Source organism: Dasypus novemcinctus, chromosome 1, assembly GCF_030445035.2.
Source record: "Dasypus novemcinctus isolate mDasNov1 chromosome 1, mDasNov1.1.hap2, whole genome shotgun sequence".
NCBI classification, from domain to species: Eukaryota; Metazoa; Chordata; class Mammalia; order Cingulata; family Dasypodidae; genus Dasypus; species Dasypus novemcinctus.
Window position 1 is genome coordinate 31,160,343 of NC_080673.1, and position 72,089 is coordinate 31,232,431.

Here is a 72,089-nt window from a genome sequence, read left to right on the forward strand (position 1 = left end):
TAGGAGTATACATTCCATACTGTGCTAATTTTAATGACATAAGGTAGCTCGATTCAGTATCCTAGTATCTCCCTCTCACTAAGAGACAATCTCAGCCCCCTATTGTTTTCTACAGAAAGGAGAAGTCAGTTTTGTTAACTTATGATTAAAGACCAGCTGGACTGGTAAATTCAGTCTATGCTACCCTAAGTTAGGTCTCTGCTACCCACACAGCCACACACTGAAGCCCAGAAGGTGTGCCCTCTCTTCCAAAAGAAGCTCAGCCATCATTTCTCCCTTAGAACCCCCTTTACCTGCAGTTAGTCTGAGAAGAGAAAATCAAAATTTTCCTATTGATTCAGAAAAAATCCTAATTCATTTCTGTCTTTTCTCTATTCAGACCTTTTCCTTCTTACTTGCATAAATAACTAACATAATGAATCTTGAAACCTGAAGTCAGCAGACATATTCTGCTCTTCTCCCTGTTGTCATAGACAGCACAGTATTTCCCATGTACCTGAGAGGAATACCTCAGAAATTAAATAAATTAAACTTTATAAACAAAGACTAATGTGTTTATTTTTTATCATATCATTCTATTAACATATATTTTTCTCCAAGACATCTGGCTGTCAGGTGGAAGCGATATCAGATTTTAGTATTCTGTGTCCTTTCTTACTCAAAAATTTATATGTACCCACCTTTTCATAGTACTTATTTCTAAGTTTTTATGAAAGGAAATCCAAGGCAAGCTGCAAGGAAATACTTTCTACTGCAGTGCAATTTATTATAGACAACTTTTCTTTTTAAAAAATGAATTAGAATATCTTTAACTTTAGAGTCACTCCTATATAACTCCTGGGACTTTTGTAGGAGTGTAAACAGCTATGAATTCATCCTTGCTACACATCCTATTTCTATTTAAATGTAAGATGCTATGACTGGATATGCGAGAAAGTATCCAAGTTCAATTCTTTCCAAGGCTAACCATAAAATTATCTCCTTATATTTAAAATGGAATGTTTCTAGCCTGACTTGTAAAAATCATCGACTCCAAACTATGTTTATTTATTCCAGTCCTACCGTTATTCATCAGTCTTCTGGCTCCATAATACTGCAAAAATTCAGAGATCTTTAAATATGTCATGATTTAGAGAAAATGAATATAGTGAGGGCAAAGCATGAGATGCAGAAATTATTTTGTCTAAACTTCCAAAGTTGTCTGGATGATATGTAGCTAATTGTGCATTATGCATATACAAGAAATATAAGAAATTGTATTTAAAACTCTGTTCAATGTCGTGTGTATCTTGCTGAGCTACTCAGAAAATATTGCACTTGCAGTTTTCCAAACAATTTTTCATCCAGTCAGATTTAAAATATTGCTATGATCTGCGTTTATTCCTGTGAAGTGACACCTTCAAAGTGATACGTTGCTTGTTATAGAAGATGGACTAAAAGTAGATTCAATATACTGCCTGTATAATTTATACCACACACATCATCTGGGGACGGTGTGCAATAAGGCAAAAGGGAAGAAATAAATAGTGCCTCTGGCATTTCAGAGAGTGTGTAAGGATTTAAACCTCAGGGACTGTGTTTTGTTTGCTATTTGTACCTTAATCTCAAGACTTGTTGAATTTTAAGTCCCTTAGCCCCCTAAAATGTTCACTACATCACAAAGTTCTCTTGGGAGTATTTGCTGTCAAACTTTAGTTTGTTTATTTCCCAATATTTTAGAAGTGGGAATATTTTTCAATATGATAGAATCTGGAAAATCACATGCATTCTTTTCTTCTAACATAAACATTGCCCTAATGAGACTTGTTTTTCATTTTTTCCCCCAAGAACAAAAATATTCACTCTTTCCTCCTGGATGGTTGTTTTTGTTGTTGTTGTTATTGTTGTTATTTTTCAAGGTTATGCACTTGCTTCTAAATCAGGAAGAAAAGATTAGGAGACATTGATGTACCAAGGTATATTATAATATAATGAGTCATAAAGAGTCATAGATGTGTCATAAAAATAATGCATACCTAAAACTAATTGGAAAGCAATTATAGATATTTTATTGGTCAACTAAGATAAACATTTTAAGTCTTGTGTCTTATTCTAGTTCATAATACTCACAATACCTTACAATACATTGTCTCTGTATGCACAGCAAATGTTTATTATATCACAATGAAACTCAATTTCTGTCTTCAAAACCATTTCTAAATGAATTTTATCATATTTGAAGATATCCCTCAACATTATTGCTTTAGAGTCCCTGATGTTAATTCAAATTCCATACAACGGTTTGGCTTAAATAAGGGGAATGTAAAGGCTCCTAGTTTTAAGGCTGGAAGTCCAACATCAAGAAGTCACAAGGCAATGCTTTCTTCCCAAAGCCTGAGGCATTCTCTGGCTCGCTGCTGGTGACCTTTGGTCCTTGGTTTTCTGTCACAAGACCAAGCACATGGTGATGACTTTTCCTTTCTCCTTCAGATTCCATTGACATTGGTATCTGGCTCTTCACATGGCTTCTGTTTCTATGCCCAATATACTTTTTCTTATAAGGAACTCAGGCATATTGAATTTAAGACACACTCTCATTCCATCTGGGCACAAGTTAACTAGTAATAATCCTCAAAAATCCTATTTACAAATGGGTTCACACACTCAGGACCAGGGACTGGAGCCAAAACATGACTTTTGTGGGAAGATCAATCAATCCCCAGTAATTATCTCGACATGTTACACATCCAATTAAAGGAGGCAACTAAGCTGTATGGTTTAATATTTCAATTACTTGAAAACTTAAACAGCATTCATGATAAAATAACTAGGAAAATAAAACAATGAGCTGATTATAAGAATGCATATTATCGACCATATGTTTGATTTATCAAAATTATAAGTTATATTTCAAAATGCACATAACTTTACCAAGTACTTTTGACCTTTGGCAGTATTCGTGTTTTCTATATAAGTAAAACAAAAAGGCCAATGTATAAATAGTGTACTTCTTTGTATTTCCATCTGATCAAGATTTATATTGTATAATAAATTTGGCCTTCCTTTTTGGGCAAGAAATGTTTTATGATTCTCATATTCACCTCCTGACACCTAAGCTGTTGTCATTAAATTGAATAGAACCACTGCCCTTAGGTAAATGCCATATTCTAAAAACCACATTTTCAGATTATAATAAATATTCTACAGAAGAGCAATGTAAAAGATATTTATATAATTAGTTAAATAATGCTGTAATATAATGTCTTTTGTACTTGAGGCAACAATTGAAGGAAGATAAACATGTTTCTCTAATATTTTATGTATCAAAAATTTAAAAATATTTAAAATATTGCCTTGAATATTTAGAGAGGAAAACACTGCTCTTAAAATGTCAATTATGCCTCACTTTTTTTTCATTCCATTTTTCAAGATTAGCAAGTGTTTAGTTTTTTTTTTAAAGGTAAAGTGTTAAGATCACATTTCCTTAAATAATTAATGTAACTCCTAATCTATTTTTTCTAAACTACTTTAATTAGAGGAAAGACTAATTTCTAAAACTATTTATAATATTCTTTATCACTAAATTTATGTTATCTTATATAAGAAAATAATTTAACAAATTCTTATTTGCTTTCAGAAAATCTGAATCTAAAGCAGGCCATTGCCATAGGAGCTGGGGTAGAAGTCTATGGAAAACCATGGGCTTTTCACAGTTACTGCTTCTTTGTGTTCTCGGTGTCTCTCCACCTCAAATTAATGACATCCTTTAAAGCTTATTTGTTATTGCTTCACTCTACCTTCTAAATCTTACTCGATCATTCCTAGTCACCTAGAATCCAGAACTATGTGGAGAAGGGAATTCTGGGATATGTACTCCCAGAAAAAACAAATTTAAGTAGAGATATCCAACATAAATGCTTTAAGATCTAGACTGCTGAGGACATTTCTGATGAGGAAATTCACCACTTACCACACTTCGCCCCATTTTCTATCTATAGACAGCCCCCCTCTCCATGAGATAGGTTAAATCTCTCCCTTCACAGAAGATGTGAACTCAGTTCCAAGAGTCCCTTGAAGATAGAATGTGGAACTTTCACTCACACATGAGTACTTTGAATCAGAATCTAGTAATATGGAGAACTAAGGGCCGAGTTAAATTTTTCTTAGTAGAAATTGATGAGGAGGTGGGGATAAAGGTGGGTGACTCACTAGTAACTGCATTCATTTTCTGAATGAAGAAGTAGGGGTCATTATATCAGCAACTTTTATTGTCAGGAGTTCCTTATGATGGGGTAGAAATGCAATTTGTGGAGCCTATATCCTGTGCCAGCATATGCTCATATAACTTGCTCTCACTGCAAGATTAAGGCCCTATTCTCTGTACCTCAAAGAGGTACTAAGACTGTACAATATCTTTTTTCTCTGATTATTTATAATTAATTTATTTTTAAAAAATTCTTTAAATCTCAAAATCCAACATTGTCATTGTTTTGAATTTTTTATTGACATATGATTGGCATGCAGGGAAATGCACCTATGATGGGCTCATTGAAATTTTACATATTTGCAACCAGTATAGAGGTCAAGAAAAATATCAATATGACAGGAACCTTCATTTTGTCCCCTTCAGTGTTCCCCACCAAATGCTAATAGCTGTCCAGAGTTAATTATTTTCTTTGCTAAATATTAATCAGATAAATATATATTACGATCATTTATTCATTCCACTCACAGTACATATTAGGTAGTTTCTTGATTTTTGCTATTATGAATTTTTATAATTACTCTAGATCATGCATTTTGTGAATAAATGTATGTATTGTGCAGATTATGTCCCTAGGAGTGGAATTACTACTTAGGTCATAGTTTATGCATGCATGGAGCTATAGTTATAACTGGCACACCGTTTTAAATATTGTACCAATTTATATTTTCAGTAAGAGTGGACCAGTTCCAGTTGTACTTGTTAATCTCTGTGTTCTCTTCATTTTAGTAATTATGATATTAATAGAGCTGTAACACATTCTGGTTTCGATTTGAAACTCACTGTTATCTAAGGAAATTGAGAACTTTATCATAGATATATTGGTCATGTACATTCATCTTTTGTAATGGCTATTTTATCCTAGAATAGGTATTCTTTATACAATACAAATGGGTAATTTCTTACTGTGTTTCTCATTTCATTGTCTCATTTGATGAACAGAAGTTGTAAGTTATGATGTATTTTCATTTATTTTCTCTTAATGATTACCATTTATAGGTTTCTTTTAAGAAATACTTTCCCACACTAAGATGCTCTTACAAGTTTAATTAGTAACTTTGGAATTTATATCTGTTATCTCTCTGGAATTGACTTTTGTGACATATGGGTTAAATTCATATTTTAAATGTATTCCTAACTGATCTGGTTGATCTAGTATAGAAGCATTACTTTGTCATAATTCATTGATCATATATATTTAGAACTTTTCATGAAATTAATTTTCTGTCTCTCTTCTATTTGCTTATCCTTGCAAAAATACTACACTATCTTCATTAGTTCAGTTTTGATGGTGTCAAATTTTGGTACTGTACATCCTTTGATTTTTTAAATTCTTTTTATTACAGTCTTTTTATACTTGGTTCCGAGCATTTTCATATAAATTGTTGAATTTGCTTATGAATGTCAATCCAAATCTCATGTCTCTTCAGTGGGATACATTTATGTGAATTAGGTAAAATATTCCATGTCTATTTTTCTTTTTTATTTCATGTTTTCTTTCTTGTCTTTCCTGTCTACTTTTGAATTATTCCATAACTTGTTAGTCCATTTTTATTCTCTACTAAATTGTAGGTTATTGCATCTATTTAATCTTTCTTTAGAAATTAACCTAGAGCTTATAACATGAATCTTTGACATAATTGAATCAAATTATTACTTTTACCATTTCTCCAATGTGATCAGATTTATTATGATTTCTTTTTATTTTTATTAGTTCATCCCTTAAAAGAAATGTGCCTTTCTTGTCTTTTTAATGCTTTTATTATTTTTTCCTTTTCTTTAGTACTCAGCATTTTTCTAGGATGTGTCTCTGTACTTATTCTTTCAGCTATTGCTATACTTCTTGAATCTGTTTATATTATGCCTATTTGTAAAAACTGATATTTTGTCATAACTTACAAAATTGTATGGGACAGAGAGTAAACTATAATGTAAAATGTAATCCATGCTTAGTGGCAATGCTCCAGTATGTGTTCACCAATTATAACAAATGTACCAAACTAATGAAGGATGTTTTTAATGTGGAAAATTGTGTGGGGGGGAGGGAGTGAGGCATATGGGAATCCCCTATATTTTTTATGGAACATTTATACAATCTAAAGTTTCTTTAAAATAAATAAATTTTTAAAATGATCATTATTGTTTCAAGTATTGTTTCTTCATTATTAAAGCTCTCTTCCCCTAGCTTCCCCAATTTCAAGAATGTTTGCCCTTTGCACTTAGTTACATAACTCTCTTCCTCTTGTTTTCTTTTGTATATATAGTAATTCCTTCTGTTTCCACCCTCAAGTTGCAATTTCTACTGCCCTGTCCTCCAGTTCAATACTGTATCTTCTGGTGTACCTAATGTTTTTAAACTGTTTTAATGGGACTTTAAATTAAAGATTTTGTAATTCTAATTAATAGAACTTACAACTGATGTTTTGGTAGAATCTAGTTCTCTGGTGATTTTCTTCCACATTTTTTCTACTCTTGCTATCCTTTTGTGTAATATTTTCAAATATTACTCAATTATTTTAAAATTGCTAATTAGCTAACATCAATGTTTATATCACATGTGAATCTTTTTATATTGTCTGTTTATATTCTTGATTTTTAAAAATCATATTAACTGTCTTTTAATATGCTTGGTGATTTTCCAATTTTATTAAATGGAAATCATATTGTATAATTTGTACAGAGTTTCAGACACTGGTCTTCCACCAGAGTGGGTTTATTCTTCCCTATGCTAGGCAGATGGTGTGGTTTCTGAATATTTAATTAATTCAGGGATTTTTCTAAATCAGGGCTGCATTGCATTCCTTGCCAGAATTCGGCAAATGCCCAGAGGAGAAACTAATCACAATCTTGAGGCTCCTAAAGTTTTTCTCAAAAACTGCTTGTTTCTCTGTCCTAAGAATTATCTCTCCACAACTTTTTGCTTAGTCTCTGGCTCCTGTCAACAAAGAAATCATCAAATGCCCCAGGTTAAAATGGGTCCAAAAATCAGATTACTCCTATAGTTTCCATTGAATTGGTGCTTTATGGTGACTTTATTTATTAATTAAAAAAATTTTTTTTTAATTTTAAAAGAAGCTTTAGATTACATAAATGTTACATCAAAAATATAAGGGAATTCTCATACATACCCATCCCTCCCTCTCCCACACTTTCCCACATTAACATCTTTCATTAGTGTGGTACATTTGTTACAACTGGACAATACATATTGAAGCATTGCTATTTACCATGAATTATAGTTTACATTATAGTTTACATTTTGCCTCACACAATTTTTTAGGTTTTGAAAACTATGTATAATGGTCTGTGTCCATCATTGTAATGTCATGCAAGACAATTCCAATGTCCCAAAAATGTCCCCATATTATATCTAGTCTTCCCTCTCCCTCCTTTCTGATGACTTTCAATGAATATAGTCTCTATTTTATTCAACAGTCATCATTACTGTTGGCAAGAATACTAGAATACCACAAAGTTTTTAATTCCAAATGGAAATCAAGGTCCTCCCTAGGGAACATGTTGATGTCAACTTTTGTGGCCTGACCTGCCCCCTACCTCAATCAGAATACACAGTTTAGATATCCAATTTGGAGAAAGACTCGATATACTATATTCAAAAATAAGAATTCCTTCTTATCACAGGTACAGTTTGTTCATAGATGACATTGTGACTACCATTAAAATCTATGCAAACTTTGGGACAAATGTCATTAAGTTTAGAGATTTTAAGGAAGTTTTGCAGTACATAACTATAAAAAAATGTAGAATATACCTAGACAATTTCAAATAACTTTTGCAACATCTTGCCTCCCAGCCTACAATAAGTACAAGTCATGATTAAGCAACCAAAAATTCAACTCAAATATTTTTGGCTCATAAGGCAATCTCTTATAGAAGATAAAAGTTAATCTCATGTTATTTTCAGGCAACAGCACCTTGAATTTTATAATTTTAACTTTAACGAGGTTCTTGAGTTATAAAAGGATCTTTTCTTTCACAATAATTTTACTCCTATTATTTGACTTTATTGTTCTTAAATTCTTGATAGATCTACTGCACTTATTCATATATTTCTGTTTAATAAACTTCTTTAAATTTATGTTTCAGTCTGTATATTGCAATCCAAATTTATACCAGTTATTGTAATGTAAAATATGACAGTCACCCCTAACCATAAATGCGAACAAATACTAATTTATAAGCTCTTACATGTCAGTTATTGAATGATCTGACCAGAAAACTTTAGACTCTGATCTATTACTTAAGTATCTAGTTTTAGTCTGTTTTTTTTCTTTTTTTGTCTTTATTTATTTTTTTAATATTACATTAAAAAATATGAGATCCCCATATACTCCCCACCCCCCTCACCCCACTCCTCCCCCATAACAACAATCTCCTCCATTATCATGAGACATTCATTGCATTTGGTGAATACATCTCTGAGCACCACTGTATCTCATGGTCAATGGTCCACATCATAGCCCACATTCTCCCACATTCCACCCAGTGGGCCATGGGAGGACACCACAGGATGGAGGAATAGAGTATGGATTGGAGTGGACTTACTGATATTCTATTCATGAACTATTGTGATTGGTAATCGAAGAAAATGTGGCATTGGTGTGGAAAAAGTGGCCATGTTGGCTGCTGAGGGTAGGAAATGGGAGGAAGAGATGAGATGTGGGGGCATTTTCGGGACTTGGAGTTGTCCTGGGTGGTGCTGCAGGGACAGTTGGTCTTTCTGTTTTATGTTCAAGTTATGACATTCTTTGGAAACATGATTTGCTTCTTCCTATAAATAAAACGATTAATTCTTGGCCAGTTTTTGAGATCATAATTTGCTCTTCAATTATCTTCTGGAACTAAGACATGTTCGTTTCTGAACTGCTTGGATTGGACACTTTATCAGATCTTTCCCTTTGTAGAAAAAATCTTTTACCCTATTCATATATTGGATTTTGTTTTCCTCCAAATTGAATTTCCTCCAAGAATAGTCCTTTATCTAATCTCTTTCATTTATTTGTCTAATCCTGTGAAATACAGGAATAGATTCAAGCTTGAAAGAAGAAAAGTCTTCCCTTTGAAGGTAAGCCCAAATAACAATTTTATGTTCTTTCCCCTAAAATGTCTTCCTCTTACTCACTGAAGAGAATTTGTGTTTATATTATAACTCATAGCAGTAACTCTTAATGATAAAATTGAAAGAGAGCATGAGAAGCTATAAAGGAGATGTTATGCTTTATTTATATGTTTTAGGACAATGTCCCAATAAGATTATCTAATCTGTTAACTTTTTGACTTTAGGTAGAAAAATATTCTGAAGATCCTTATAAAGAGAAATCCTAGAATAGAAATGACTGGAAATTTGTGATTCCGTCCTTACCCCTGTGTTAAGATTACCACCATTAACCATCATTTGATTTTCCTTTGCTGTGCAAACAAATACCAGGTAATGGGCTGCCTTACACAATGGGATTTAATTACTCATGGTTTTGAGGTTAGGATAAAGTAGAAATCTAGGCATCACCAAGGTGAGGTTTTCCCTGTGTTCCTAGTTTCCTAGAAAATATGGAGAAATTAGTTGGATTGAACAATGGGAATTTATTTGCTCATGGTTATGAGGCTAAAAGAAAGTTCAAATCTAGGTGTCATCAAAGCAATGATCTCACCCTGAAGTCTTTGGCATTCTGGGGTTGGATACTGGTGATCCTCAGCCCTTAGGTTGTCACATGGAAAGACACATGGCAGCTTCTCCCAGACTCTCCATTTTCTTCTAGAGACCTTTGAATTTGAATTCCCATTCTCCCTATGACTTTCTGTCTCTCTCTGAGTTTCCTTCCACATATAAAGGATGCCAGTAATAGGATTAAAACCCATACTGATTGAGTTGGGCCAGGTTTTAACTGAAATAACTTCATCAAAATGTCTATTTACTATGGATTCAAGCCCACAGTAATGGATTAAGTTTAGAAACATGTTTTTCTGTATGTACATAGAGTTCCAAACCATCACACCATCAAATTTAAAAGTTTCCAAATTCTTAATTCTAATTTCCATTGTCATACCTTTAAGGTTCAAGTCCTACTAAAGTTTCTTTTAATCTTTCATGCTGTAAATTTACTTTTTAATGTTATTGTTGGTGAGCTAGAAAACAAATAACATATCCTACTAAATATACTCGTGTAAATAGTTGAAAATTGGTGAAGTCATGCAAAAATTTTAAAATTCTATGTTTGATATACTAACAAACTTTCTGTTGAAATATATAATTTCATTCTACAGTGACCATTTTAGTAATTAAAAATTTTTTTAAACATAATATGGGTCAGAAAAATATATGTATGTGTGTATCCATTTGTAGGTGTGTGTGTGTGCTTGTGTGTGTGAGGCACCCATATTTCTAATGAAACTCGTGAAATAAATTGTGGAAATTCATTTAACCAATCTTACATGGGATGGGCACTATGTAATCCCATTGCCTGGAAGGTAAAAAGTGTTGGTGTTTCATCACGTGGCCACAGCCAGCACTTTGTGACAATATTTTGGAATAAATTAGTGTTCCACATTAAAGATGGAGACATTAATATTGTATTTTATATATATACTACATGCATATATATATATCATATGTGTCTGTGTGTACATATATATACACACATACATATCTGGATAATATACATATTAGGACTCAACAATTGGTAATTTCTACTATAATTGAGCATCAAAATCCACAAGAATGTGTGTGACTAAAAGATAAAATGATAACTGTTTCTTGCTGGATCAGCAACCTCCTGACAATTAAATAATGTTCCCAGTTTTATAATGATGTATAACATTAAATTGATATAAAAATGTAAGTATTGAATTTGGGTAATTTTTTTCAGATTAATTAATTCAATATATCCAAATAAATACACTGTTGTCACCTTACTAAAGTTGTGTTTTAAAGGATAAGTAACTAATTGGGGGTCCATTTGAGTGAATTACAAAAGATGTGATGATGAGCACAAATAAATATAACTTGCAATATGAGGACAATTACAATGTATTTCAATATATTTATAAAGTTGGTCTTATATCACAAAATGCAGCTTAAATTATATTGTATTAAATTAAGGCATGATTAAACAGTATTTTTGGAAATAAATGCACAATATTCTTAGGTGCAATGACCTCACAAGAAAGATATTTTGGAGGAAAGAGTCTAATAAGAAATACTGTAATTCTTTCACAAAAGGAATTTGAATTTGTCCAAATTTGTCAAAGAAAAAATTAGTTATATGAATCAAAAGCCTTAAAATGCATGTATTCTTTGAGTTACAAACTACAGAGAGTAATGATTTACTTAAAGAAAATTATGCAACTTTCAAAAATATGATATTATTAATAGCACCATTAACTGAAGTATAGTTGGTAATCTCAGTTGCTCTTCTCAAGAAATTGCTCAAAGGCTAAGGGTGAAATGAACAAAAAGGACTTGATATGGCCACCACAGGTACTGGAAGGAAAATAAGTTGAATTAAAAGGAGATGACTTCTTGCCTTTCTCTGGTTTTCTTGCAATTATACCTCTATAATATGAAAAATTGCATGTGGTTTGTCTTGGGAATGCATCTTTGCTCTTAATAGAGCAGGAGTTATAATTCAGAGTGTCTCTGGAGAAAAGTAGAATGGAGCAGGGCAAAGGAAGGCTTTGAAGTTTGCATAGGTCTAGTATAGCAAAACAGGAAGATAAGATAAGGATGCATGCTACAGCTGTTGATACACATTAAAATTATAAAACTACTTGCAGTGTCCCTTTGAATTTAAAGAGCTTGACAGATATTTTGAAAATTGTGATTGCTGGACCCCATTATTCATCATTCTAGAGAAGTGACTAATGAAAATAAAGATCTTTAGTAAATAGAATAAAAAAAGAAATATACATTCAGAAAAATTGATTGTATATAATTGAGAACGTATTTATGCTAATTGCTTTAAAGTCTTGATGCAATAAATATTTTCTGTTGAGAAAATACCTTAATTAATATATGAAATCTAAGAATCAGTAGAAAACATAAATGAATATATAAGCCTGAAAGAACGGGCGAAAGAGCTAGATACCTTTGCACATGAGTCCTTTCAAATATTTACAAAAGAGATGATTTCCTTCCTATTTAAATTTTTTGGAGACACACTCACAGAGAATAAGAGGAATCCAGTTCACTTTGCATAGCAAAACAACAAAACAACTAACAAAACAATGGTATCTAAATTTTAATAAGATTATAGCTGTCTCAAAGAAATAATTATAGGCAAGCCATTTTAATCAACATAAATATAAATATAAATATATATATATTTTAACTTCCTAAGATTTGTTTTTAATTCCATGGCCTTTGGAAGTATTGATTCTTCTGCTTGGAACTCCCTTCCTCCTGTATCTCCTTGCTAATTACTTGACATTCTTCAAGTCTCAGAATAAATACTTCTCATTCAATGAGACCTTCCCCCAAACAAGATTGTTTGCTTTTTTCACTTTCTTACCGATAGCACAATGCAAATTATATAGGCATTAATATTGTTCCCACCCCCCACCCCCAATAAACTTGAACCTTTTATTTCTTGACTAGAGCATTATCTGACTTGCCTAAGGCAGAGGTTAGGATATAATTGGTAGTTAGTCCTTAGTTGTCAAATGATTAATGTAGAATTTATTAATTTGTATGACAATTAATAAAATACCAGCTAATCATACTCAAGAGTATATGGGTCACAAGCTGTTTTCTCCTTTCATCCAAGTGAGTCATTAGATAGCTAACTAGTTTGACAGATAGATAAAAAGATGAGGTAACAGAAGAAAATTATTTTAATAAATTTTTAGAAATAGATGGAGATAGTTGATTCACAGGTAACCTAGCAGATTGTAGCAAAAAATCACATTTAGAAATATTCACACACACAAATATAAAAGCTCTATGAGGCATAATAATGCAACACATTCCTCAGACTACATAAAACTTGTACTGTGTTTTGAGTTCTTCCAAAACCACAATGTAGAATATGAAGAAAAGAAAGGAAATGAATTGTTGCTACTACTGGAAAACAATTCTTCTCTGTAGAAGAGTTATTGCATTTACAATAACTGAGAAGTAGAGTTTGGTAAGTGGATTTATTTGTCTTTTCTCTTATAGGGCACTTCCATTATTCATGTCTTCTCACTCCAGAGCAGTGTCTAACTTCAGTGTTTCTAGTCACACAAACCACAAACTTTTGTAGTTTTCAGCCATACTCCCCTTCTGTTTTAAAGCACTGATCTGGTTCATACTTAATGCACTGTCTGGGTTGAGCACTAGATTCTAAGTCCCAATAAACATTTTCAACATATTATGTATTTTTTTTGCTTCTGTAAATCTTCTAATGTGTGGGGCTAAAAGCAGAAGCAGTTCTGCCTGGCTATAAGGAAGATACTGAGTTTAAAAACTTCCAAACCTTGATGCAATACAGCAATTTTGTATTTCGTGCTGTATTACATTTTTCCTCTTCTGTGCCCTGCTCTCTGTGTCCTCTTCATTCCAGATTGAAAGAACATCCTTTATCTCAGATTTGTCATTCTTGTAGCAGACACAAAAGAAATACAGAGGAGACACATGTCTTATAAAGCTCTGCTGGCACCTGTCACTTTTTTAATTCTATTGTGAAGCAATACACATGGCAAAGCTTGAGATGGTGGAGGGGATGCAGATGTGTTTCTCCTTATGAAAATGGTCAGTAAATAATTTTGACCAATAATGCTAATTTACCATATCAACGTATTGTTCAGGGTCACTTGATTTGTTTCAATGTTTTGATTATCATGGATAAGAAAGAGTTCTATGCAAATTGGTAAATTATTTTATACTTGTTTTGTTGCATATTTACATGTCACTTGCATGCAGATCTCCAAGTTTAGTAGATGACGGCAAACAAATTTCCAAAGTTTTAACAGTACACATGTTCAATTGCAGTACATAATATTTCACAGGTTCCCATTTTTGACAAGATTTTCCAGAAGAGGAAAGAATACAAATTGAAGGACTGAAATAAAATATCTATAATATGTAATAGGATAAACAAAGAAATTTTATTTTAAAATGGTATCAAAGACATTTTCTGAAAAGAGAAAGCAGTTTACCAACACCCCCCATAAAATTTTTCTTAGTGATTATATTATAGGAAGCTGGAAATTGATTCCATAAAGAAGGTTAAAATTCAAGGAGGGTTATTAAGCAAAGGGAATGTCAGCATTTTGATAAATATACTGGTAATTATACAATAACATTATAAAATAATATTCATAATTTATAGTTCATAGTAAAAACAGAAGTAATACACAACTAAAATAATGAAAAAATACATCAGATTGGGGTAACAGGAATTACCTATATCCTATATCTATACCTATAATATATCTTTATCCATATCTATAATATAATTTTACATAAATCATTAATAAGGGAAGAAGAGCCAAATTTTTCTTACAGAGGAATTCCAAATAATATGTGTAAATACTACTTCCTATGGCAGTGAAGAGAGTTTAATTTTTGCATCAGCTCAAGACCAGGCTAGACTTAGTGACTTGCTTCCAAGAATTAGAGAGAGGGTGAGAACAATGGTAACTTTGCACCATGAAAATCTGGCAAACACTATTTTAGCCAAGTGATGAAAGTTAGCCTGACAAGTGATGATATGTAGATATTATGTGTCCTTTGATATAATGTAATAAGAATGTTACCTCTATGCAATATTCTTTTCAAAAACTCTTAATCCCAGCCTAGACACAAGCAAAACAAGAGGCAAACTCATCCTGGGGACATTCTACAGGGTACCTGACCCAGTACCCTAGGCATGTCCCTGTTGCTGACCAGATACCTGAGATTCATGACAACTAAATACAATACAGTAGCTTGTATTGAATTCTGGAACAAAAATAGAACATTAATGAAATGTATTTTTAAATTCAAGTAAACTCTGAAATTTAGTTAACAGTAATGTACTAATTCCAGGTTCTTAGTTTTGCCAAATGTGACTTGATAATGTAAGATGTTTACAGTGAGTCAAACTAAATGTATGGTGAGAGGAGTTTTAATAGTGTCTCCACGATTTCTACACCCATCTATCTATACTGTGTGTAATACTCTCTACCCTCTTTAGAGTGTAAGGAATCTTCAACTTTCTTTTAATCAATAAAATATGGCAATGGCAAATGGACATTGCATATGTAATTAATATCCCTACAAATTTGACTAGATTGTCTAGTTGTGTCTTTATATTTAAAGTATGTTTAGTGTAAGTAGGATCCATTTGGGACTTGTTTTTTTAATCCAAACTGGCAATCTATTCCTTTTTAATAAAGTACTTAGTTCATATACATTTTATGTTTTTGTCTTTTTTTATTTTTTAATGTTACATTAAAAAAATATGAGGTCCTCATATACCCCCCACCCCCCTCACCCCACTCCTCCCATAACAACAACTCCTCCGTCATCATGAGACATTCATTGCACTTGGTGAATACATCTCTGAGCATCACTGCACCTCATGGTCAATGGTCCACACCATAGCCCACACTCTCCCACAGTCCACCCAGTGGGCCTTGGGAGGACATACAATGTCCGGTAACTGCCCCTACAGAACCACTATTGATATGTTTGAGCCTAAATGTGTCATTTAGCTATTTGTTTTCTATTATTCCTATCTGCTTATTGTTCGCTTTTCCTCTTTTCATTCTACTTCTGATTCATTTATGTACTTTTTATTTTTCCATTTTATTTATATTGTTGTCATATTGCTTTAGGTTAGAGTATATATTTTAAATTTATTTCAGTCTAATTACAAGTGAAATTATGCCATTTAAGTCATAGTACAAGATTCTGTATTGATTTCCTAAGACTGCCACAACAAATTACCACAAACTGGGTGACTTTAAATAGTGGAAATTCATTCTCACACAATTCTGGAGACCAGAAGTTTGAAATCAAGGTTTTGATTGAAATATACAATCTCCAAAAGCTCTAGAGAGAATCCTTTCTTTCCTCTTCCAGCTTCTGGCAGCTCCTGGCATTGTTCAGCTGGCAGCTACATAGATCCAATCTCTGCCTCTTTCTCCACATGACCTTCTCTTCCTCTCCCTGTGTATTTCTCCTAGGTATATATCTTTTAAGCACATTTGTCATTGGATTTTGGGTCCACCCACATAATTAAGGATGATCTCATCTTGAGATACTCCACTTAAATGTATCTTCAAAGACCCTTTTTACCAAAGAAGGTCACATTCACAAGTTTTGAAATTTAGAGTATTGGTATATCTTTTGGAGGACCACCATTAAACCCACTAGAAAATATTACAATGGTATACTCTCATTTCTTCATTCCAATCTTTGTGCTAGTGCTGTAATATATTTTAATTTTATAATGCTGTAAGTTTGCATTGCAATGTTACTGCTTTTATTTAAAAAGTCAATTATCTTATAAGGGTATTTTCATTATACAAAAATCATAGATGTTTCACCATGTAGTTACTATTTCTGTTGCTCTTCATCCTTTGCATTGATTCATATTTTGCTCTGATATTGTTTTCTTTCTGCTTGAAGAAATTCATTTTACCTCGCTAATAGTGCAGGTCCACTGCTGATGAATTCTTTCATCTTTTGTATGTCTGAAAAAGTCTTCATTTTTGATAAAATATTTTCGCTTGGTATAGAATTCTATGTTGACAGCTTATTTTTTACTTTTGTGTTAATACTTTAAAATGTTGCTCCACCCTTTCCTTGATATTCACACATGATATGTTTTTAATAAATTTCTCCATTTTTTTGTAGTTAACATATCTTTTTTCTTTTAATCCCTATATTAGTCAGCCAAAGGGCTACTGATGCATAGTACCAGAAATCTGTTGGTTTTTATAAAGGATATTTATTTAGGGTAGAAGTGTACAGTTACCAGGCCATAAACCATAAGTTACTTCCCTCACCAAAGTCTGCTGCCACGCGTTAGAGCAAGATGGCTCCTGATGTTTGCCAGGGTTCAGGCTTCCTAGGTTCCTCTCTTCCTGGATTACTTTTTCTCTGGGCTCAGCCCTTTGTTTTCTCCACAAGGTCAACTGTAGACTACGAGGCTCTCTAGACTTTGCCTCTCTCCACAAAGCCAGCTGTAGACCATTAGGTGAACAGCTTGTTTCTCTTTCCCAGACCTTCTCTCTTTCCTCATGACCAAGATCCCCTGTGTGCTTTCTTCCTGGGGCTCCAGCTCAAGAATCCAGCATCAAAACTCTAACTCTGTCCTTTGCCATATCTTTTATCTATGAGTGCCCGCCCACCAAGAGGTGGGGACTCAACACCCTACTGACATGGCCCAATCAAAGCTCTAGTCATAATTTAATCATTCAAAAATGTAATCCAGTATCTATTTTTGGAATTCATGAACCATATCAAACTGCTACAACCCTTTTTTGAGTTTGCTTCTTTATAAATGCTTTTAAATAATTTGATTATTACATGCCTTGGTAAAATTGTCTTCCTATTTATTGTGTTTGGAGTTTGTTTTGATTCTTAGTCCATGTCTGCTAATAGTCTGGACAAAATTTGGAAAAAAATTTGACCATTCATCACATATTTTATTTATCTACCCCATCCCCTTTTGGAAGACTCCAATTATACATATATACTGGGCTATTTAAAGTTTTTACATAATTTACTAAGGATCTGTAATTCATTTTATATTTTTTCTTTTTTCCAGCTTTCATTTTGGATTTCTATTTTGATATTTCCAATGTTCTTAATCTTTTCTTCTGTAGTGTTTACTCACTCTAAATCACATCCAATGTGGTTTTCATCACATACATTGTGGTTTTTAACTTCAGAATTTCAATTTGTGTCTTTTTGATATCTTGCATCTCTTCATAAACTTTCAACATATTAACATCTTTTTAAAAATTCTTTTAATGTCATCATCTGCTAAATTCATCACCTGTGTAAGATTTATGTTGGCATTGAGTGATTTTTCTTCTAATTTTGGATCATATTTTCTTGTGTCATTGTATCTTGAGGTAATTTTTATTAGATGCTAGCCATTATGATTATTTTCTTGTTTGGGGCTAAATATTTTTTGCATCATTTGGTTTACAATATCCTTTTGTAGTCCAGAAAGGATGGGATGAAGCATGATATCCTTCAGTGGGTAGGCTGTCAAATGGAAACCATAACAATCTACCTCCCAGTTTTAGCAGTGAAGGAAGAATATGAGGGTTAAGAAGCAAGTTGTCAAATGACATAGCAATGGGAAAATATAGGAATTAAGAAAAATTCTATAGAGACTGCATAGTTGTATAATTGTTGATGGTTTAATTAGTTATCTTGAGTGTATGTTTCTGCCCCCCTACACAGAGCTGTATTTGAAGCACAAAATAAACAGAGATTTGTATTTAATGAAGTTTGGAGTTTTTCAAATTTAGTTCAAAGAATGCAGAAAGGGTTAAATAAATTGCTGATATACGCAAGGCTGAGAATATTATGATTGACAATGTAATCCAATGGTAGTGTCATAAATTAGGTCATGCATAGACCAAGGAAGAAGGAAAGGTTATAGAGTCATTGGATTTTCAGTATCTGGTTTAAACATATTAGGATTCTGCCTCATAAAGAGAGATTGATATACAGATATTAAAATTAGTTAAACTGAGATCATAGAATTTTTGTTTAAATTTGTTCTAATTATCCTTCTTGATCCACTCTCCATCTTTCACGACATTCTCTTCCCCCAAAAACCAAACTATATAGGCCACACTCATCTGCTTCCTTGCCCTTGGGATATAGGATGTGGTGTGGTCAATATGTAGCCACAGAAAAAAATTAAATTGGTGGGGAAGGAAATCAGTATATTTTTTCTCTTAATTTTCTCTCTATAGGGTCCTCTTATAAGGCAGTGCTCCTCAACTGAAGTCCACTACTCCTCTCTTATTTTAGATTCATCCCCTAGGATTTAGGGAGTAATACAATTTTGTTTCTACTAACCTCATGGTACTGAGCCATAACTGATATTCCCCTATTCTCTCCCATACTGTTGTGTATGGTAATTTTATACATAAACTTTCATTGAGTTATCCTATCTTCATGGATGATCTCTGTGTTGGGACACTGACTAATAAAATGAGCACATTTATATTCATAAGGACAAGGTCTTAATAACACATAGGAAAAGTAGGGAAAGGTACTTGTGCTTAAGCATTCTAGGAATTGAGTAATCAAGATGTTGGAAAACTCATTTATGTAGTTACCTGTGGGAAGCTGCCTCTGGCACTGGTATTGTATCAGCCATCTTGTTACCAAATGCTATCTTAGATACTAACCCAGTTAAGTTTTTATTTCCCCATCCTTGCTGAAGTAGTTAAGTTTCTATCCTCACAGTACTCCCCCAGGCTCCAATTGGGCATTCCCTAAAGCACGCGAAAGTCTTTCCACAGACGTTGCCAAACAACCATCTGCACATGCATATGGCATGAAAATCGAAAATCTAGTTACCCAATCATTTACCGACACATATGCTGTCGTCAGTACATACCACCTCCTTCATCCCTGGCTATAAATACCCCTGATTGACCTCAATAAATGAGATTTGATCAGAATCCTGTCTTGTCTCCAATCTTTGTGTCTCTTGTCCCTTTCATTCCTGCTCCCTCCCTCAGGTCTTGGTTCGACTGACCCACGGGTCAGGTCAAGTGGCGCCCGAACAGGGACCTGAGTACGAGGGATGAAGTGAGGAACGCTGATTGAGGAGCCATCCAGGACACGAGAATTCGGAGGACGCTGCGAGGGAACCTGCCTCTTGGTTGAAGCCTCGGTAAGTGATCGGTGATCATGGGGCAAGAAATGAGCCAGCATGAGACATTTGTAGAAGGTCTCCAAGAGGCATTAAAGACACGAGGAGTAAACGTGAAAGTAAAACAGTTATTGAGGTTTTTTGAGTTTTTGAAGGAAGTATGTCCATGGTTTCCTCAAGAACGAACTATTGATGAGAGAAGATGCAAAAGAGCAGGGGATGCTTTACAGGACTTTTACAAAACTTTTGGCCCTGAAAGAATCCCAGTAACCGCATTCTCATATTGGAATCTCATTAATGATATTTTAAGTATTCACCATAAGGACATGTTGGTGGCAAATGTTATTAAGAAGGGTGAGGAAATTTTACAAGAAGGGCAGGGGCTGGAGGCTCTAGCCACCAACCCTAAGAAATCAGCAGACTGCCCAAAGTCCAACCTGCCTGACGCATCTGGAGCGTCCGGTCTGGAGGAGGACTTGATCTCACTAGATAGCAAGGAGGACAGGAAACCTACCACCAAGCCAAAGCAACCGTTAACCCATGCAAACAAAAGATCCTGTAAGGAGGATAAAAATAAAGGAAAAACTAAAGCCACAACTAGTAGGAACCCGTACCCTGACCTCAGAAAATTAAAAGTGGAAACTGATGATGAATCTTCTAATATAGAATCGGGTGAATCTGAGGAGGAGACGGCAAAATCTCGATCTCCGCCATACGTTCCCTATCCCGCAGCCCCACCTATAGTTATGCCGGTAGTTGACCCGAGGAAGGAGTTATTAGAAAAAATAGAGAAACTAAAAGAACAAATCTAATTAGAAGAACAACATCAGGAGCTTATATCTCAGCTAGAAAGGTTAAAGACCAGAAAAACTATTAAACGCTAATAAAACTCCCGAGCCCTCTGTTAGACCACTTAGATGAGGAGTGATTTTAAAAAATACCCCAGCTTCTAACACTGTAGTTGATCTAGGAGAGCCAGAAGCGTTTCCTGTAACAGAAACCAAAGATGATCAGAATCAAACTTGGAGGCGCCACCATGGTTTTGACTTTAAGGTTATCAAAGAAATGAAAACCGCTGTTGCGCAATATGGAGCTACTGCTCCTTATACCATGGCCATCCTTGAGGCTATAGCAGAAAATTGGCTCACTCCTACCGATTGGCATACTATCGCCCGTGCTACCCTGTCCAGAGGAAATTATTTGTTATGGAAATCAGAATATGTTCAGTTTTGCAAAGACACAGCCAGGCGCAATGCGCAGGCAGGCAATGGGTGGAACACTGACATGCTTATAGGTGAATGAAAGTATACCACTAATGCAAATCAAACGCAGTATGATGCAGGACTTTTTGCTCAAATTCAAACTGCAGGCACTAGAGCCTGGAGAAAATTGCCTGCCAAAGGGGACCTTAGTTGCTCTCTTACTAGTATAAAGCGGGAACCGGATGAACCTTTTGCCAATTTCGTACATCGGCTTACAACCGCCGCAGCGAGAATATTTGGAAATGCTGAGGCAGGCACTGAATTTGTAAAGCAATTAGCATATGAAAACGCAAATACCGCCTGCCAAGCCACAATTAGACCATATAGAAAAACGACAGACCTATCTGGTTACATCAGGCTATGCGCTGATATAGGAGCTGCGTATCAGCAGGGTCTGGCCATGGCAGCGGCATTACAAGGATTTACAGTGAAACAATATTTGGCTCAGCAAAGCAAAGGAAAATGTTTTACTTGTGGACAAGAGGGACACTTTGCCAGAAATTGTAAGGGCCAAAAAACTCCAAGAGGAGGAGGTGCGAATCCTGGGCTATGTCCCAGGTGTCCCCGAGGAAAGCACTGGGCTAACGAATGTAAATCAAAAACTGACGCCCAGGGTCAAACCTTACCTCCCACCCAGGGAAAACGGAACCGGGGCCAGCCCCAGGCCCCCAAACCCAAACAAGTTTATGGGGCAATCAACTTCGTTCCGGCAACAGCAATCCATTTCAGTCCTCTGTAGAGCCACCCCAGGGAGCGCAGGACTGGACCTCTGTGCCACCACCCACACAGTATTAACACCCCAGATGGGGGTACAAGCCTTACCAACGGGCGTGTATGGTCCCCTGCCGCATAATACTTCTGGTCTACTAATTGGACGAAGTAGCGCCACTATTAATGGGCTTCAAATTTCTCCTGGCATTATTGATAATGATTATACTGGGGAAATAAAAATTATGGCATCCTCCCCACAAAATATTTCCACCATTCCCTCAGAAGAGAGGATCGCTCAACTATTACTGCTCCCACTAATTAACACCGACAATCAGGTGAAGAGCACTAAGCGCGGCCCAGGAGGATTCGGTTCCTCCGATGCATACTGGGCACAGGCTATTTCAGCCAATAAACCCATGATGACCCTGCAGCTCAACAGGAGACAATTTAGTGGATTAGTGGACACCAGAGAAGATGTTACTATCCTGAAAAGAGAAGATTGGCTGCCCAATTGGCCTCTCTCTCCCACCTTAACTAATTTAAGGGGCATAGGTCAGAGTCAAAATCCCGAAAAAAGCTCAAAACTACTAACCTGGAAGGATAAAGAAGGGAATCAAGGAACTACACAACCCTATGTGATACCAGGGCTCCCCATTAACCTTTGGGGAAGGGATTTGCTTTCTCAAATAGGGCTTCTCATGTGTAGTCCCAACGATATAGTCGCAGCTCAAATGCTCTCGGCAAGGGTTTAAACCGGGAAAAGGTTTAGGAAAATCGGAATCAGGCATTGCTCGACCCCTATCTATAAAGGGACAAAATAGCAAGAGGGGCCTGGGAAATTTAGCCTAGGGGTCATTAATCTTCCTGTACCCCATGCAGACCAAATCACCTGGCTTTCAGATGAACCTGTATGGGTCGATCAATGGCCTTTATCCTCAGACAAGCTACAGGCCGCCCAGTGGTTAGTACAGGAACAGCTAGTGGCAGGACATATCACAGAGAGTGACTCTCCCTGGAACACTCCTATTTTTGTCATTAAAAAGAAATCTGGGAAATGGCGATTATTGCAGGACTTAAGAGCAGTGAACAAAACAATGATACCTATGGGAGCTTTGCAGCCTGATCTTCCAACCCCTGTAGCCATCCCCCTTGGACATTATAAAATTATCATAGATCTAAAAGATTGCTTCTTTATTATCCCATTACACCCGGCTGATCAAAAGCGCTTTGCGTTTAGCCTCCCCTCTGTGAATTTCAAAGAACCTATGAGGAGATATCATTGGAAGGTCTTACCCCAAGGCATGACAAATAGCCCTACCTTATGCCAAAAATTTGTGGCTACTGCCATAAGGGAAGTAAGAGCAATATGGAGGGACCTTTATGTCATCCACTACATGGATGACATTTTGATGGCTGGTAAAAATGGACAAGATGTCCTAAAATGTTACCATGATATGGAAAAAGCCTTAAAGGCACATGGGCTTCAAATTGCCCCTGATAAGGTACAGTTACAAGACCCTTACACCTACCTGGGTTTCCATATGGCAGGAAATAAAATAACTACTCTGAAGGCCAACCTCAAACTAGATAGACTAAAAACCCTAAATGACTTCCGAAAGCTCTTAGGCAACATAAATTGTCTCTGTCCCTACATAAAACTAACCACAGGAGACTTAAAACCCCTATTTAACATATTACAAGGAGACTCTAACCCCAACTCTCCTAGGAGTATTAATCAGGAAGGACGCCAAGCCCTTAAGATGGTTGAACAAGCCATACAATCACAATTTGTCACTCCATGGACTATAGCCAACCCTTGTTTTTTGTCATATGTAAAACTTCTCTTACTCCCATGGCGGTATTCTGGCAAATGGCCCCCATAATGTGGGTGCATTTACCCGCGTCACCCACTAAGGTAATTTATCCTTACTACCAAGCTGTCGCAGATATTGTCTGCCTGGGGAGAGAACAAGGCAAACGTTATTTTGGTAAGGAACCCGATACCATTATTCAGCCCTATACTAAGGAACAAATCAGCTGGCTGTTGCAGACAACTGACAGCTGGCCTATTGCTTGTGCATCTTATGCCGGACAAATAGAAAACCATTACCCCAATGATAAGCTACTATGATATTTGAGTTTGCATGACTTCATTTTTCCCTTGACCACCTCTCTCCAACCCATCACTGGAGCCCTGTCAGTATTCACTGACAGGTCCTCCTCAGGAATGGCTGCTTACGTCTTTAATGACAAAATGTCTGGTTTCAAACTCATTCAAAATCTGCACAGCTTACAGAACTACAAGCTGTCATAGCTGTGTTCTCTGCTTTCCAAAGTGCCTCTTTTAACCTTTTCACGGATAGCGCTTATATAGCTCAGTCAGTCCCTTTACTTGAAACGGCCGCTCAAATAAAAAATGTCTCGGAGGCGGCTATTTTGTTCACTCAACTGCAATCTCTTATTCATAAAAGGAATCACCCCTTTTTTATTGGTCACCTCAGAGCTCATTCCAATCTTCCGGGTCCCCTCACCCAAGGAAACCATTTGGCTGATCAGGCCACTCGGCTACTGTGCTATGTTAACCAGGGCATGCATAACAACTCGAATAACCTTAACAAAGCTGTTAAAGCTCACCAGTTACATCATATTAATGCACATACTTTAAGGCTTATGTTCAGAATTACCAGAGAACAAGCTCATCAGATTGTTAAAGGATGCCCTTCCTGTGTAACCCTTTTACCTACACCTCATTTAGGAGTAAACCCCCGCAGTCTGATACCTAATGCCCTCTGGCAAATGGATGTAACCCATATTCCTGAGTTCGGAAATCTGAAATATGTGCACATTACAGTTGACACCTTTAGCGGCTTTATCTTCACCACCCCACAAACAGGGGAAGCAGGAAAAAACATTATTGCACATATGTTAACTGCCATGTCAGTATTAGGAACCCCACAACAGATAATGGCCCCGGATATACTGGCCATGTATTCACCACATTTTGCCAGCATTTAGGCATAAAACACAACACAGGCATTCCATATAACCCCCAAGGGCAAGGTATAGTCAAAAGAGAGCATCTGCCTCTAAAAAATACCATTGAAAAAATAAAAAAGGGGGAATGGTATCCTGTCAGAGGATCCCCCAAAAATCTATTATCCCACTCTCTTTTCATTTTAAATTTTTTAAGCTTAGACCAAAAGGGACACTCTGCAGCCGAGCGCTTCTGGCACTCTAACCCCAGCACTAACCATGCCACAGTTCTGTGGAAAGACCCAATGGATAATACCTGGCATGGACCTGATCCCATCCTAATATGGGGCAGAGGATCAGTTTGCATCTATTCAAAAGAACTAGATGCAGCCAGGTGGCTGCCGGAATGATTGGTTAAACAAAGGGATAATAACAATCTATCCAGGGTAGAGGACTCTCCCTGAGATGAATACTGCTTTCTTGCAGGAGAGTAACCAACGCTAAAACCAATGCAGCTGTGCAGCCCCCCTGGAATCCTTCTATGCAGCTTCATCACCATTGTTGGAGCCCTTCTGTTATATGCCGGCACTCCGAGTGACTGGACCATGATGGACAGATCCCTTCTACTTACTTTCTTTGTAACGTATATTTGCCTTCTTCTCGCTATCTCCTGCTGTGTATAACCCACTCACCATGTGCCTGAAAATCTGGGCGCTAAGCTGTCTTCTAAGTATCTCTCAGGGAGGTTTTGGGCCTCCTCACAACCGTCAAATGCTAATAGAAGCCCTCTATGGTAAACCTTGTGATTGCAGAGGGGCCAGGTTGCTGTTCCGCCCTCTGTGTATACACAAGAGGTGCACTGCGGCACTGAGGTAGCTTACTCAGAGGCTCCGGACAGTAGCACCGGAGTGCGGCGGCTTGCTCGTTCGGTAGAGGTGGGGTCTGGCTGCGGACGAGGGGTTGGTCCAGCTCTGGACGAGGGGTCAGTCCTGCTTGGGACGAGGGGTCGGTCCCACTTGGGACGAGGGGTCGGTCCGGCAGCAGACGAGGGATCGGTCTCACAAGGGGTTGCGCGGTTCGGCTGATGGGGTCGCCCGGCGAAGCCAGCGACGAAGGGGTCGCCCGGAGAAGCCGGCGACGAACTGGGGACAAGGGAGGCCAGGCCCTTGTCGGGGGCTCTCAGGACTGGAGGGCGCACGGCAGAAGAACTACCGTGGAGACAAGGTAAACACACAAGTCCCCTTTACTGAGGGAGAGGCAACAGTTTTATAGGGGCTGGGGAAGGCTGATTGGTCGAAGCCATGCCCTGTTCTGATTGGTTGCCGGCGAAAGGTCAGTGGGCGGTACTGGACGGGGGAGGGGTGGTGGTTAGGGATTGGCTGTCGCTGTTGCTGGGGGAAGGGGCAGGGTTTAGGGATTGGTGGCTGCTGTTGCTGGGGTGGAGGGCAGACTTGAGTTTCCTGCCCACGCCTGGTTGTTGCTGCTGTCGGGGGGAGGGAAAAGGGCAGACTGGATTTTTCCGTCCACGCCTGGCTGTTGCTGCTGTCAGGGGAGGGGAAAAGGGCAGACTGGATTTCTCCGCCCACGCCTGGCTGTTGCTGCTGTCAGGGGAGGGGAAAAGGGCAGACTGGAATTTTCTGCCCTGCGCCTGTGCAGGGAGAAAGAAGGCATCGTGTGGTGCTATCTGGGAGGAGGGGTGGCCGCGGAAGCATGGCTGCTGAGAAGGGGAGACCCGAGGGCACTCTGCGCCCATGCCGAGCTCCCTTCAGGGGTGGCGGTGTGTCCGACCAGCCACCCTATTATGGGGGCAGCGGAATTAGGCCTACCGTGGCCGCTCCCCCGCCAGGCCAGCAAACCACACTTAGCCCGAGGGGTGACCGCACCGGAGGATCCTCAAACCAACAGTGGGTCTGCAGAAACACCCCAAAGGTGATTCCCTCCATAGGCAGTCATCCAGGACATTGCCCCTGTATGTCTATATACCCATCTATGCACAGCACTTGTTACACTGAGGTCCAAACATGCTCCATAAACAATAAAACCTATTACACTGCCATCCTAGATCGGCAGAAGCACAGCATTGCTGAAAGAGATTGGAGCCTCATCCAGTTGTCATGAGGGACAATAAATTAATCCAGTCCTCCTGCCAGGGCCAGGTAGGACAACCAGTTTGCTGGAATCAAGTCCCTCCTGTAGGTGTATCAGATGGAGGGGGCCCACAAGACCAAGTCCGGCAAATAATGATCCATGGGAGAATTGAGGAAATCATAAAGAGCTCATTTCCTCAAATTGAATATCATCGCTTAGCTTTAACCTAAGACTGGGGACTTAAATATAGATGCTCAAGCTTTTGATATCCTTGAAGCTACCTTTAAATTGCTCAATGAATCCCAACCTTATACTGCACAGGGCTGCTGGCTATGCTTACGTATAGGGACCCTGTACCTCTAGCCTTAACTACAGCTAAGAATTCCTATCATCCTAATAATACCTGTACCATTATCCCGCCCATTAGAGTACAACCTGTCTTTACTTATGCTGACACTTGCCTGCACTCTCTGTCTACCAATGACAGCGGTGAGATTCACTTAGGACATCTTGCTTTCGCCCAATGTAACTCAACATCCAATACGTCTGACGCCCTTTGCGCAGGCAATAGCTCAGTGTTCGTTTGTGGCGGTAATCTTGCTTATACCTTCTTGCCATCTAACTGGACGGGGACATGCACCCTTGCTATCCTCCTCCCCGATGTTAATGTTATTAATGGAACTGAACCTGTACTTATTCCCAACATAGACTATATTGCCAGCCACTCTAGAAGGGCTGTGCAGTTGATCCCACTTTTTGTTACATTAGGCATTTCCGGAGCCCTGGCCACTGGTACGGCAGGGTTGGGAATTTCTCTTACTCAATAATCAAAATTATCTAAGCAATTAATTGATGATGTCCAAGCTTTGTCGAGCACTGTACAAGATATTCAAGACAAATAGACTCTCTAGCTGAGGTAGTATTGCAGAACAGGAGAGGGTTTGATCTGCTTACAGCAGAATGTGGAGGAATATGCTTGGCTCTGCAGGAACAGTGCTGCTTTTATGCCAACAAGTCTGGCATTGTTCAAGATAAAGTTAAGAAGTTTCAAGAAGACCTGGAGAAAAGAAGAAAGGAGTTGGCCAACAACCCCTTGTGGAATGGACTTCATGGATTGTTACCATATATACTCCCCCTCTTGGGACCTCTGCTTGGCTTATTAATACTTCTATCACTAGGACCTATTCTCTTTAACAAGATTATGGCCTTTTTAAAGCAACAACTGGATGCCATAAAAATGCAGCCCATCCAGGTCCATTATCATAGACTGGACATGGCCAACTACGATGAGGGGTCTGACCACTACTTGCAAATGGATCCAGCCGGTAGGCCTGATCCCAGACCATGAATATCTCATCAGTATCTTCTGAGGTGCTGGACTGGTTAGTCAATGATGGGCAACTGGGCAAGGCATTCTCCCTATAGCAACCGCCTAAGACAGGGATGTGGCCTTTCGCTGCCACGATTCTCAATGACGGGTAAGGTTTAATGCAATCGTCTTTTTGCCAGCCCTGACCTAAGACAGGCACAGTCCCCCAGAATGGGTTGTCTTGTCAGTCTTCCTTTTCTGCTAAAAATATTAAAGAAAGGGGGGACCTGTGGGAAGCTGCCTCTGGCACTGGTGTTGTATCGGCCATCTTGTTACCAAACACTATCTTAGATACTAACCCAGTTAAGTTTCTATTTCCCCATCCTTGCTGAAGTAGTTAAGTTTCTATCCTCACGCAATTCCCTCAGGCTCCAATTGGGCATTCCCTAAAGCATGTGAAAGTCTTTCCACAGACATTGCCAAACAACCATCTGCACATGCCTGTGGCGTGAAAATCGAAAATCTAGTTACCCAATCATTTACCGACACATACGCTGTCATCAGTATGTACTACCTCCTTCATCCCTGGCTATAAATATCCCTGATTGACCTCAATAAATGAGACTTGATCAGAATCCTGTCTTGTCTCCATTCTTTGTGTCTCCTGTCCCTTTCATTCCTGCTCCCTCTCTCAGGTCTTGGTTTGACTGACCGGCGGGTCTGGTCAGTTACTGAAACACTAAGAAATGTGCCAGTGATAAATATTAAGAAGTTGTGTGGAATGACCTGTGGTCCATGGATGTGAATAGTAAGAAAACATAATTGGAGAGGGAGGTGAAGAATTTTATTGTTTATTGTTTTTAGTTTATTATTATTATTGAAATAATGAAAATGCTCTAATAATGATTGAAGTGATGAATGCACAACTATGTGATTATACCAAATACCACTGATTGTATACTTTGGATGTATTGTAAGCTTTATTAATATGTACCAATAAAATTTATTTGTTTAAAAAAAAAAGAAAGCATAATTGGTGCTATCACTGATGGCTAAAGTAACAATGTCTGGGACCCATAATAAACCAGTGTTAGTCAAAGAACCATACATTAGAGGACATCTGAGGAATATATTTCTTCAGAGGGAAGCCAGATCCAGAAAGAATTATAAAAGACAGACCCATTCAGGGAAGATATTGCAGCTCAGTGGAAGAAATTCAAGAATTGAGAGTGGCAACATGTCTTTTTAGTAAATGTTCAGCTCTAGCTTATGTTAGTTAAAGTTTTTCTGGAATATTTAGCAAACACTGTAAATATCTACTAAAGCACTTGGCACATATTAGGCAAGAGATAAATAATAGCTCAAATGTAAATTAATTGCTAGAATGCCAACAAAGCAATAGCAAAATACCTGGGAATAATGTTAACAAGAAATGTGTCAGAACCATCAGAAGAGAAGAACATATTTATTTGTGGCTATAATAGAGAATTTTGAATAAATGTTTTGAAAAGTTTTGAATAAATATACTACTCTAAAGTGGAAAGACTGGGTATTGCATGGGTGTATTTTGAAGGAATTAAACGCTTAATGCAATTTAACTCAAAACTGCAAAAACTATTTTGAATAGAACTGGGTTTTTTTTAGAGTTGATCTTTGAAACAAAAGCAGAAAAGGGATAAGAAGAACAAATATGATCAAATAATTTTAGCAAATTAAAAACAACTCATACTTTATATATATAATTGTTTATTTTTGATAAGGACTTGCAATTTCATGCTTCTTACAAAAATGGCAAAAGCAGATCAATAAGAGAATATAAAGCATAATAGGCAATGAGAAGGAAAACAAGGGCAATCATCAAGGAGGACAAGTATGCTTAGTAGCTCTACAAATTTTTGATTAACTAAAGAAGCATTAAATAAATATTTTATAAAAGTTGATATGCAGTTGTATAAAATAATATATATTTTATATAGTAATCAGAATCACCAAACATGTGCAATAATATATTTCATAGAGATTTTTTCTTTAAAATACATTTGCATTTTAGAATTTTAGGGCAGTGAAACTGTTCTGTATGATACTGCAATAGCAGATATATGACATTATACATTTATCAAAGCCTGTAAAACTATACAGCACAAAGTGTAAACCATAACGTAAACTACAGATTTTGATTAACAGCAATATTTTGATATTGGTTCAGCAATTTTAACAACTATATCATACCAATGCAAGATGATGATAATAGGGGAAACTGTGTGTGTATGTAGGATTATATGGGAACTCTCTATATTTTTGGTGTAATTCTTCTGTAAATCAAAAACTTCTTTAAAAATCAATTTTATTAGTATTAAAAATAAACAAAAAGATGCAATTTATTAGGATTTATCTGTTTATAATTAACAAATTTCATGTTAAACATAAGTTTGTCAATAAGTATCAAAGCTAATGTATTTATATAAACTAAGATTTTGAATTGTTCTAAAAGATTTTAACCAGTCCTGAGTACAAGGTTGTAACAAGTATCAAGTCTTTGATGTAAAATTCTAAAAATTGCACATAGTTGATGAACATGGTATATTGTATAAAGGCCAATGCTGAATAAAATACTTTTCTCATTAATTTTATTTAGAATATTTGTGATATTTCAATTTCTAATTGTAGCAGTTTGATATAGTTATGAATTCCAAAAATAGATATTGGATTATGTTTGTAATCTGGTCTGTATCTGGACACAATTGAGTTATGATTAGGATTTTGATTGGGCCAAGTCATTGAGTCTCCACCCCTTGGTGGGTGAGGACTCACAGATAAAAGGTATGGCAAAGGACAGAGTGGGAGCATTCTTAATGTTGGAGTTTTGATGTTGGAGTTTGATGCTGAAGTCTTAAGCTGGAGTCCCGGGGAAAGAGACAGAGCTGTTCACCTGATAGTCTAGAGCTGACCTTGTGGTGAGGCAAAGCATAGAGAGCCTCATGGTCTATAGCTGACCTTGTGGAGAAAACAGAGGAGTTGAGCCCAGAGGAATCCAGGAAGCCTGAACTCTCACAGATGTTGGCAGTCATCTTGCTCCAACATGTGAAAATAGACTTTGGTGAAGGAAGTAACTTACGCTTATGGCCTGGTATCTGTAAGCTCCTACCCCAAATAAATACTCTTTATAAAAACCAACCAATTTTTGGTATTTTGCATCAGCACCCTTTTGGCTAATAAATACAGAATTTGGTACTGAGGAGTGGGGAAGTGCTTTTGCAATTACCAGAATGCTGGAATGGTTTTATAAATGAGTTAGTTGTACTTTTTGGAGGAATTGTGAAATGCTTGATGGAAAAGGCCTAGATCACTTTGAAGAGACTGTTCATAAAAATATGGATGCTAAAGAGGCTTTTTATGATGCCTTAAAAGTAAATGATGGAACTAGTTTTGGAACCTGGAGGGAAGGTAATCTGTGTTTTAAAGTTGCAGAGAATTTAGCAAGATTAACACTTCATGTTTTGTGGAAGGCAGAATTTTAAAATGATGAGCCTGGGCATTTAGCTGAAGAAATTTTCAAAGTAAGCCTTGTGAATGTGGTTTGGCTTCTGTTTGCAGCTTATAGCAAAATGCTAGATGAGAGAGATATGCAGAGAACTGAAACTGTCAGGCACAAAGAAAACAAACTAATTCTGGAAATTCCAAGCCTCTGGAAACCAAGCTCCCAGAAGAAAGAGCCCATTGGAGGACTTAACTAAACCTGGAACTGGTAAATCAAGATTGTTATCTAGGAAAGAATTGTGGAAAGTCTTACTATCTGATTGCTTGGACCCCTGCTTCCTGCATGCTAACCAACAAGGTTTTTGAAAGAGCTGTATGAACAAAACCACTGTCAGCCTGGAATAAAAAGGACATGGAAAGGAGAGATTGAAGGAAAAACAGCTTTAAGAGGAAAACCATGGAAACTGAGATCTGGAATTAGGACATCACCTTGGGCCAAGAGAGGAACCCCACCCATGTGTTCAGAGAGGGTGAGTTTGCCCCAGCAGTTGAAGAGGGTGAATGTTCCTGTCTAATGTTCTGGGAGAATTTGGCTGCCCCAGGGTACAGAGAAGGTGGAGCACATTCCCCAAAGATCAGGGTGGTTAAGGTCAGCACCCCACAGGTCTGAGAGGGGTGGACTTGTCCCCCTAAGGTTAGGGAAGGTCAGGTGGCCAATCTGTTGCTCTGAGAGGGTTGTATGCCAAAGGTTAGGGGGAATGTTGTCTTCACATCACCATACTATGGGGGTTAATACTCTAACACAGAGATTGGGTGAGGTGTGGTAATCACCCCAACACACTTGGTGGGAGAGGTCTGGAGCTCCTTCGACACCCAGATGCTTGATGAGTGTGAAACCAAGAAAATGGCCATTGGGCAAGCCATTGGAAAGGATGAGTTCCCATAAGGCATCAAGGAGAAGAAACCATCTTCCTAAGAATGACTCTCAGAATGAAATTGAATGGAGGATGCCCTGCAGGTTTACTGAACTGTAGAGTACCCGTGATCATGTTTCCCTCCCAATTTCTTCTTATTGTAATGAAAATGTTTTTCCTATGTCTATCCATTTGTGTATTAGAAGCAGATAAATGGTTTTGGAAGTTTCAGAGATCTACAGCAGATGGGAATTTACCCCAAGACAAACTGCATTTCTTTAAATTGAATTGTGATATGATTTAGTACTTGCATTGTTACTGATTTAAAGTTTTGGTTTTTTTTTTTTTTTTAGTATTGTAATGTCTTTTTGGGATTCAGAGGGTGGAGTGTAGCAGTTTGATATAGTTATGAATTCCAAAATAGATATTAGATTATGTTTGTAATCTGGTCTGTACCTGGGCATGATTGTGTATGTTTAGGGCTTTGATTGGGCCACATCATTAGGGCATGGAGGGTTGGAGGGTTCTTTATGTTGGAGTTTTGATGTTGGAGTTTGATGATGAAGTCTTAAAGTGGAGCCCCAGGAAAAGAGACAAAACCATTTGCCTGATAGTCTACAGCTGACCTTGTGGAGAGAGGCAAAGCCTAGAGAGCTTCATAGTCTACAGCTGACCTTGTGGAAAAAAGAGAAGAGCTGAGCCCAGAGGAACCCAGGTAGCCTGAACCCTCACAGACATCAGCAGCCATCTTGCTCCAACATGTGAAAATAAACTTTAGTAAGGGAAGTAACCTACTCTTTATGGCCTGTTATCTGTAAGCTCCTACTCCAAATAAATACCCTTTATAAAAACCAACCAATTTTTGGTATTTTGCATCAGCACCCTTTTGCTGATTTATACACTAATCCAGAATATATTACCACCGAATGACTTTCATGCCATGCTTGCAAGTATTTGCTCTGTTAGTCTATTACTTTCACCATAATACTTTGTTTGTATCATCTCAGAAAGTATTTGCATACAATATATTTATATTATTCTTAGATGTGTAGGTTAGGAGGAGCAACTCTGCATAAAACAGCAGCTCTGAAGTCCTGTAGGAGACTCTTTATTTCCACATCTTACTCTGGAGCCCAGGTTAGAGATACAAAAACTCGATAGAATTTTCTTCTTTTGACCGAAGTCAGAAACTGCAACATTTTTTTTCTTTAGAGAAATTGTGAGTTTACAAGAAAAAAATCATGCAAAAATGCAGAATTTACTATCACTCCCTTCCCCCACATAGCTTTCCCTATTATTTACACTTTGTATTGGTGTGGTACATTTGCTACAATTGATTAAACACTATTATTATAATTATACTATTTACAATAGTACATAGTTTAAGTAGGGTTCACTCTGTGTTGTACAGTGCTTTGTTTTTTGCTTTTAAAATTTTTCTTCTAGTAACATACAAAGAGCCCTTTTAATCACAATTAAATATATAATTCAGTGGTGCTAATTGCATTCACAACATTTGTTACCAAAACTTTTCCATCTTAAATTTTTAATGACTTTATGTCTAGACTTGGAACCAGAACACCGCTATCATTTCTACCCATTTTCCACTGAGCAAAGCAAATCATATGTAAAGTCTCAAATCAGTGGATTAGGGAAATATTCTCCTCCCTAGAGGGAAAGAGAAAAGAAAACAAAAATTTCATATAAATTATGTCATCTGTCATGGTTAACATAAATTAAATTTACTTTAATTCCATTAAGAAAACAAATAGCTTACAGAAGAATTTAGCTAGATCTCAACTGCAAATTGGAAAGAATTTAGTAATAAAGCTAATCATACATAATTATTAATGGACAAAGATATTTCCACTGTACTACATTATGGATTGGCCCAATAACAACTGCATGTAAAGTTTTTTTCCCCCAAATTATGTTTTATTTATTAACTATCTAGTGAAAAATTAAAATTGTGACTTTATTATCTTTCATCTTGGGACAAAACTCTACCTCTATTATTTCTAACTTTACTTTCAGCACAATTTGATCAACCATGTAAGCCTCTGCTTTCCTGTTCATAGCAGATGAGAGAACATGTGCCTGTGGCTGCAACATTTCTCAATCTTGACAAGCCTGAAAATAAAGGTTATTGACAGAAAAAATGTCCCATTAGCCTTTTCACTTGTATGAATCTCATTAAACATTTGGTCTATAATAATGTCATCATGCAGATGGGATGAACAATCAAGGATTATAATGTGGTCCTTTCTCCTCTTAAACATCTACTGTCATTAAACTTTATTTCCTCTGGCATCTTTTCTTAAATTCCATCTATTTTTTTTTTCTCAGAACTCACTTCTCTTGTGCTATTTGCGTTATAGTAAAAATATTAAAAATATATTTAAAAGCTTTATAAATTAGAAATCCAAACAATCACAATTTGAGAATTAAAGTCTTTACCAGAAACATCATCTACATAGTTGCTCTATAGAGATGGAGGGTTAAAAAGTAGATGACAAGACTAAAATGTCTCTTTGGCCATTCTTAAATCTTAGTTCTCATAGCATGAGAACTTAATGCAGATATTTCCAGCAAAATTACATCAAGAATTCAATTACATTATTATCAAAAGTCAATAAAATTTACTTTTTAAAACACAGAGATTAGTTTTCATTTTCATGGAGAAAATCTTTGAATCCTAAGACTGCAGTAATTACAAAAATTACTTTTTTTGTTTGCTTTTCTATCAAGGCTTTAAATGACATTTGGATTTTGCAAACCAATAATATATGTTCTTTTCTGATCATAATTAGAAATCTCACAAAATTTGACCATTATTATATTATGTCACTCTAAAAAATTCAGTAAAATTCAAATGGTTTTCATGTATTTCATGAAATTAAGAAAAATATGAAGCAATCACCTTATAATTTAAAATATATTCTAAATACATATTCTGATATGATTAAAACTATATTGCAGTAGTTCCAGGAAGATGGCATCAGGGTAGGCAGGTAGGGCTAACCTCTCTCACAAAATCAATAGGGAAAGGGAAAAGAGTTGTCTGAGGGTCCTACTTTGGGAGTGATCACATCAGGACATTGCTGTGCAACCCCCAGGAGGGCAAGGGACAGAGAGACAAATAACCCAAAGTGACAACCATGAGATACTAAACCCCTGCAGTGACTGGAAAGGGGACAAATCCCCCACCCTCAAGTATTAAGCCTAGATGAAATCCCTGGCTCACTGCAGCCAATTGTTAGGGGAATAGCCATTTTCCTCACTGGGTAGAGGGAAGGTGCATAGGAGCATTAAAAGTGGTTTCTGTTCAGGGAATTTGGCCAACAGCCTGCCTTGAATCTGGGCTCTGGTCAACCAGAAATAAAGGCAAGTGGATGTTGAAAGAAACAATCCCATGGAAAGGTTCATTGACAAGCACCATCTGCTGAGCTTCAAGGAAACTGCACGGAGAAAAAGTGCTTTTAGGCCTCTCTTTATTGCTAACCCCTCAGAGAAAATCAGCACCCCATTAGTGAGTTATCAAATTAGTTATTTTGATAACTTAAGCTGTGCAATTATAAACACTTAGAACAAGTTAAACCAAAAAATCAGAGAAGAATTGTGAAAATAAAAACACTAGGCAAGAGGAAGAAATTGACCATCAGAGGAAATTTACCAACATATTCAGATGCCCAGACATCAGCAAAATTACAAGTTAAAACAGGAAAAATGAAGAGATGGCCCAGCCAAAGGAACAAACCAAAGATCCTAGGGAGATATGGTATTTAAGACAACTAATAAGTCATAATCATACAAATCTCTTAAATCACTTCAAAGAACTGAAGGAAAATATGACAGAAGTGAAAATGATATTAAGAAGACACTCAGAGAGCATAAAGTACAATTTGAAAGCCTGCAATGAAAACTAATAGAAAACTAAGTTTAAAAATAAATTTATGAGAATGAAAGGCACAATGGATGAGATTAAAAATACTTTAGAGGCACATAAGAGCAGAATTGAATTGCTTAAAGGCAGAATTAGTGATATTGAGGACAGAATATCTGAATTGGAAAAGACAGGAGAACAGACAGAGAAAAGAATGGAAAAATGGAGCAAGGTATCAGGAAATTGAAAAACAATGCAAAACACACAAACATACATGATATTGGTTTCCCAGAAAGAGAAGAAAATGCAAAAGAGGCAAAAAGAATATGTGAGGAAATAAAGAATGAAAACTTCCCAGCCCTTATGAAAGACATAAATATCAATATCCAAGAAGAACAATGCACCCCCAACAGAATAAATCTGACTAGAATACCCTGAGACACTGACTATTCATAATGACAAGTATCAGAAATAAAGAAAGGATTCTGAAAGTAGAAAGAGAACGGCAGAGCATTACATTCAAGGGAACCTTAAAAAGATTAAGTGCTGACCTCTAATCAAAAACCATGGAGGACAGAAGAAATGGTATGATGTGTTTAAGATACTGAAAAAGAAAAACTGCCAGCCAAGAATTCTGTATCTGGCAAAGCTGTCCTTCAAAATTGAGGATGAGTTAAAAGTCTTCACATGCAAACAAAAGTGGATAGAATATGTTGTCAAAAGACTGGAATTACAGGACAGAGTAAAGGGAGTGCTGCAACCTGAAAGTTAAAAGACAAGAACAAGAAACTTTGTGAAGAGTTTAGAAATGAAGGTTATTAAGGGGGTAAAATTAAAGGATAAAAAGACAGACATTAGAAAGATATGACAAAAGCAAGTCAAAGGAAAAATGTATGAGTATATAATGCATTTACAGTAATAACATTGAATGTAAATGGCTTGAACTCCTAAATCAAAAGACAGACTGATTGAATGAATAAATAAATATGAACCATCCATCTGTCTACAAGAAACTCACCTCAGATGCAAGAAAACAAACAGATTAAAAGTGAAAGACTGGAAAAAGATATCCCATGCAAATAGTAAACAAAAAAGAGCAGGAATAGCAATACTAATATCAGACAAAATAGATTTTAATTAAAAAACTGTTACAAAGGATGAAGAAGATCATTATATATTAATAAAAGGGACAATTTACTAAGAAGAAATAACTATACTAAATATTTATTCACCTAGCCTGAGTTTTCCAAAACACATGAGGTATACACTGGCGAAACCAAAGGGAGAAATACATTTCTTGACAGCAACAGTTGGAGGCTTCAATGCACCATTCTCAGTATTGAATAGAATATCTGGACAGAGGATAAAGAAACAGAAAAGTTGAATGCTATGCCTTTTAGTCAGGGTTCTCTAGGAAAATAGAATCAACAGGAGGTATCTGTAAATAGTATGAGATTTAATAAAATTCTCTCATGTGACTGTGGGGATGCACAAGTCCAGATTCTACAGGCAGGCTACAAACCGGGCTCCAATGAAAGTCCAATGGAAGTCCTGATGAGTTTATAGGAGACATTGGCTGTCCAAAGATGAGCTGGGAAGTTCTCTCTGAATGCTGAAATCACTTCCTTTTTAAGGCATTCAACTGATTGAATTAAACATCATTCACTGCTGATGCAAATCTCCCTGGTTGATGGTAGATACAATCAGCCATCTATGCAATAAACTTACTGATGACTAAAGTCCATTAATGTTCTCATATTACATTTAACCCAGTGCTTGCTTGACCAAAAACTGGGCACAATTATCTGGCCAATTGACACATTAGCTTAACCATCACAGTCCACCCCTTGTCAACCTGGCAACCATACACATTACCATAAACCATACTTAGTCTCTAAGTAAAAGCAATAACAGACATGCACATATATATATTCACTTAACAATGTGAAACTCTCTTGCATAAAACCAGAAATGCATTAATTCCCTCTATGGTAGGGTGCAAGTCCTTGAGTAATATTCACTCTTAAACATGACATCTTTAAATATAAAGACATGAAACTAATGCTACTTGTCATATGATAGGGGAAAAGGTTAGGGGAGAAAACAAATATATTTATTTTATGTTCATATACAAACTTATAACAAAAGAAGAAAGAACAATTCTTGACTCTTAGAGTATTCATTTCTGTAACTGGTCATATGTTCAAAGTTCATATTTATCACTACCTTCTTCCACTACCCAGTCCATGTTCCCATTACCACCAGCAAGCACTTCAGTTCGCCATGGTTCTTTGCCTGGTGGGGTGACCCAAACTTTCATTCCTGAAGATTCTGGGCCATTGTTATTCCTGCTTGGATTGGGTTGTTGCAATTTACCATTGACTTTAATCACAAGGCATGGCAGTACTAAGTGACGCCTTAAAAGATCTCTTATATTCTAGGCAAACTCTTCTTTAGTCCCATTATGTAGATGTAGTCTTATTTCCCCTTGATTGTCAGGATCAATCACCCCAACCAGTAGAGTAATTTCCTTCTTGTGTATACCAGCACACCAAAAGATGGCCTAGCATGCCTGAGATTGAGATACCCAATCAACCTCAGGCATGCTAGGTCATTTTTTGGTCCATGTTTCATTTAGTCACCCAAACAAACTATTAGAACCATTTCTAACCCCTTGAGCTACAGCACTGAATCCAGAATTTCTGCTTACTGGGCCCATATCAGTACATTCAGCCTGACTCAACTTTATATTCCTTCCACCATTATCCCATACCCTTAGTATTCATTCCAACACATATTCCCCTGATTTCTGTCTATATAAGTTGGAAAACTCATGCAGTTCTTTCAGAGTATAACATACTTCCTCATAGGTCACACTTTGTATTTCACCTTTGGGAACTTGTTGTGATTTTAGTTTAGTAATATGTCTCAAGGAGAAGAAGGGTGGGGGTGGATGGATAAGGAGAAGGATTAGAAATGCCTGATCTCATGGCATTCCTTTGCATTTGTATCTGGTAACACAGGATTAATTTCTTCAGGCAGGGGTTGGAAGGCAGACTCCTCAAGACAGGACAGAGGTAGGGCAGTACATACTGTGTTTGGCTGGTACCTGCTTCAGGGCTAAGAGATGTTGCACACCCCTGGGGCAAGCCAGGAGGCTGGGCAGTGCAGGCTTTAGTTTGGCTAGTACACACATCAGGTCTGGAAGGAGGTCCAGACTCCATGGTGCAGGCTGGAGACTGGGCAATACAAGGCTGACAAAGTGTGGTTCCACAGGGCAAGCCATCACAGGTTTATCTGATAAAGTCTCTGCAGAATTTAGGGTTCCAATATTATCATCATTCCATATGTCTCTATCCCAATCATTGGGATCCCACTCCTTTCCAATCAATGCCTTCACTTTAACTGCAGGCACCCTGTGAGATTTTAGTTTCTTTGTAACTCTGTTACTCATACAATGAGATTCTGAGTCTGGTTTTCAGATATCTCAAGTCGGTGGCTGCAGGAAATAGGATTTTCTTCCAGAACACACATAGAAACTTTCACATCATTCATGGGCATTTAAGTTGCAAATCTGAAGCCTTTAGCTCATCTCTTTTTTTGTGTGTAACTATATCCAGAGTATATAAAAGGAGCCAGCCAACATCATTGTAGATTTTGACTCCACAAAACTCTGTTAAGATGTTGAAAACACTCTCACCCAGATCCTTGCCTTTTGTAAGCATGGAAGTAGGGGAATCCAGTGATGATATTTTGCTTTTCTCCATTGTCACCTCACACCATGGGCTGTTAGTGGCCTCTTTATTATTGGGAAGTGAGTCATTAGTAACCTTAAGTTCAACTAGAGTAGAAAGTCAATTACAAAACTCCCAGAACCACTTCAGATATCCCATGGTTAAGATTCTGTTCCTCAAGAACCACTCCTGTTACCAAGCTGTATTAGTCAGGGTTCTCTATGGAAACAGAATCAACAGGATACATTGGTGACTAGTATGAGATTTTACAAAACTCTCTCACATGACTGGGGATGCATAAGTACAGATTCTGCAGACAAGCTGCAAACTAGGGGCTCCAATGAGGGTCCAATGAAGGTCCTTGACGAGATGTTGGCTGTCAAAAAATGAACTGGGAAATTCTCTCTGAATTCTGACATGACTTCCCCTTTTAAGGCCTTCAAATGATTTGATAAAACATTACTCATTGTTGACAGCAATCTCACTGATAGATGGTAATGTAGCCAGTCATCTATGCAGTAAACTCACTGATGACTAAAGTCTATAAATGTCCTTATTTTACAATTACACCAGTGCTTGCTTGACCAAACAACTGGGCACAACTACCTGGCTGAATTGACACTTTAGCTTAACCATCACAATATGATAAATATCTAGACCTAACAGACATTTATAGAGCATCCTAGCCCAAAACATGAGGATATAAATTCTGTTCAAGCTCTTATGGATCCTTCTCCAGGATAGACCATATGTTGGGTCACAAGACAGGACTCAAGAAATTTAAAAACACTGAAATTATACATAACACTTTTTTCTTAAAATAATGAAATGAAGCTGGAAAACAAAAATGGATAGAAAAAAAGGAAAATTCATAAACATATGGAGATTAAACAACCCATTTTAAAATAACTGGTGTGTTCAAGAGGAAATTGCAAGAGAATTCATTAAATGTCCTGAGACAAATGAAAAAGAGAATACAACATATCAACACCTATGGGACACTGCAAAGGCAGTGTTGAGAGGGAAATTTATAGCCCTCAATGCTTACTTTTAAAAAGAAGAGTTAAGACTGAAGCTCTAACTGCACACCTAGAGGAATTAGAAGAACAAAAATTAAACCTAAAGCAAGCTAAAGAAAAAAAATAGTAAAGATCAGAGTAGAAATAAATGAAATTGAGAACAAAAGAACAGTAGAGACAATCAGCACAACCAAAAGTTAGCTCTTTGAAAAATCAATAAAATTGGCAAACACTTAGGTAGACTGACAGAAAAGAAGGGAGAAGACACAAATAAATAAAATTAGAAATGAGAAGGAGGACATTATCACTGAGACTGCAGTAATGAGAGAGACCATAAGTGGATATTATGAATAACTGTATGCCATAAAAACTAGACAATGAAGACAAGATGGATAAATTCTTAAAATGCACCAAAAACCTACACTGACTATAGAAGAAATAGAAGACTTCAAAAAACCAATCTCAAGTAAAGAACTGAAACAGTCATCATCAAAAACCTCCCGAAGATGAAAAGCACAGGACCACAAGTGAATTCTACCAATCATTCAAAGACCACATTAATAAATGGAAGAAGAAAAATCACTTGATTGATGCAGAGAAGGTATTTGACAAAATACTTTTCTTAATAAATCACTCCAAAAGATAAGAATAGAAGAAAGCTTTCTGAATATGGTAATGTGCATGTATTAAAAATCTGTAGTTTAGTGGCAGACTTGGCCCAGTGGTTAGGGCATCCACCTACCACATGAGTCTGCGGTTCAAACCCCGGGCCTCCTTGACCCATGTGGAGCTGGCCCATGAGCAGTGCTGATGTGCGCAAGGAGTGCCGTGCCATGCAGGGGTGTCCCCTGTGTAGGGGAGCCCCACACGCAAGGAGTGCACCCCATAAGGAGAGCCACCCAGCATGAAAGAAAGTGCAGCCTGCCCAAGAATGGTGCCACACACCTGGAGAGCTGACACAACATGACACCTCAAAAAGAAAACACAGATTCCCATGCCACTGACAACAACAGAAGCAGACAAAGAAGACAAAGCAAATAAACACAGAGAACAGACAACTGGGGTGGGGGTGGGGCGAAGGGGAGAGAAATAAATAAATAAAAATGAATCTTTTTTAAAAAACCCTATAGTTAGCATTATACTCAATTGTGGAAGACAGAAATCTTGCTGAGATCAGGAACAAGGCAAGGATGCTCACTGTCAACATTGTTACTCAGTATTGTGCTAGAAGTTTTAGCTAGAGCAATTAGGGTAGACAAAAAAATAAATGGCACAGAAATAGGAAAGGAAGAAGTAAAATTTTTGTTTTCACTGAATATATGATCCTATATTTAGGAAATCTTTATAAATCCACAACAAAGCTACTAGAATTAATTGACAAGTTCAGCAAAGTGGTGAGATACAAGATTAATATACAAAAATCTATAATGTTTCTATACATTATTTTTTTAGAATTATTTTATTTTTAAAGAAGCTTTAGATTACATAAATGTTACATCAAATTATAGGAGTTTCTCATATACCCCATCCCCTTCTGCTCTCACATTTTCCTTTATTAACAACACTTTTCATTAGTGTGGTACTTTTTATTTTACAATTGATGAACACATTGAAGCAACATACTAGTCAAGGACTACAGTTTACATATAGATTGCACTTTGCCTCACACAATTTTATAGGTTTTGACAAAATGTATACTGGTCTGTATTTATCATTGGAATGTCATGCAGGGCAATTTGAATGTTCCAAAAATGCCCCCATGTTGCCCCTATTCTTCCTGCTCCCTCCCATTAGAATAATCATAGGTGTATTTCAATCCATAGTTGCTTTTGACCCTTATGTTCATTCATTCCTCAAACTTGAGGATTTGGGGATGGTGATGTCCACCCTGTCTCCAGTTGAGAGAGTGATTAGTTCTTATGGGGCAGGTGGACGGAAATGTCTTGCTTGAAGTTGCAGAACTCTCCATTTCCTGGGATGGAAGTAATCCTTCATCATCCTTTTTTCAGTTGTTCTGAATGAGCCCAATGAAGAGGGGAGGAGGTGTTGGAACTCTTTTCAGATTCAGGGATCATCCAGAATATGAACAGACTGAAGATTTAAGTCTGTGGGATATATATTTAACAAGTAGAGTGCTAATTATAGCTTCAAATAAAAGGTGCAAAAGAGTATAGTTTAGGGAAATTATAAAAGAGTTTAACTTCATTACATTGGGGGCAATATAGTCCAAAGTAAGGTCCATTGACAGAGTGCCAAATTCCTGAGATGAGTCTAGAGCCCACAGGAACCCCCTTATTTGAGGAACTGTTTATTGTGGCTGTCAATGAGATATTGCTGAAATATGCATAAGCATAACCTCTAGAATAACTTCCCACATTGAAGTCTCTTGTCCATAAAAACCTATTTTTATTTAATATTTCCCCCTTTAGGCAAGGTCTTTTTCCTGGTTCATTGCTAGTCAGTTCTAGGTAATAATCCCTCAGTGCCAGGGAGTCTCATTCCCAGGAGTTATGGCCCACACACTAGAGGGAAGATAGTACATTTATATGCTGAGGTTGGCTTTAAGAAAGGTCACATTTCAGTAACAGGCTTTCAGGAGGTATTCTTAGGCAATATATAATACTAGACTAACTTTCAGTTTCACTAGAAATGGTTCATAACTACAACCATCAGTATCAATGGCCTTGCATATTGGTCTGTCACCCTTTGCTAGGCACTGCCAATGTACTCAGGGGAATCTTGCTGCTCTTTTAGAGAATGTAGCAGGACTTCCCAGGATAGGAATTCAATAGTCTTTTGCTTAGTGAATGGTACTCCACCCACTGAGACAATACATTATGACCATTGAACATATTTGTATACCATTGAGGCATGCCCCAGATGAACCTCTTCTCACATATCCCCTCATCACTGACACTGTGCACCAGTGATCCTCTACTGCCATAGTTCTGATCCTTCTGCAATCCAAAACCTCTCCCAAAATGAAGCCAAAAATATAAACAAATAAAAATAATAAGAAAATGAATAATTAAAAATAAAAAGTAAAATGCAAAAAATACTATTTCAATAAAATAAAATAATATTTTATGTATATTTCATCACTGTAAGCACTGTTATCTTTTATGTATAGTGACAATTTCTTTCATATGTTCCCACAATGTCTTTCTTTTTTCTTTCACTTTTTCTTCAAAGAAGCTTTAGGTTCAGAAAAGTCACATAGAAAATATAGGAAATTCCCGTATATTCTATTTCCACTCTTCCACTCTCCCTAATTAACATTTTACATGTGTATGGTACATTTGTTACAATAAATGTACAAATATCAAAGTATTATTAACCATTGTTAACAGTTTACATTATGGTTTATATTTTGCCTGTACACTTTTATAGGTTTTGACATAATTTAAAATGGTCTGTATCTATCTTTGCAAGATCTTGCAGAACAATTCCAATGTCCTAAAAATGCCCTATGTTCTATCTACTCTATTATTCCTTCCCCCTCCCCCTCAGAACCTATGGTAACTACGAAGTTTCAATTTTTGAAGAATAAGGTTCATAGTTACATGCAATAATACTGAAGGCTTGACATATTGGTCTATTTTGTTTTATTAGGTACTGTATTTTCTCTAGAGATACTTCCCCTCTAATTGAGAACATAGCAGAACTCCCCAGAATGGGAGTAGAATTTTTTTTTTTTTATAGTATAGGTCTCCACCCACTGAGATAACACATTATGACTAGGTAAACACTTTCATATTCCATAGCGGTATGCCCCCGGTGTGTCCTATCCTGCATATCATCCCACTCCTGATGCCCTGAACCAGTAATCCTCCCCTGCCATATTTGCCAAAAGAACATTCCCACCATTGTAGTTTTAACCACAAACCTGCAAATTCCCTGAATTCACCTGCTCTTTTCTCCAGCCCTCTCCCCAATTCCACAGATAGTCCAACACAACCCCCCCATGGTCCTCCCCCTCACATTCCTGCACAATAGAACTGAGTCACATCACATACCACTCTTACCTCCATTCACTGCCAACAACCCCCCTCCAACTTATAGATTTTGCCTGTATTGAGAACTGGCTCAACACCCTCTTGTCCCTTTCTGTCTCGCAATAGCCTATCTTCCAGACTCTAGCTCTGTGAGTCTGCTCAATTTGCTCAAGTATGTTTAGTGAAGTCATGTAATGTTTGGCTTTCAGTCAATGGATTACTTTGCTCAACATAAAGACTTCAAGATTCATCCATATTATCCCATGCACTAAAACTGCATTCCTGCTTACAGTTGAGTAATATTCCCTTTTATGAATATACACAATTTGTGTATTTATTCATCTATTGATGGACACTTGGGTTGCTTCCAACTTTTACAATAGTGAATAATGCCACTATGAACACTGGGGTGTATATATATATATCTGTTCATGTTCTTGCTTTCAATTCTTCTGGGTATATACTCAGAAATGTGATGCTGGATCATATGGCAATTCTATAGTTAGCTTCCCAAGGAACCACTAAACTGTCCTCCACAATGGTTGTACCATTCTACATTCTCACCAGCAGTGGATGAGTCTTGCCTTTCCTTCACATCCTATCCACACTTGTAGTCCTTTGTTTTTTTTTAATAGTCACCAGTCTAGTAAGTGTAAGATGACATCTCATTGTAATTTTGATTTGCATTTCTCTAATAGCTAGTGATGTTGAATTTCTTTTCATGTGCTTTTCAGCCATTTGTATTCTTTATTTGGAGAAGTGTTTATTCAAATCTCTTCCCCATTTTTTAAATGGGTTGTCTTTTTATTTTTGAGTTGTAAGATTTCTTTATATTTGCTGCATATTAGGCCCATATTGAAAAAATGGTTACCAAGTATTTTCTCTCAGTGAATAGCTGTCTTTTCCTGACTCCTTTTCACAAACTCTTTTGAAGCACAAACTGTTTTTTAAATGGTGAGGAGGTCCCATTTATCTACTTTATCTTTCATTGCTCGCACTTTGAGTGTAAAGTTTATGAAACCATTTCCTACTACAAGATCTTGTAGATGCTTCCCTACATCACCTTCTAAGAGTTTTATGGTCTTGGCTCTTATATTTAGGTCTTTGATCCACTTTGAGTTAATTTTGTGTAGGGCATGAGAGGGTGATGCTCTCTTATTCTTTGGAAGTGGATAACCATTTTTCTTCCAAGCACCATTTGTTAAAGAGGCCATTCTGTCCCAGTTGAGTGTACTTGGTGGCTGTGTTGAATATCAGTTGACTGTGTATGTGAGCATCTATATCAGAACTCTCAAGTTGGCGCCATTGGTTGGTATGTTTATCCTTGTGAAAATACCATGCAGTTTTGACCACTGCAGCTTTGTAACATTCTTTGAAGTCAGGTAGTGTGCTTCCTCCAATTTCATTTTTTCTTTTTCAATATGTTTTTACCTATTCAGGGTCCCTTGCTGTTCCAAATAAATTATATAACTAGCTTTTCAATTCAGTAAAAAATGCTGTTGTAATTTTTATGGGGGTTGCATTAAATCTATACATCAACTTGGGTAGGGTGGACATTTTAATGATGTTTAGACTTCCAATCCATGAACATGGAATATTCTTCCATTTATTTAGATTTTCTTAAATTTCTTTTAACAGTGTTGCATAGTTTTCTGAGTATAAGTACTTCACATCTTTGGTTAAGTTTATTTCTATGTATTTGATTCCTTTAGTTGCTATTGTAAATGCATTTTTTCTTGGTTTCCTCCTCAGATTGCTCACTTTTGGTGTACAGAAGTGCTACTTATTTTTGCTAGTTCATCTTATATCCTGCTACTTTCCTGAACCCATTTATCAGCTCTAGAAATTTGCTGTAAATTTCTCAGGCCTCCTATGTATAGAATTATGTCATCTTCAAACAGTGAAATTTTTAATACTTCTTTTCCAATTTGGATGCCTTTTATATCTTCTTGTTTAAGTGCTTGAGCAAGTACTTCTAACAAAATATTAGATAGGAGTGGTGATAACGGGCAGCCTGTCTTGTTTCAGATCTTAGAGGGAAAGCATTTAACATTTTAGCATTAAATGTGATTTTAACTGTGGGATTTTCATATATACTCTTTATTATGTTGAGGAAATTTCCTTCTATTCCTATTTTTTAAAGTCTACTTATCAAGAAATGATGCTATATTATGTCAAATGCTTTTTCTGCTTTAATAGAGATGTTCATGTGATTTTTTAAAATCTCTTAATGTGTTGTAACACAATTAAATTTCTTATGTTGACCCACCCATGCATACTAGGGATGAAACCCATTTCTCCATGGTGTTAATTCATTTGATGTGTTATTGAATATGATTAGCAAGTATTTTGCTGAAGATTTTAGCATCCAGGTTGGTTAGAGAGGTTGTTCCGTAGTTTTCCTTTTTTGTGTTGTCTTTATATGGCTTTGTTATTATGGTAATGTTGGCCTTATTGAATGAATTAGGCAATGTCCTTCCACTTCTATTTTTCTGGAAGATTGTACACAGGATTGGTGTTAGATCTTTCCAGAATGACTGGTAGAATTCACCTGTGAAGACATCTGGACCTGGGTGCTTCTTAGTTGGGAGACTTTTGATGATTATTTCAATCTTCTTACCTGTGATTGATCTTCATTACATGTGATTGGTCTGTCATGTTCATCAATTTCTTCTTTTCTCAGTGTAGGTTGCTTGTGTGTTCCTATAAATTTGTCAATTTAATCTAAGTTATCAATTTTGTTGGCATACAATTTTCAAAGTATCATTTTATGGGACTTTTTATTTCTGTGGGACCAGTGGTGATATCCCATCCCTCATTTTAAAATTTTATGCATTTCCATCTTCTCTCTTTTCTCTTTGTTAGTCTAGCTAAGTGTCAATTTTATCAATATTCTCAAGGAACCAACTTTTGGTTTTGTTAATTTTTTTGAGTGCTTTCTTATTTTCAATTTCATTTAGGTCTGCTCTAATCTGTTATTTCCTTATTTCTGCTTGCTTCAGGAATAGTTTGTTGTTCTTTTTCTAGTCCCTTGAGGTGTATACTTAGGACTGTGATTTTAACTCTTACTTCTTTTTTTAAATAGAGGTATTTATAGCTATAAATTTTCCTCTTAGCACTGCTTTTGCTGTATACCATGGGTTTTGATATATTGTGTTTTCATTTTCATTTGTTTCTGAATGAGTCAGTAGTTACTGATTTATTTTGCAATTTCCTCTTCCCACTGATTGTCTAAGAGTGCATTGCTTAATTTCCATATATTTGTGGCTAGTCTGTTTCTCTGCCCCTTACTGAATTCCATCTTCTTTCCATTGTGGCCAGATAAATTATTTGGCATAATTTCAATCTTTCTGAATTCATTGAGAGTTGTTCTGCAACCTGGTATGTAGTCTATCCTGGAGAATGATCCATGTGTGCTAAGAGAAGAATGTAAATCCTGCTGATTTGCTTGTAATGTTCTGAATATCTCTTAGGTCTAGATCCTTGAACATATTATAATATTCAAGGTCTCTCCTTTTTGATGCCCTGTCAAGATGTTCAGCCTAATGATGATAATGGTGTATTAAAGTCCTTACTATAATTGTAGAGACATCTATTTCTCCACTCAGCTTTTCCAATGTTTGTCTCATGTATTTTGAGGTGCTGTGGTTAGGTTCATGACTGTTTATGATAGTTCTTTCTTCTTGATAGAGTACCTCTTTTATTAATATATAGTGTCATATTTGTTTCTTACAAAAGTTTTGAATTTAAAACCTGTTTTGTTTGATATCAGTATAGTTACTTCTGTTCCTTTTTGGTTATTATAAGCATTTAGAATCATTTTCTGGCCATTGACTTGCAATCTCCTTGTACCCCTGGGTCTAAAGTGAGTTTTTTTGTAGGTACCATATAGATAGGTCATATTTCCTTATCTATTCTGGCAATCTGTGTCTTTTGATTGAGGACTTTAATCCACTAACATTTAATATTATTACTGTTAAGGAATTGCTTATGTTAGCCATATTTTCTTTAGGTTATTTCAGTCCCATTTTGTTTTTATTCTTCTTTTTTATCTTTTTAGTTATTCTTCATGATAATCCTTCTTTCTACACTCTCCTCCAACCCACCTCCTTTTTTCCCCCTAACTATGTTGTACCACTGCCTTCTTCTCACCTCCACGATTTTGATGAATAATGAGTGGTTAATTTTATTGAGCTCCTCTTGTATGCAACTGATCTTTCTCTTGCTTCTTTGAGTATTCTTTCTTTGTCTTGAGCATTTGACAATTTGACAGATATATGTCTCAGGGTAGTCCTATCAGGATTTATACTGTTTGGGATGCACTGTGGTTCCTGAATGTGCACACCCATGTGCCTCAAAAGAGCTGGGAAATTTCCAGCCATATTTCCTCCAAAACTCCTTCTGTACCTTTTCACTTCTCTTTTCTGTCTGGGAGGCCTATCATGTGTATATTTGTGCATTTTGTGTTGGCATTCAATTCCCTGAGACCTTGTTGAATATTTTCCTCTTGTTATCTTTCTGTTTTACTATCTGTCTGATATACTATCTTTGACATCACTAATTTTTTTCTCCCTTTTCAAATCTGCTGTTATGTACTTCCAGAAAATGTTTTATTTCTTGCATTGTGCCACTCATCACCATCAGATTTCTTATCTTTTTATGTAGATTTATGATTTCTTCAGTATGTTCCCCTAGGGTCTTCTTAATATCCTTTATTTCTTCCTTCACTCCACTGACTTGATTCATGATATTTATTTGGACATCCTTGATTAGTTGTTCCATGTTCTGCATCTCCTCCTGCTTTTTAGTTTGTTCATTATTCTGGGCCATGTCTTAATGTTTCTTAGTATGGCTTGTAATTTTTCATTGGTGTCTAGGCAACTGTTTGTCTTTATGGGCTTATTTAGATGGTAAGCTTCTCTTTCTACTTCAGGTTATCATTCTTTTTTAATGGTAAAGTTCCTTTTTGACATTTGGCTCCTCTTATTCTATATATTTGTAGTTTTCTGTGTTCCCTTGAAAAATTATTAAGACCATAGAAAAGGAAAGAGAGGAGAGAAAAAGAACAATAGTAATAATAAAAAATATCAAAAAGGAACCATACAAGAGCCAGGAAAATAAATAAGTAATAACAGGTAAATATCATAAAAATACAAAGGAATAATGATAAAGACTGAGTAATATAAAATGAAACAAGAAAAAATATAAAATAAAATAAAAGCCTGGAAAGATGAGAAAGGTTGAAGAAAAAAAAAAAAAAAAAGACCAAACAAGAAAGTTGGAATGAAAGAAAAGCAGTAGAAGTAGGAAAAAAGAAAAGACAAAAAGAAATAAAAACTAAGGAGAAAAAATAAGGACCCCTCTTCCTCACAGGGAGGAGAATGTTCTTTCCCACTCAGTTGGCTGCAATGAGTCAGGGATTTTACCGAGGCTATTTGGCTTGAGGGTGGAGTATATGTGCCATTCTCAAAAACTCAGGGGCAAGTAATTTAAGATTTTCACTTGACCTCTTTTTCTTTCTTTCCCTCTTTTCCTTGAATGATGCATAACAATCTCCTGATCTGCAGATCCCCAAAGCAGCTCCCTTGGATAGCTTTCTGACCTTTCTCCTTGTTTTTGTAAGAGAGCTGAACTCCACCTACCTACTTTGACACCATCTTCCTGGAAGTACCTATGGTCAAGTGTCTACACACTGTTCATGAGCAATCTGAGGAGGAAATAGAAAAAAGATCCATTTATAATAGTGACTGTAACATCATATATTTAGAGATAACAATAACCTTACCCAAGAACATAAAGGACTTGTATTAAGAAAATTTCAAAACATTGCTAAAAGAAATCAAAAAGACTTAAACAAATGGAAGGACATTCCATGTTCATAGATTGTAAGACTAAATATTATTAAGGTGTCAATTCTACGCAAACTGATTTACAGATTATCAAAATCCTAATAAAAATCTAAACATCCTCTTTTGCAGGAAAGGAAAAGCTAATTATCAAATTACTTGGAAGTATAAGGTGTTCTGAATAGCTAAAATTATCTTTAAAAGGAATAAACTTGGAGGCCTTTCACTTCAGGACTTTAAAGCATACCTTAGCAGTAAAAACAGCATGATACTGGCAAAAACATAGACAAATTGACCAATGGTGCTAAATCAAGAATTCAGAAATAGACTCTCATATCAATAATCAAGTGATTTTTGACAGGCTGTTCAACTCTTTCCAGTCAGACCAGAACAGTCTATTCAACAAATGGTGCAGGGAGAACTGGATAGCCATATCCAAAAGAAAAAGAGGACCTATTTCTCACACCTTAAACAAAAGTTAACTCAAAATGGATCGGGGGCCTAAATAAAAAGTGACAACAATAAAAGTTGTAGAAGAAAATGTAAGAAAACAACTTCAAGATCTTCTAGTTGGCAGTACTTTCTTAAACCTTATAACCAAAGCATGAGAACAAAAGGGAAAAATAGATAAATGATATCACCTCAAAATTATATACTTTTGCACCTCAAAGGATTTTGTCAAAAGGGTGAAATGGCAGCTGACTAAATTGAAAAAATATTTGGCAATCACATATCCAATAAGTGTTTAATAGCCATGATGTATAAAGAGATCATACAATTCAACAACAAAAAGACAAACTACCTAATTTAAAAATGGGCAAAACATTGAAAAGACAATTGCCCAAAGAAGAAATAAAAATGGCCAAGAAACATATGAAAAAATGTTCAACATCACTAGCAATTCAGGAAATGCAAATCAAAACTACAATGAGATATCATTTCACACTTATTAGAATGGGCACTTTTAATAAAGTCAGAAAACTGTAAGTTTTGGAGAGGATGTGGAAAGATAGGTATGCTTACTCATTTTTGGTGGAAATGTGAATTGGTAAGGTCACTGTGGATGTCTATTTGGTAGTTCCTAAGGAAGTTGAATATAAACTTGCTTTGTGACCCAGAAATACCACTACTAGGTATATACCCAGTAAGACTAAGAGCGGTGCCATGAATAGACATCTGCACACCAATGTTCATAGTGGTGTCATTCACAATCTTCAAAGGTTGAAAACAAAGTCAGGTGCCAATTAATCGATGAGCTGATAAACAGATTTTACTGAATACACACAATGGACTACTATGCAACTATAAGAAGAAATGAAATTGTGTAGCATATGACAACATGGATGAACCTGGAGGACAGTATATTGAATGAAACAAGTCAAACACAAGAACAAATACTGTATGACTGTGATATTATGAATTAAATATGTTGTGTAAACTCATGGAGTTAATAATTAGAGTACACATCACCTGAAAACAGAATGAGGGTAGAGAATGGAAAGCTGAGGGTTAATCTGTGCAGAATTGGTGAAAAAGGTTGCAAATCTTTGGAAATGAATAGAAATGGTGAAAGCACATAACAGTTTTTGTAACTAGCAGAACTCTTATATGCCTATGACAGTGGTTGAAAGGATATTCATATTACTAGAAGGAAAATTTTAAAAATGTACAGCAAGGGAAGCATATAAAGATTTGAACTATATCACTCATACATGAGCATATATAAACAATAAGTGTATAATAATAGTTTTGAACTTACAAAACAAGCATATATAATATCATACAGGATTCTCATAACTCACCCTACAACCAATAGCTTGCATTATTGTTAAACCTTTTTAACTAGTGATTAAAGAGCATTGTCAAAATATTACTATTAACCAAAGTATTTTCCCCCAACCAACGCTATTGTTATCATCTTTATATCATTTATATATGAACATACATAAACAACTAAGTGTGTAGTAAAAGTGAATTTACAAAGCAAACATGCATATCACCCATCATACAGGGGTCCCATATGACAACCCTCCACCAACACCTTGCAATGTTGAGAAATTTGTTACAAATTATGAAAGAATATTGTCAAAATCTTACTACTAATCATAGTCCTTATCTTACATTTGGTGTATTTTTCCCCCAATCCACCCTATTATTATTTTTAAGTATATTTTTTATGACAAAAGTTGTAAACTTATGAAACAATCATGCACATGTGCAAAATTCCAAAACAACACCCCTCCATCAACAACCCTCCATCAACACACCACACTGTGGTGGAACATTTGCTACAGAAAAGATAATATCATCTGATTGTTACCATGCCCATAGTGTGCATTTGGCTCACATTTTCCATACTGCCTCATTATCAACACAGTACATTACTCATATAGATGCAAGAATATTATATTATTATTACTAACCACAGTCCATAGGTCATTCCATCTGTATTTTTCCCATGCTTCCACACATTCCCAACACCCTGCAGTAGTGATGTACATTTGCTCTGGCTCAAAAAGGACAATCTTGCATCTGTACCATCAACCACAATGCTCATTCACTTCTTGGTTTACTGTGCTATTCAGTTCCTAGATTATTCTTTAGCATTCTGTCAATTGGCATTTACATATCTAGACTAACATTTTCAGTCATATCCCCATTTATAAACTAGCTGTTACTCAGTATGTGTAACCATCCATGCTACACATTTCCACACTTTTATAGTAAAGCTAATTAAAACTTCTACATACATTAAACATCAGTAGTTCATCTCAGTTCTCTTATCTCCTTTAAGAATCCACTGCCTACCACTAGTTCTTGAAGATATTTTCCTACCATTTCTCCTAGAAGTTTTATAGTTCTTGATTTTATTTTTAGATTTTTGATCCATTTTGAGTTAATTTTTTGGATAAGATGTGAGATAGGGTTTCTCTTTCCTTCTTTCAGCTATGGATATCCATTCTTTCAGCACCATTTGTTGAATGGCTTGATCTCCCCAAGCTGTGTGGGTTTGACATGTTAGTCAAAAATCACTTGACCATACATGTGATGGTCTGTTTCTGAACCATAAATTTCGTTCCATTGTTCTATGTGTCTGTCTTTATGCCAGTACCATGCTGTTTTAACAACTATAACTAGGTAATATGATTTAAAGTCTGGAGATGAAAAAATTGAAAAACGTCACTTTTCCTTTTTATGATGTTCTGGCTATTCAGGCCCCTTTACCCTTCCTATTAAATTTGATAATCATGTTTAAATTTTTTAAAAATGTTGGGGGTATTTTAATTGGGATTGCATTGAATCTGTATGACAATTTGAGTAGAACTGACATCTTAGTGATATTTATTCTTCCAATCCATGAGCATGGAATGTTTTTCCAATTGTTTTCCAATTATTTAGACCTTTTAAAATTTCTTTTAACATTGAGTTGCAGTTTTCTGAATCCAAGTGCTTTACACCATTGGTTAAGTTTATTCATGACTATATGAGTTTTTTCAGTCATATTTTATTTTCACCACTCTTTTGACAATATTGCTTACTTATATTCATATAATCCTCATTTCTAGACTCTCTTCCAGGCCTCTCTCTCCTGTCTTTTCTTTTCAGGTTCTAGCACATCCTTTTGTATTTCCTGAAAATCTGGCCTCTTGCTTAGAAATTCTCTCAGTTTCTGTTTATCTGTGAAGGTTCTAATCTCACCCTCATTTCTGAAAAAAAATCTTGCTGGATATAAGATTCTTGGTGGAAGTTTTTCTCTAGAACTATCTTAAATATATCAGACCACTGTCCTATTGCCTCCATGGTTTCTGGTGAGAAATAAGCACTGAATCTTATTGGGTATCCCTTATATTTTATGCATTGCTTAATCTCTTTAGCCATCTCATTGAATTTATTAAGGAGATTTGTTTGAACATCTATGATTAGTCATCTGAAGGCTTATCTTGTTCCCTTAACTGGGCCATAGCTTCCTGTTTCTTGGTGTGGATTGCAATTTTTTCTTGGTGTCTTGGCATCTGGATAACTAGAGTATTTATTCTGGGTTCAATTTTTCTCTTTAGTTTAGGTCTTCCTGCCCTTTCTCCCTTGGTGGTTTTGCAGTAGGAGCCAAGCATGTAGTTGGTCCTTTAAGCTGTGGAGGCTCAAGCTGCCCTTGTTGTGCCATGGACCAAGGAAGTTTCTTCCACCTTCCTCCTTTGCCAGGGGTAGGGACAGAGTCACAGCTGTGTGGGATAATCCAAGTCATGCAGGCCCAGACTGTAGTTGCCCAGAGAAACTGTTGAAGCTTCACCTCTTTCTCCCCTGCCTGGGACAGGGATGGAGCTCCAGGTGTGGGCAGTAATCTATGTAGTGTGAGTCCAAGATGATTGCAGTTGCACCGGTAGATATCCAATTTTCAGTCTGTGCCAGTCAAAGTTACCTGCAGTTACCCAGAGAGGCTGGTGCAGGGCCCACCTGCCTCCTCCCTGCCAGAAGCAGGGCTGAAGGCTAGGCTAGTGCTGCAGGCCTATCTGGGTGAAAGAAACCAGTTCCTACAGTCACTGTGATTTTCAGTCAGCCCAGCTTCCCCTCAGGCTGGAGGCAGAGTTAAAATGGTAGCCAGCAGCCTCTTTCTGTCTTGGGCTGATTCATACCCCTGTTGTTCCCAGGGTTATATCTTAGCCAGCTGAGTCTACCAATTAGTGGCCAAAATTGGCAGCCACCTCATCACCTCTTCTCCTGTTTTTGAGAAATGGAGCTTCCAATTCCAGCCACAGAATACCTCTTGGGATGACTCTTTCCTACAGATTTGGATAAACACTATTGGCTTGGCTAGTAATTTCCTGAAGTGACTGGTGCAGGTCCCTGCAGCTTCCTTCTGCTGGAGGTGACACTGGGTCTAGGCTAGAGCTGCAATCTGATATGAATGGGAAGAAGCTGGTCTCCACCAACAGCGTAATTTTCAGTCCTCCCTGCTGCTTTCCCTCATGCCAGGTGTGGCATTAAGATGGTGGCTACCAGGCTTTTCTGACTTGGACAGGCTCAAACTTTAGCTGTTTTCAGTATTATACTTTAGCTCACTCAATTTACTCATCAGTAGCTAAAATTGGCTCCCAGCTCTCTCTTCCCCCCTCTTTTTTTGGAAGTGGAGCTTTCAATTCCAGCCATGGAACAGCTCCCGAGGAGACTTGTGCCTCCAGTGGAGGATGGGCACTGGCCTCCAAGGCATGGAGCACTCTACTTATGAGTCTTCTCTGCAGATGGGCAGTCTCCTCCTTCCATTCCTTCAAGTATGTTGCAGAATGCTCTTCTGGCCTCCTGGAGCCCCCAAACAGGTTCTTCAGTTGGCTCCAGATAGCTTTGGATGTTTCCTAACTGCCTGGCAGCAAGAGCTGACTCTAGGAGCTCCTTACTATGCCACCATCATGCTAGTTTTCTCTAATTATACACTTTTGATAGATTTATGCTTTATTTATATTGAATCATTAAAATTGATTTGTTTTTTAAAAATTGACTGTGTTAATGATAGCACAACTCTGAGAAGAAAATGAGAGCTACTGATTTGTATACTTTGAATGGATTGTGCAAAGCATGGGACTGTGTAACAGTGACTCTTGTGACATAAGTTTGACTCTGGTTAACAGAATAAATATAAGAATGCTCTTTCTTGAGGTATAATAAATATGTAATACTAATCCAAGATGTTAATAGTCTGGTGAATTGGGGAAAATACACCCAATGTAAGATATGAGCTATAGTTACTAGTAATATTTTGATGATGATCTTTCATAATTTCTAAAATCTCTTTCACAACAATGCATTCTGTTGGTGGTGTTTTGTAATTTATCAACTTTTACCACACACTTACCGTTTATACATGATCATGAATGAATTCTATCCTTCAATAAAAATTTTTAAATGAAAAAATATTTCAAAGTATTTAATTTTTTTGTAAATTTATCTCTGTACTTGCTCCAGAAATTTCTATTATAAAAGCTTATATGGAGCAATATTTTATAATTCCACTTTTTGCTTCATTTTACAATACCTATAGGGACTTTATTTTCTCAGAAGCCAATCAAATTGTTTTCTTTAGTTTTTCTCCAAAGCACAGAACATGAGCATTTAAGCTGCTAAGTCTCTGAAGAAAATGTTTTTTTCTGAACATTAAAAAAAATGAGTTTCCTTATTAAGAAAATCACACAGAAAATAATGTTCAGATACGCATTGTCACACACTAAAGAAAATTAAAAGAAATTTCCAAAAGTTAGGAAAAAGAGAAATCTAAGATATAGCCACTCTAGTACGTAGTTTAGATTCTAGAGATAAAGCAATGTATATTTCCTCTGACATCAAGGGACTGAAATAATAATGTAAGATAGCCAAATGAAAAGAAACTATTAAATTACAAACGTTTAGTGATAAAAGGAAAAGAGTATAAAAGCAGAGCACTAAATTCAAGCATGTAAGTTATATACTAGTGCCTTGTGGATAAAGAAAAAATACTCATGCAAAGGGCATGCCAGCTTATGGAAGGAAGATATGCTGGCAGAAATAAGAATATGTTCAGAACACACAGATAATGTGAGCATTGTAAATTCATGGAGTTAATAATAGTTCAATATAATTTGAGTATAATATATTTTAGGATAAAAATTCAAGAATTGAGATTGTGATTCAATATTGACCTGATGTTCTTTCTCTCAAGACTGAGCTACAAATGTAATGTAATCCCAATATCAATCTCAGCGTTATTTTTATAAATATTATTATTATATTTAGTTTTTTTTGCGAAGTGTGTGCATGCATGCCCACATGATTGTGTGTGTGGATTTTATAAGATGATTTTAAATTGTATATAGATATAAAAAGTCCATAAACAGCTAGTACAATCTTGAAGAAGTAGAATGAAACTGATGGATTTATACCACTATATATATCAATTTTTACCCTAAAGCTACAAAATTCAAGGCAATAGAGATGAAAGGAAAAAAATAAAATTACTACGTATTATAGAAACCAATTGACATATAAGATATACATTAATGTGAAAGTTCAAACAAGAATATTTCCAGAAAAAATCTAATGGAAAAATATCCAAGACTTGGTTAAGATATGATTATTATACACAATGCAAAAGGCAGAATCCATGGAAAATGGTTAAATGAATTAGACTTCTTTAAAAATTAAGAACTTCTGTTTGCTAAAAGGCAACGATAAGCAAAGGAAAAATATATGCACATACCAGAAGGAGATATTTACAAGTATATATAGAAAAGTTCTTATAGGCAGCATATAAAGAACCTCTAGAAATTATTAAGAAAATATAAAACCTAACAAAGGAATAAGAAAATGACTGCAAGGGGGATCTCATATATTTACAAAAGAAGATTCAGTAATGTCCACTCATTTGAAGAAAAGATGCTCAGCATCATTAATCATTAAGGAAATACAAAGTAAAACAACATTGAGTCAGTACTCTAAAATGGTGATAAGGGCCAACATTAAAAAATCCCACATTGCCAATTGTTGCTGAAGATGTGAAGAAACTGTAACTTTTGCAAATTACGGTGGAAATGTAAATTGTTCAATCCATTTTGCAAAACTGTTTGGAAAAACAAACATGCCCAAGGATATTCTTATCAAAATTATTAATAAATAATATCCAAACTCTAGAAACACTCTTAAACACTCACAAGTATCAGAGGAGTTGTAAGAATAGTGGTCTATTCATACAAAGAAACACTATAGAGCAATTTAAAAGAATGAATTGCGGAAAAGCATAGGTGCCTCAGTCATAATGTTAAGTGAAAAAAGCCACAGACAAAATGCACATAGTGATGATTTTCTTATATGAAATTAAAAAAACTAATGATGAAAGTGGCTAGAATAGTTGTTGTATTTGGGGAGGCAAAAATAGAGCATGTATGAGCAAGTCTGCTGATTTCTCTTGAAATGAGAGTTGGTTACCAAGGTTCATACATATATAAAACTTTATTTAGCACTTAATATTTGTTCACTCTATGTAAGTTATACCTCAAAAAAAAAAATTAAGTTTAGATGGGAAAGACATTGTGAGACATAAGAAAAAGTTGGTATGGTGATGTGTTGGGTTTACAATTTCATTCATATCAAAATATTTTCTAATTCTTTTAATTTTTAAGATATTTTTCATAATTTAAAAAAATAGGCCAGTGCCTTTTTAGGTCTAAGTATTTAAGGGTTTTCCAGATGTCTTTCTGCTATTGGTTTCTGATTTAAAACCATTGTAGAGAGAATATATTTTATAATATTTGAAACTTTATATTTATTGAGATTTAGTTTGTTCCCTAGAATGGTTCTTAGGTCTAGCTTAGAAATGTTCTGGTTGTACTTTAAAAGATTGTGTATTCTGCCTTTTTCCCCCTAATGATTGCTGAGAGAGCAGTATGGAGATATCAGACAGTAATTATGGATTTATCTATTTCCTGCAGTTCTATTAGCTTTTTTCTCCTGCCTCCCCCCCCCCCCCCATTTGTTGTTTGCACTCACTGTCTGCTCTCTGTGCCCCTTCGCTGTGTGTTCTTTCTATGTCTCCTTGTCTTTTCTTCTCATCTTTCTCTTTAGGAAGAACCGGGAACCAATCCTGGGACCTCCAATGTGAGAGAGACACTCAATTGCTAGAGCCACCTCAGCTCCCTGGTCTGCTGCATCTCTCAAAGTCTCTCCTCTGCATCTCCCTTTGTTGTGTCATCTTACTGTGCCAGCTCTCCATGGGGCAGACTGTCCGCTCTCCACGGCAGGGGCCATCAGCTCTCCGTGGCTCAGGCCAGCTTGCCTTTACCAGGAGGCCCTAGGAATCAAATCCAGGGTCTCCCATATGGTAGACAGGAGCCCAATCACTTGAGCTACATCTGCTCCTCTCTATTAGTTTTTATTTTGTTTTAATCTCTTTTCGCCATTACTTATTTATTTTTAAAGATACATAGATCACACAAAATGTTTCATTAAAAAATGTAAGAGGTTCCCATGTACCTCACTCCCCACACTTTCCATTCCTCCCACATCCTCCCACATCATGGATTACACAGCATGGATTACTGTTTACATAACCACCATTCCATTCAGGGGGTTGTGGCAGGATGTATAATGTCTTGCATCTTTCCCAGCAATATCATTCAAAAAACTCGAAGTTTTTATCTCATCTATTTTGAAGTTCGGGATGAATAGACATAAGCATTTAAGGTTGTCATATTTTCTTGGTGAATTGAATGAATATTTTATCATTATGAACTGACAACTTTTATCCTTGGCTTTATTTTTCCTTTGATAGCTACTTTGTTTGGCAGTAATATACAAATTCCAACTTTCTTTTGATGTTTATTAGCATGGTTTTGCTCTTTTCTGTCCTTTTAATCTATTTTTGTTTTTATATTTAAAGTGAATTTCTGGTAATTGTAGTATAGCTACATCTTTCTTTTTAAATCTAATATGAAATATTAGACTATTTATATTTAATATGGTTATTGATATAGTATGGCCTAATTCTACCATATCTAGTATATTGCAATTTGTTTTCAATTAAAAAATTTTAAAAAATAGTATTTTTTACTTACTTGCCATTTTGGGAATTTGTATTCTTTTAAGTAGCTCCATATTTTCCTTTGGTACCAATTCCTTCCAGATAAAGGATTTTCTTTAATATTTCTTGTAGTACTGGTCTGCTGCTATTGAGTATTTTAGCTTTTCTATGTCTGAAACATTGTTTTTGCTGTCATTTTTGAAAGTTACTTTTCTAAATAGAAAATTCTAAGTCAACAGGCTTTCTTTGGTGGTTGCTGTTATTTACTTTCATAACTTCAGAGATGTTCCTCCACTGTTTTGTGATATTTTTAATGAGTAGTCATTCACACATTTTATACTTCAAAGCAATGTGGCTTTTTTTCTGGCACTATTAGGGATCATCTCTTTGTCGTTTTTAATTATTCAATTAAACTATTTTACATTCAATTATTCTGTGTCGTCATTTACTTTTCTTCTCATTTCTTATACTTGAAAATTTTTTAAAGCTTCTTGGATGTGTTTGTGATTTTAATAAAATTTGGATATTTTTAGTCATTATTGTGTTCAAATATTTTGCTTCCCCTCTTCTTTTGCCTATAGTAATTACATATATATATATATATATCTCGAAGTTGTCCCATAGCTCACTGATGTTCTATTCATTTTCTTTTTAAGTCTTTTTTTTTCTCACTTTCATTTACGATAGTTTCTATTTCCATGACTCAAACTCACTAATTTTCTGCAATTCATAATCTACTATTAATTATATTTACTGTTTTCTTGCTCGAAGTTGTCCCATAGCTCACTGATGCTATATTCATTTTCTTTTTAAGTCTTTTTTTTTCTCACTTTCATTTACGATAGTTTCTATTTCCATGATTCAAACTCACTAATTTTCTGCAATTCATAATCTACTATTAATTATATTTACTGTTTTCTTGTTTTTGTTTTTTTCTTTAGACTTGTTTCCATCTTCTAGAATTTGTTTGGATCTTTTATTATTTCTTACATATCTCTCTTTAGAAAGCATGCTCATGCTTTCTACTACACTTTTGAATATGTGAAATACAGTTATTGTAACTGCTTTAAAATGCCGTCATTTACTAATTCTATCATTTGTTTAATTTCTGGGGTTGTGTCTATTGGTCAATTTTTCTCCTTATTGCATTTCCTATTTTCTTGGGTCTCTGCATGCCTGGTGATTTTGATATTAGATAGATATCAAGAACTTTTCCCTTGATATAGCAGAGATGGCAAGAATAATATTCCAAAATCCAATTCACAGCTGCCTTTTAATAAGAATGTGCAGTGACTCAAAAAGACTAATAAAAGAGAAACTCAGGAAGTTCCCAACCAATAAATAGTTCCACATTGATGTGCCATCTCTTCTGTGGGTGAAACAGCATACACTGAATTCAATAGAAGAAGAAATGTATGCATATGCACATATATCTGTGATCTATTTTCTTCTTGTTTGGACCAAGAAATTAGTTTATTTTTTATGCCCAGGTTCACAGTGATTTTTTCTTCACCTAGGTATGGATCATAGAAATATGCTGTCATTACTGCTGGAGATTTTCTAGAAGGCACCCTGGCCAATGTGGACATGAAATGGATTGAAATGTACTCATTTTTGTATACTTTACAGCCTTATGACCAAGGTTTGGCCATTATACTTAACATTTGTTGGTTGAGTGCTCAAAATTGGTAGCCAACTCACTGGTTATACCTTTTCTGTGCTTACACATCATGTAATCATAACCGATTTATGAATGTTCTTTTTGTCATCTGTTTCCTTACATCTAAATGTTGGCAATGATATTCCCCATCCTCCAGGGCTATTTCAGGGTTAAATGAGTTAAAACCTATAAGGCATTTTTTAAGTGCTGATCCATAGCAAGGTTATCAATAAATGCTAGCTATTATTAATTTCAAACCAAAAAAATTGAAAATATAAAACAAAATATTCATCATAAAATTTAAATCACATTTCAAATACAGCATCTGGATCTCCTTAATTCCACTATGCTTTGTTTCTCCTCTATAAAGGAGAATTGATCACAGATATAGGTTTGGGAAGATGCACCATCTCCACTGACTGATAATGTATGTCATTTTATGAATAGTGATAATAATTGTAATACCTTAAACTTTAAAGAATTTTTAAATTGATAATTTTTTCACAAACATTATCAATTTGAGTTTTAAATTTAAGCTCATTATTATTGGTATGACATATAATATTTTTTTCATTTTATATATATTTTCATCAGATGCTAGAAGGATAGTGGCATTATATTACTCCTTTATATAAAACCCTTTCTACCACATTCAAACATAAATCCAAACTCTTTACATTGGTCTACAAGGGCCTCACAATCAGATTTCTCCCTACACCATTACTTCTCAAGCATCATCACCTCGCTCCTCCTTGCTCTCGCCATCCCAGTACTTCTGGTTTTCTTGTTCTTGCTTTACTTCAAGCCTGATCATGGCTGATACACTTAGAATAATAATGTTCTTCAAGTTTTCTATGCATGTCTCCTGTCTGCATCTCCATTACATCTTAGATCAACTGTCAAATCCTCAGTGAGTCATTTTCTGATTACTTTAATTGCAAATAGTCCCTAATACTCTCTGTCTTATCTCTGTTTTGTTTCTCCTTAGCACCCATCACTTCTAACATATTGCACAATTTATTATTTATTGTATTAGTGTCTGTCACTGTAATAGAACTTAAGCACTATGAGGACAATAGTAATCTGTTTTATTTATTAATGTATTCACTACCTTGTTAATCACCAACTAGTTGCTCAATTAAATTTGTTGCCTGAACGAATAGTTTACAGTAAATCTTCACCATAATATCTATACAAATCTATACGTATACCCAAAATAACTTAATAGATGTTCTGGAAATAATTTTACTTTCAGCTAATTTTTTGGATGTTCTCCCTGAATTCACTGAGTAATAGCATAAAAATATTTGAATAAAGCATGTGCAGATATACATATATGAATTAATCCATTATTTAATTAAATATCCAAAGTGTATATTCAAGGAAATCTTCAAGACTAATTATATGTGTGAAATAAAATGAGTAAAATTGTGAACTTTACAACTATGCAAAAATATCAACAAAATATTTTAAGTACCAATAAATTGCTATATAAATATCAACTTTATTGTGTAAAAGTTCTGAATTCTCTGCAGTATTCAGTGTTTTCATGATATCAGCAAAATTTTAAAATAGAAAAGCACTCCTCATCCTGGTATAGGTATAAACTAATTCATGAAAGTATTGCATTCACTATTACATTTCTATTGAAAAGGAATGAGAAAGATTAGAATAAATAAATGAGGATATGGGAAGTCACATTCTCTTTGCATTGGTTAATAAACAGTTTAATTTTTCCATATCTCCTTAATTGACCCATGTTACAACAAGGCTAATGTAGATATCCCAAGTGAACTGTTCTTTAAAGACATACCATTTTTAAATTATTTTAAACCCATTAAATAATGTTGTAACACTTTAAAGTTAATTTCCTTAAATTAATCATAAATAAAACTAACACAGAGACACATCAGTATTTGTGATCCATTTTCTCATCAATAGCAGGCACTGTAAAGAATATTCTACCTCTGGTAATCTTCAATAAAGCATGTCTTTCTCTTAATGTTGTTGAATAAGCAAAAACCAAAATTATATATGCAATTTAGTAGTGGTTCTCTACTACTGGTAGTGGTTCACTACTAGAAGGTTCTCTAAGACCTTTTAGGTTAATTATGGATATATATCTGAAAGTGATCCACGTTGACTTTCCTTAAGATTCTTAAAGATTGGTACAAAATTCTCCTTGCATACTCTCTCTCTTTTTTTTTTAAGGGGATGCCTGGGATTGAACCTGGGATCTTGTACATGAGAAACAGGCTCTCAATCCACTGAGATTCCAGGCCTTGCACGTACTAAATATTTTAATTTTTAGTCACATCATTCTCTTAAATTTTTTGTCCCATATTTATTTGCTTATGACTTACTATTCATTATCGAAGAGGAAATTATTTTTTCTTTTAAGAACAGCAATGTGAGTGTATTTTTATTTTACTGTTTTAAAACTATTTCAAATATCTTTTTAAACCAGTAATTCTTAAAATAAATTTAGTGCATGATAATCCTGTTATTCTCCTTGATTTTCACTTATGGGATAAAAATATGTTTGGTTGTGGAGACAAAATATCATGTCTCTTTTATTTCCTCCTTCTCACTAAACATGCAACATTAATCCTTATGCCTTATTGGAGAGGAAGTATCTCAGACAATTGAAGCAGCAGTGACAGAAAAATGAGGAAGAGCTTGATATAAGATATAAATATATTTCCATTAGTAAATAAAAATAAACATGACCTAGTCCAGAACAAGGAAAATGCTGGCATTTTTCAGGCCTCTGCAAGCATTTTATCAAAGATAGCTGTTTTAATTGGGATACACCATATCAAATGAACGTCCTGTAATTGTTTATTCTTTCAAACAAAGGTGGTATATTTTTTCCAAGACTAATTATTTCTCCCATCCAAAATGAGCTTTCTGTAATAGTTAGCAAATTCTAACCAGTTTGTCTTCTGAAGTGTGGATGTGCATTTGATGTAAATCAAACTATTATTTGAATATTTCTTTATATACATCCTTATTTGTTCAAAAGCTGTCACACACATCAATATTCTTTGAACCAATATGAAAATGAAGGGAATGATGTGTTACCAAATGCATTGTCTGTAATAGTTTGCTCCCTGACCTTCATTCAGCAAAGAAACTGGACAAAAGGAAGGCTGAACGGAAACTTCCAGGATCAAGCAATTACTAAATAAACAATTTAGAGCTTCTTATCTCCTCTCAGTGCATGTTCTTATGTCATCTCTGACAACAGCTCATACTCATTTTTTAGTTTATCTGACTAGGTACCAAAGTTTCAGACTTAATATATTCTTTCTTTTTTAAAAGTAGCAAGACTACGGATAAATCTGTGGGACATAAACCAAGCTGCAGCTTTTTGAATTTTTAATATAGTTTTATCAGATCTACACATTTCACATACAGGTCTCCAAAATGATGTCTTACAGAGTTACAAAATGAATCATTTTCCAAAATTCAATGTCAGATTCAATTACTGTGTAAACTTTCATATTATTCTTGAAGTTAGTTCAGCAACTTTCAAGTCAGGTACGTTTTACATAGAACATCTGGTGGGAGAATAGGCAAGCAGATTGGGTGGAATTTTTATTCTTTTCGTTTATTTTGTTCATGTGATTCTGGTTGGTCTTTTTGTCTTATCTGATTACCATCCCCATTTTCCTGAAGTTTTCTGTGAAATTTTCAAAGTTTCACTCTAAATGCAACTGTACCTTTTCAGTTTTATCTACCAGTTTTAATTAGTATCATTCTGTTAAGTAAGTTTTCATTAAAATAATTAGCAAATATGTACTTGTTTAGATTACATTAACATTTCACATATGTTTAGCTATATTTAAAATGCTTTTAAAATTCAAAGCTATTTAGCCTTTTTAGTTCCTACTCTTCCAGTCTTTTATAGTCAACCTTTCCACCTCCATTCAAATGAAATCGCTCCAGCTTCCACCCCAGGTGCTACTGAAAATCTCCCAAGACCATATTTCTGATGATGCCTACGAATTGGTTATTTTCTTCAACGACCTTTTAATCCAGTTTACTAGTGCTACCAGTGTTATTCTCAATTATTATCTCCCAGAGCTGTCTTCTCCCTCTTTTCTTTTTGTTCATGTGTCTTTTCCTTCATCTTAATTTCTCAGAGCAAAACCAATGAGTCTTTCCTGGGTGACAAACTTTTACTGAAGGTGTAAGTAGATCAGTGGTGTGGTGGAAAAGTAAAGATTAGAGCCCCATCGAGAACGGGAAAAAATTAAATCCCAGCCATCTATATTCTAATTTTCTTTTTCATCCTTGCCAATTCGTGGTTCTTACCATTCGTAATTCTCCCCAAACACAAGCTACCTACCATTTTCTGGACATTTCCTCTTCTTATGGACCATATTAAAATTCCCCAAAAAATCTTTTCTCTAGAGTTTTGAGAAGTAAATTCTATTATATTTCTTGATTTTATTATATGAATGATTCACTCCTTAATTGCTTTCTTTTTATCTTTAATTTTATTAGACATCATTTCCCCAATTAAAAAAATGTAATATGAAAATCCATTAAGTGTTTATCTAAGTCAACACTTCTAAAAGTGGGTTTACAGACTACATTTTTAAGAATCATTTAAGGTTTAAAATGTAAGTACATGGATCTTATCCCAGACTTACATATTTTGAATCATTGTGCTGGTGGCATGATATCTCGGTTTCAATAATCTTGCAATGTGATCCTCAAAAACACTTAAAATTTGACAGTAACCTGTGTGAAAACAGTAACATTTCTCTTCTTTCTAATTGCCCAAATTTCCTGTGGTCTTGTTCAAACAGCAGATAAATTTATTTATTTTTCATCTTTTAAAGTTTTACAGTTTACACCTTTTTGAAAACATATGGCTTTGAAATTTAAAGTGTCATAGGAAATTAATAATAAATACGAAATGACAATAAATGTTTTATACTCATTTTTATATAAGTAAAATTTGCACTAAAAGTGATAATATAATAATGGCATCAAAATTATGAGTAATTCATTACAGAATTTGTATTAATCATTCTTCAAAAATATTTAAAGTGATTACTCTATGCAAATCACTGTGATAGTCTCAGTAAGAAAATAAAAGGACTGCCTTTCTAAATCTTACAGTATAAGGGGAGAATTGGGTATATAAACAAATTGTTATCAAATCAAATGCTCTTAGATAAGAATTATAGATAAAGCCTACCAGGAAAATTTTGTAGATAAAAGTCATTTTGGTTATAAACTGCTTAATGCTTTATGAAGTTATTTTTTTGAGCTGCCTTGGAGCTGAAAGTGTTTGGATGTTTGTTGACAATGAAGAAAAACAAAGGATGGAGCCAGCAAACAATAGAATATGTTTCTGGAAGAATTAGGAAGGAAACATCGTTGCTGGAGGATTAAATGAGAATGTACATGAAGGAGCTCCATAAATTAAGTGACTCTAAGCAAAAATCATTTTCATTGCCTTGCATTAACTAATATTCTAAGGATATGAAGGATAATAAAAGGGGATAGCTAAACAAGTGTGTTATTGATTGATTTTACAAGTAAACCTACATAAAAGGTATCATTTTTACTCCATAAATAGTTTGACCATGCCAATTTCCCAAATGCTGAAATTATAAAAATGCTAGCTTGAAGAATATTGAGGTTTTCACTATATTTCAACAACTGGAAGCATTTTGATGAAATGTTTGAAAGTTAGAAAAATATATTTCTTAATAAATGTGAAATTGTAATGTAAATTACAGATAATTTTGTCAAGTTTAGGTATAATCTTCAATTTATTTTCTTAAGAAGAAATATCTCAAAAGGATAGTCAAAAATGATAAATGTCTTTCAACAAAACATTTTATTCAGGTTTTTAACAAATGACCAATGTATAATTAAGTAAATTGCTTTTGTCAGAATAGCTACTGCCATCTATGATTCTATAATTGTTTGCAATTATTTAGGATTTGTAGCAAACAATAATCAAATGGACTTTACTTAAATTATTTGACATACCACTTATCACTTTATAATTTTGCCGGTAAGGTTCAGTGATGTTGACTGCATTCTCTACAGAGATGACAAACTTGAAATTAAAAGGACTTACAATAATTTCCAACACTTCAGATGATCTTTTAGAACATTAGTAAAATTGATTTCAAAGTACTCTCAACAAATGAAACATTCAGGAAGGTGGAACTGAGGAATTGACTGTCAATTAGAAGCATAAGGACCCTATGAAATGATTCATCTGCTGAGTATAAGAGAGCTTAACACTAATGCAGAGTAAGAGGTTGCTATCAAAATGTGATGGGATAACAACTGTTAAGGAAATATCAAAGAAAGGGACTTTTCTCAAGGAAGGCTACAATGGACAGGAATTTTCTGTTTAATCTTCTGTTTAATCAACACAGTCAGAAGGAAAGACACAAGGGATTCTTTAAAGCATAGAGCCCTGTGGAACCTATATTAGCTATGTAATCGTGCACAGATAATCAAAAATTCAGCATCTATGATTACATCAGACCTACTTTAAAAAAAAAACAAAATTTACCTATAGTTTTGCTTTTCTTGAAACCTTATACCAGACTACAATTGAGTTGCACATGGTCACTTTTAAAAAATCAAGAGTGAATGTTAGAAAATAACTTATTTGAAGAAAATAGAGTGGAAGCTTTAGGAAGAAGAAAGTGCAGGTAATCTTTTAATGATAATATAGAATTTTTAAAAATGGTCTTAGAAAAGAATAGCACATATTATTAGTTGAAAGTCACAAAAAGTCTTTAAAAACTTAATGGGATGATTTGTCAGATAAAACTCCTAGAAAAAAATGTAGATCTTGTGGTAGGCAGTAATTTCTTAAAACTTATACCCAGAGCATGAGCAACAAATGAGTAAATAGACAAACGGGACTGCCTCAAAATTTAACACTTTTGACCTCAAAGGATTCTGTCAAAAAGGTGAAAAGGCAGCTGATTCAATGACAAAAAATATTTGGCAAACACATATATGATAAGGGTACAATATCCATGATATACAAAGAGATTATACAACTCAACAGTAAAAAGAGAAACTACCCAATTAAAAAGTAGTCAAAAGACTTGAAAAAATAATTTCCCAAAGAAGAAATACTAAAGGTAAAGAAACGCATGAAAAAAAATGTTCAATATCACTAGCTATTAGGGAAATGCAAATTAAAACTCCAATGTGATATCATTTCACACCTATCAGACGGACTGCTCTTAAACAGTTGGAAAACTATAAATGTTGGAGAGGATATGGAGAGATAGGAACACTTATTCACTGTTTGTGGGAATGCAGAATGGTACAGATACAGTGGAGTACTGATTAGCATTTCTTAAAGAACTTGTATATAGACTTGCCAGGGGACCCGGCAATACCATTACTAGGTATATACCCAGAAAAACTGAGAGCAGAGACATGAACAGACATCTGCATACTGATGTTCATAGCAATGTTCTTCATGAGTGCCAAAAGTTGGAAACAACCCAGCTGTCCATCAACTGATGATTGGATTAACAAATTGCGGTATTTACACACAATGGATATTATGGAGCAGTAAGAAGAAATGAAGGTCTGATGAGTCTCTACTCACAGACCCCCTGATCCCAGCTCTCTCGTTCTTTCCCTCCCTCCCTCCCTCCCTCTGTTCCTTCCTTCCTTCCTTCCTTCCTTCCTTCCTTCCTTCCTTCCTTCCTTCCTTCCTTCCTTCCTTCCTTCCTTCCTCCCTCCCTCCCTCCCTTCCTTCCTTCCTTCCTTCCTTCTGTCCTTTCTTCATTCTTTCTCTCTTTCTCTCTTTCTTTCTCTCTCTCTCTTTTGCTCTCCTTTTTCTCTTTCTTTCATTTAAAGAAAAAAAAAAAAGAAATGAAATCATGAAGCATATGACAACATGGATGAACCTGGAGGACATTATGTTGAGTGAAGCAAACCAGACACAAAAAGACAAATACTGTGTGACTGCACTATTATTAACTAAATATATTGTAGAATCTCATGGAGTAAATAATTAGAATATAGGTCACCAAAAAATAGAAGGAGGGTAAAGAATGGAAAGCTGAGGGTAATCTGGGCAAAATTTTTAAATATAAATATTCATAAAAAAGGAAAAAGAATAGCAGCTATGTAAGCAGGGGAAACAGAAAGACTGAGAGATGTTGAAGTTTGTTTTTCATTTATTATTATTATTATTGGAATAATGAAAGTGCTCTAAGAATGAATAAGATGAATACACAAATATGTTATTACACTGAATACCTTTGATTTCACACTTTGGATGGATTTATATTCTATTAATATGTAAAAATAAGATTGGTTTGTTTAAAAAAAGGCTAACGGAAGGTATCTTTTCCTCAATGGTCATATGAGTTTATCAGGTAGAAATTGTTTTACTCCAATGTAGTATGTTATTCAAACTACTTTTACAGAGGATAATATGAGCTACAACTGAATAACACATAGAAGCAGCCAATCATATATTAGTATTAAATTTAGGTAATTCTAGACAAAGGAAATAGAATATACAAAGACAGGGACATATGAAATAAAATGGAATATTTTGGAGTAGTTAGAATGTAGATTGTGAGGGTGGATGGGGATAAAATTAAAGTAGAAATGTAGGTTATGCCATCTAAGATCTGATCATACTGGATTTTGTATACAAGCCTCAATATACAATATGATTTTCTTTAAAAAATTACCAGAAAACAAAACAAATTTCATGAAATATTTTAAACACTGATGCTTTCAGTTTATAAATACATTTCTAGATTTGGACTGAAGTAGGGAGATGCAGCAGATTAAAAAAAACACATTTGAAAAGGGGTTACATTTATCCAGATTATAGTTGAAGACACGCTGAGTGAAAGCTGTAATATAATATATGGAGAAACATAAAAGGATGCCTTTGTGAGATACCTGGGATGATTCACTATTCAACTGGTAGTGTTTTAAGAAAAATTATATACAATAATACACTTTTTCAAATTTGTATTATTTTAGTAATATTTTAGAAAAAATAAATATAAAAACTACCATATGGAAAAAGAAAATGGATTTGGATGAAAGAAGGGGAAGAATAATGGGCTACTATTGCAATTTACCATACCTCTCCACTGGATGAGATAGCATAGAAAAATCTAATTCATTAATTAAAAATAAATAAGAAAAATAATATTAAATGTTGGGTAGAAAGTTGAAGCAGTGGAGGAAATTGGTTAAGATCAAGACTTGACTCAATAATTGCAAACAAAATATAAAATATAATGTAATCTTACAAATTTGTGTTTCAATATTTAATTTTCTTCTATTTTCTTTGTATTAATGGTTAGGAAAGTAAAATTGTTGAACATAAATATGTATTTACTGAAGATAGTCTATGAGGTAGTATTTATTCTTGTGCAATGCCCTGCTTATTCACGTTGCCTCTTTTGTTCGACTGAAAAAAAGTGCCTTGATAATCAACATTTTTCATTTAACCCTTAACAATTGTCTGACATTTTAGTCATTTCGATTTCTAATTTATAAACTTTGTGTTCATATTTTTCTTTTTTAATAGAGATGTTCATTTCTCCAATCATTTAAA